General features: G+C 42.1%; 1 protein-coding gene across 2 annotated transcripts; it reads right to left on the bottom strand.

The window, feature by feature from the left end:
- Positions 1-35,820: 35,820 nt before the first annotated feature.
- Positions 35,821-70,812, bottom strand: Kcns3 (potassium voltage-gated channel modifier subfamily S member 3). Of its 2 annotated transcripts, XM_042680771.1 has the most exons (4): positions 70,732-70,812; positions 57,166-57,266; positions 50,112-50,289; positions 35,821-37,832 (listed from the first exon to the last, which is right to left on the bottom strand). In XM_042680771.1, exon 4 carries the CDS (start codon positions 37,771-37,773, stop codon positions 36,298-36,300), a length of 1,476 nt encoding a protein of 491 aa, XP_042536705.1. In that variant the 5' UTR covers positions 37,774-37,832; positions 50,112-50,289; positions 57,166-57,266; positions 70,732-70,812; the 3' UTR covers positions 35,821-36,297. The 2 variants fall into 2 exon arrangements, with proteins under 2 accessions (XP_042536705.1, XP_042536706.1); XM_042680772.1 differs by lacking the exons at positions 57,166-57,266; positions 70,732-70,812 and adding an exon at positions 51,996-52,095.
- Between the last annotated feature and the right edge of the window lie 1,277 nt (positions 70,813-72,089).

Raw genomic sequence — 72,089 nt, 5'->3', positions numbered from 1 at the left:
GTCGGTGCGGGGGTGGGGGGAAAGGGGGTGAAGGAGAAGAAATGGGATTGGGGGGGAGGGGGGAGGCTGGGAAGGGAGGTAAAGGGTAAACAAAGGAGGAGGCTGCAATGCTTGGTAAGAAATGTACGCATTATCCTGCCCATGTAATTGTAACCCCTCTGTACAGTATGTTCACAAATAAAATTAAATTAAATTTTAAAAAAAAAAAGAAGAAATCACAAGACAGTTGGATAAAAGAAATACGTTCCAGAAAGGGTATATAGAAAAACCTGAATGCTCATGTCAGAAAAATCCCTTCCTTAATTTACATACCACTTGTTCCTTGACGTATTACATACTCAAAATATTTTCCACTGTTTTTCTCGTTAGGTAAGATGTAAAACATTCCCTCAAACAACCTGGCTAACTTTGAAAGCAATCATTCCTAGCACATACTCAAAAAAAGGCACCTTGAGAAAGCACAAGCTCTTCTCGTATTATATCAGATAATTGGCTTCAGATAACAGCTTATCTGCCCTGCATGAGAATTATGTCCCCAAGAGTTTCTGTATCTATTGACTACTAAGCTCATCTTCAGAGATGTTTAGCAGAGAAATGCATTGCCTCCATAAACTATTAGGCTAGTATTGATTCTTTTTTTGGTCTATACAGAAGTCCTCTATCTCCCTGTCACTTGCTGACCCGGCCCTTTTTATATACCTAATATCAGAGTAGTTCAAAGGGCTCCCATTGAATTTTATTTATGCTTCTCAAAAGGAACACTCTGCCTTTTATGAAAGGAGATTGCCTATGAAAATACAGCACGGGTGGCTCTTAGAAATGATCTACAACCAAAATTCAATTCGCATTGTGCTTGTCCCTTATCTCTCCTCACACTCATTGTACAGCACAGAAGAAGGAAACGAACACAGGTTTTGCTATCAGACCAACCTAGTTTGTAATTCTCAGCTCAGAAGTTCATTGGCTATGTGAAGCTCACCATGACGCTTCAGTTCTCTCAGCTGCAGGAAAAGTGGAATGCCAATACTTGGCAGGGAGTTTATGCAAGTTATGTGCCTCCCACACAGTAGGTGCTCAAAAATCATATCTATAATTAGAGACTGTTGGAGCAGAAAGCATCACCATAGAGTACCTAGTTTGATTTCTCGTCTTACTGAGCTGGAACTAGGGCAAGAGAGGAAAAGAAACTCGACTAGCTAAGTGATTGGTTATAGGATTCCTTAGCATTCCACAGTCAATGTTGCTTTGGCCTGTATCACTCTTCTGTCCCAGATTTCATCAAAGACACCCTAATTAATAACTCCGATGGAGGCGTTCTTGATTGATATTTGCTGAACTTCCTGCAGATTTTGTAGGCACGGTATTTCTAAATTCTTCCCAGAAACAGTCACTCACTCCCCTAGAGTACCATGTCTGTTAGATTAAAAATTTGTTATTTTTCCCCTTAATTTTGATGCCCCTAAACTGCTGTCCTTTTCACTTTATATAATACACTGCGGTTATATGTCCTACCATGATCCCTTCCAAATCTGGGTCTCTAACCCTACATAATCCACTGCAACCCCACTGTGTCCTGTCTCACTGAGGATGCTTGAACTGATTCATACACAAGGGTATTGAAGCCTACTTCTCTAAATTCACCACTAAGTCCACTTAGTGCTTCTCCTCCTCTGGCTCTCCAGTGAACAGGACTGCCATCTATGCAGACATTCTGCCAACAAACAGGACTCATTTTTTTAATTTCTTCTTTCCCCATGCCCTCCTGCTTGACTTAGTATTTCCAGAAGGCATTCAGTTTGATGGATTAACACTACCATGCTTTTGTTTTAGGTCTTTATCTTCCTCCTATAGAAATACATCCTCATTCACCTTAAGTAATCTCAGCCTCTGAATACCCAATCCTCCCACAGCAAGCGGAGTAAATTGTCAAAAACAGTACATTGTCAAAATTGTCAAAAGTAAATTGTCATTGGTCCAAGGCCACCCATTTCATCACCATCTCCCATCCCTTCCAACCCCATCTCTTATCTTAATTTTGTAGGATATGCATTGGATTTTAGGATTGCATTCTCCCCCCCCCCCCCCCCCCCCGCCTTGCTCTCTTCATCTGTCATTTGAAATGCAGTAGTACTGGTGTTTGAAATTAGGACTTAATACTTCGTAGATAGATGCACTACCACTTGAGCCATGCCCTCAGTCCTTCTTGCTTTACTTATTTTTAAGATAGAGTCTTGTTTCTGGTCTGAGCTGGCTCTTACTATTTACTCTTCTGGCATTGCTGACATGACAGTCATGTACCACTATGATCAGCTTTTGTTGGTTTGCTGTCCTTAAACAAAGCTGGCCTTATTTCCCAGTTGGCCTTTTAAAATCACAATCCTGATCTCAGCATCCCAAATCATTAGGATTACAGGTGTAAGGTACTATACCCAGCCTGACATTTTAACAGGTAGAGTGATGTATTTCCTTCGTAAAGTTTTCCTGTCATAGCCATTACCATTATCTTCATTTTACTCCCTGCTCTATTTCCTTTGCATGGTATAAATCTCATTTGAATTCTTGGTGATATTTTATAATCATTTCCTCATATGCATCTTCTGATAAATATTTACACCTTGAAAAGAGAGCTTACACTTAATTCATTTTTATTAGTCAGTATGCATAAGATAGCTGCTGCAATAACAAATAAATCCTGAAATCTCATGCTTACCCAATGTCCCATGCACACAAGTTCTGGATAGATAGTGATCACAGACTCTCGCATTGGTAAACTCAGGGACAACTTCTTCTGACCTAGTCAGGGTGCTTATTCCTGGAACCCAGACTCCTTTTCTCCATCTTCCATTTTCATCTGACAATGATAAGAAGGGGAGAGAAAGTAACACCATAAAGAGATTTTTTTTTTCATAAAGAGATTTTTGTAGTTGGCTAAAATATCTTTATGATATATAAAGGAATGAAGGTAGCTTATATTCTGCTCAAATCTGTTAGCCAGAATCTAGACATCTGGTGTCAACTGATCACAAGTGAGCTTACCTCTGTGCCCAGGAGGAAAAGAAATTCCTACTTGAGCAATCAGCAGAGCCTAACACACTTTATCTCTAAATATCCAGCACTTACCAATGCTTGGCATAATGTTGTGGATTCTATCTTCTCACACTTAGGCAAATCATTATTCCAGAGTATACCAGGCTCTAGGATGGAAGCTGGGTATTGATTGTATGAAGGGATAGAGTGCTGTTTCAGCTTGCGACAATCAGAGCTATTAGAGGCAATGACCAGCACAGAAGCAGAGATGTTCAAGGGAAGTCTCAGGAGCAGTGGGCTCAGGCAGCCAGGCTGTGTCTTCTTGGGAAGATGGCCCTGTCTCTAGTTTCGCCAAGAGTTCTCCGCTACTTTTTTTGCTATCCAAGGCAACAAGTTGACTGCTTGATGAGGTACTTTAGAAAGCCCCTTCTTCACTTATCCATTTACATTTTTCAATTCCACAACCTTCAAGAAGTAAGACAACCTTTACATTTCATTTCTAATGACCTCACTTTTTTTCTATGTAGCTCAGTGCTCTGGGGGAAAAAAAATCTTGAAGGGTTCTATCTGAACTCCAGTAACTTTCTCTGTTTTTTTTTTCATCCTAAACCATTCCCACAAGATGTTTTGTTCTCAACTTTATATGGCATGCTTTAAACAAAACATAAATTCACAGCCCAAACAGCTTAACAAGTGTCCCTTTAAGGACATGCTATTAAACAATCACTCTAAAGTTCAGAGCCAGGGACTAGAGGAATGGGCTCAAGAGGTACGTATAGTGCTTGCTTATCAAGTACAAAGCCCTGAGTAAGTGTGTCACAATAAACAAAGTTCAAAATGACATCAATACAAAACCTTATTAGACGAGCGCTCCCCTTGCTTGGAAATCCTGATTCTCCACTTTCAACGTCAGATTCAAGTGCTATTCTCAAGATGACCACTAATTGAAGAGAATTATGACTTTAAGCTATTTATTACCGAAGAAATATAATAGAATGCAGCATCCAATCAATAATGCGTATTACATAATTTGTAGAAGCAGAGAAAGTTTAATCCTAAGATTCCCAACTTCACTGGCCATTCATCCCAGGAGGCAGTGAATCCACTCAGTTACAAGGGATCAGTGGGTTAAGCAGTCCTTTACCACCACCTCCACACATGTCCCCAATCTTTCTTTCACTTACCATTTCCACAGAGCCTTGAAAGACCGTTCCTCATCTTTAATACCCCATCTCAGCTGATTTTCCATTTTAATAGAGGTTTATGAAACAAAGAATCAAACCATAGTGTTTTGTCTTCAGGCCTCCAGCTCCACCCCACATGAAACTCTTGAAGCTCAGTTCACGCTAAACCTATGCTCTTCTCTGCTCTCTATCAACAAACATCTAAATGGTCACCACTACATCTTTATCCACTAATGCATTGGCTTCTGAAGGAGAAATGTGAGAACCGGTTATGCACAGGGCATTGGCTGGCTTCCCTGAGACCACTGTAGAGGAGCTAATAAGCTGATAATGTACTGAAATTACAAAATTTATTTAATGGAAAATGGCTGATGATGCCAAATACTGTGCTTAGTGTGAGGCTTGAAAGTACATGACATGAGGTCAGAGGGACACAAAGAATAACAACTGTATGTCCCTCCCCCACGGCATAACCCCTGCTTTCACTGTATTTGATGTTGGCATAATTTGTGGAAGGGAAGGGGAAAAACAAATTGTTTAAATAGGGATACAGGTGGACCCATTGCAACAATGAGATGTACAAGACGTTATGTCAAAAAACGAACTTTACAACTTTGGCGCGGGCAGAGCGGGGGGGGGGGGGGGATGGAAAGGGATGGGAAGGGGAAACAAAAGAGGAAGCAACAATGCTTGATAAGAAATGTACTCATTACCTTGCTCATGTAATTGTAACCCCTCTGTACGGCATTTTCACAATAAAAAAAAAAAGAATAAGAACTGTGTAAATAAAACATTTGAATAAAAGCATTGGTTGGTAAATAGGACTAATGGTAATTGTAATGATGGTAAAAGGGATAATATGAGTTTAAAATCAGTCATTGAGCAAACAAATAGAGAGGTAAAAGGTAAGTGGAAACAGCCAGAAAATTCAATGTACATATGTGAACATTGATCAGGCAACTTGAGAGGATGAGTGGAGTGGGGAGAGATGGAGGAGAATGGTAGAAGGGATGACACTGACCAAAATACACTGTACTCATAACCTGCAATGTTGAACTGAGGCCTCTTTGCACAACTACTTAAAGACAATAATTTTCAAAGGAGAAAAAAAAATAAAAACACATTGAGTAACTGTGTGTTTAAAGCCAACTTTCTAATTGTTTATCTGCATCTTAATTTTATATGTGTATAAGTATCCCTATTACATAATTTAGAAAACTGTAATGCAGAGAGATTAGTAACTAGCCAAAAGTCTGCAGAAACAGGTGAGGGGGACATAATCTAAATTTGACCCTCTAACTCCAGAAGTACTTTACGTATATTTGGGATTTGAAGGAAAGCCAAGCTAGGGAAACTTGTATGAAAGAAACAATAGTCTGCTAATTCTTGAAGATGAATACATCATGCTTCCCACTGGGGAAATACACTAAAAGTAACAGACACCTGGAAAGATTTGTCCCATTCAGGGACAATTAGTTAGAAGTGCCTGGAGCCCAGAGATATTAAAGGGAAGATGTAGAAGTTGGAGGTGAAGGTCCATGTCTGTATCTACCACACTTAGGAGTAGGGGCTGTAGCTTCTAGATGGTGAGAAGTGATTCTCATTCTGCTTGCACTCTTTCTCATTCCTATCCATCTGTTAATGCTTCATTTGATCAATGGCCTCCTATCTTTACTGGGTAATTCATTCTTTACGAGGTTGCTGGAATTGGATAGAGGGGTGAATTTGATGGAGATATATTTGTATGCATTTATGGAAATGTCACAATGGAAGCCCCTTGGTACAATTAATACAAAAAATTAGTAATTATTTCTAAGATGTATTTGTTGGAAATAAGAGTGATCTCAAATATCTTCCACTTTTTAATAAGCGGAGAGCTTTTCCTCCTATTTAAAATTCAGAAGGGTTTAGAATAATGAAAACAACCACACATGGAAGATCATATGTTATAAAAGCATCCTTAAAATTTAAAAGTCAATACCTAAACTATTTGATGGAGTCTTGAAAGAATAGTACTTATTTTTAGAAGAATAAGAAAACTATATAATGGCTACAAATACTTCAAGAAGCAATCCAAAGTTCTGAATGTGAATACTGCCCAAACCTACATTATTCCACTGGTCTTGCTGAACACGGATGCATAGAGCTGACTTTGCAGACTCCAATCCATATTTTAGTTGCCTTTGGATTGAGATTCCCACAATCTGTGAATCTGCCATTCAAATGGACACCAGACACTTCCCAATCAAGAAGTTGTGACACAATATCTCTGTAATCTCTAACAACAACAAAAAAGAAATAGAGTCATCCAAACCTGACCTAAAGGGATGAGAAGGAGATAGTGGCAATAAAAGAGTGAAAGGAGGTAGTTGTCCATAGAAAAACAGTCTGCATCTGAGGCAGACAGGGGTGCTCTGCTGTAGAGAATCTAAGAACAATAATAAAAGCAAGTATGCGCTTGTGCTGGAATGTTAACTAACACCGGTGACAAAATGCTGCTTCCCATCACTACAGAGCATTCCCAACACAGCCCTGATGTGACACCTCCCAAGGGTTACTGGGCCTGTGCCTCATGGCTGGATTTCAGTGAGACTGGGATACAGACTTTGCCACGTTGGTTGACATCACTATCAGAGACAGAAATTACCACCGCATCCATGAAAACATCCTTGTTCTCCATTTTCTTCTGACGTCTTCCTCTTAACTCAAGAGAGAACCCTCTCGACACTGGGTTCCAAAAACTCAAAGAGGAATGTGGAATTACCACCCAGAGAGTTCTGATGGGCAAATAGCTCCTGAAATATGTGCCAACCTGAATAGAAAGGGGTGGGCGGTTCTTGTCATTAGGGAGATCTTTTCAACAAGGGGTTAATTTGATTATGTTGGTAACGGACAGCAACCTGACAAGAATATATTAGGTAATGACACAAAAGGCAAGAGTATTTGGTTGGATAGAGAAAAAGTCAAATAGCCTATGACTCTTTTTCTTAGTAACCCTGTTAAATCTGTGACCTGATGGGGAAGGGAGATCAATCTCCAGAAACAATCTAAGAGGTCTTACTTGGGCTATAACTCAGCATGAGTTTGGTCTTCACCCCAATTCTTCTTTTGATGTAATAATTTTTTAAATTACCTTTAGGTTGTACAAAAGCATTTCAATTCAATCAATTTGTCGATGTATGAGTACAAGGCTTCTTTTTTATTATTAATAAGTTTTTTATTGTGAAAATATGGTACAGAGGGGTTACAATTACATGGGCATGGTAATGGGTACATTTCCTATCAAGCATTGTTGCCTCCTCCTTTGTTTTTCCCCTACCACCCCTGCCCACCCATCTCCACGACTACCCCCGGCCCCCATACGCCCAAGTTGTAAAATTCAGTTTCTTGATCTCAGCCACTGCTTACTTCATTCTCTTTCCCATCTCTCCCAGCCCCACCCATCCTCTGAGCTTCTTTTCTAGCCTTCTGGGTTTAGCACTTCTCATTTGCAAACAGCCCCTTGAGAAATCTCCTTCTCTACCTTTACAAGACACCCCTCCTTCGCTGCCTCCATTCTCTGCCACAGATTTTTAGTGTGAAGGAAAAGGATACAGAGTGGGAGGTGTGTGTTTCAACTGCCAATTGCAGGTTCTCATTTGTGAGGAAGAAGCCTAAACACTCCCAAGTTAATTCCTATCCTATCACATCCTTGCTTAATTAAATAGCAGAAAAGGTACGTGTTCAGGGAAATCTAAGAAGAAATATTAATAGAATCTAAAATGTTTACTGACATATACTTCACATTTTTCCCAGCTAGAAAATACTTTCTATTTGAATTGTGTGCGCGAATAATCTATGACACACACACACACACACACACACACACACACACACACATACACATATACACACACGCATATCCCTTTGTTTCTGTTGGCCCAAAAACTTAAATAATAAGTAATTTTTTATTATATGTGCTGGAGTATATGAATGAAAATACTGAACTCATAATAAGACACAATTTTCAAGTTTCATTCATCATCTATATAATTAAAACATATATATGTATATATATGTTTGTGTGTGTGTGTGTGTGTGTGTGATAGATTATTCTACGTACTCCTCAGAAAAAGTAGCTGAAACTAGCCCAATCTAGAGACAAAAGATCTGAGGTCCTAAGAAACTAGGTTAAGGGCACAGGGTTAGAAAAGTGACAGAGCTAAGTTAGTTGCTTAGGTCCTCTGAAGGCACATGTTCAGCTCAGTGAACTCAAAGAGCTTTAAGGAAGTGATTTCCTATATGTCACTCTTCTAGTCTTGATTATACACTAGAAAAGCATTCATTAAATACCAACCACATGATATCAGCAAAAGCAGACTACATTCTCTGCACAAAAAGGCCAGATACCTGACCAGAAAACAGATTCATTATCTACTGCTCTCATCGTAGGCATACTTTGGGCCTTGGTCACAGTGGCACCAATGCCTTTGCAACTATGTTTTCTATCAAAAACAAAGAGACTTTGAAATCTTGTAAATCTTTACAAGATAACTACAAAGAAACAGAAAAGTGAATAATAACTCATGCTCCAACTTCTCCAGATACAGGCCAGGCCTGCACATGTCTATTCTTTGACTCAACACTTTAAAAAGAGTGGATAATTTAAATAGGAACAAAACATGTCACATTCAAAAGCCCACCTCAGGGCATTGAATGAAGTATAGGCTGTTTTAACTATTCAAAGCTGAGCTAGGCCACAAAACCCACAACCAGAAGTTTGTCAGATGCGTCTTCATTTGTCTGTGAGGAGAAACAGCCAAGAGAAACCAGGAAGTAATTTTCAATTAAAGGGTCATACAATATCTGCTTGAGCCTTCTTAGTAATAATCACTTGAAAATAAATACGATTTCCTTTCATGGGGGAGAGCTCTGTCTTTAGAGCCTTTTGGAGCCAAGTGACTGTCTATGGATGGAGCCACATTCCCATAGGTGACATGTCCCTTGCCCAGCTGAGCTGGAGAGACCTGGGACCCCAAGGAACCAGGGTTTCAAACAACAGTGGCTTCAGGAGCTGGTGTTAATGCGGCAAAAAACCAAGAAGGGGTCACAGAGTTGGAAAGTGAAGAAAGCCTCATTCTCTAGGTAACAATAATAGCTTAAAAGAGGTAATGAGCTCACACAGAAAGTCATTCCAAATACATCAAATACCAACTCCATGCTGTCTCTGAGCTCCACCTGCCTCAATTCCCAGAGCAGAGTCATAACCAAACCCCAGGCTTCCTCTCCTCACTGATTTCATAGGAGTCTGGCCAATCAGGATCACCTTAAAAGATAGATAAGCCAGGCATGGGAGCAGCCCAAATCCCTAGAATTCTAACACTTGGGAAACTGAGGCAGGAGAATCTTGAGTTGAAACTAGCCTGCATTACCTAGCAAATTTAAGTCCAGATGGGGCTATCTAGTAAGAAAGACTTTCTTATGTCAAAACTAAAACAAAAATAGACAACAAATAGGTATACACAGACATATACATGCACATACACACACACTTACATATACATGCATAAAAACATACTAGAGGCTTGCCATCATGTGAACAGCTCCTTGACAAACATGTGTGACACTCTGCAAATTCCCGATGGTGTGTCAATCTGTGCCAAGAACTACTTCACAAATAGGCTTAGTGGATGGATGACTCCTTTCATTTTCCTCCATTCACACCCTGTCTCGGATGGCTGCTTCAGAAAGAGAGCTCAGCACTCTGAAAGATGTCATCTTTTTGGAACCTGTAAGAATAATGAGAAAATTATCATTCTTAACATGGCAATATTACAGCATTAACTTTATTCTCTTTCATTCTAGGACCTCAAAATAAAATCCTGTGTGTGTGTGTGTGTGTGTGTGTGTGTGTGTGTGTGTGTGTGTGTGTGTGTGTGTGTGTAAAATCAGTTTAGAATTGTTTAAAGTATGAGAGAGGAAAATGAAGCAGAATGAAGAAGAGATGCCTGTGCTGTTTGCCAATGGCTTCCTGTCCATCCTGAGTCTGTTGACACAAAGGCCACTACTTTCCATGCTCAACCACATGATGGGTTTGATGTTACATGTCTGAACAACTTGCTTACATGCTATAATCTGATTATTTTTGTCATGTTTAGACATTACCTGTTGATCTGTTACTGTACAGTATGAAGACTTTATGATAAACTAGCTGCACATGCAATACATGGACATGCATATATACTACCCATCTTTCTAATACACATTATCACAATTCAGTGAAGCCAATATGCAATATACACATTATTAAGACCAAGATCATTGAAAATGCCATGCAGAGCTGGGATATAGACAGAACCAAGAAAAAGAGGAGAAGAAAGAGGAAGAAGAGGATGAATAAGAGGAAAAAGAGAAGGAGGGAGTTGAAGTACAAAATAATCCACCTCATCATTTGAGGGCTTCTATTGTCTGTGATAGTGGAGGCTAAACACAGAATGAGAGATATTCAATTGGTCATTTAAAATATTTACCAAAATGAACTCCAGGGAATGGAAACAAGAAGAGTTACTGTTTTTGTTTCCTTTTCTTTTTGTCTTGTTTGTTCACTTATCTATCTTTGGGAAGATAAAGGGAGCACAGAAATGGAGGGACAGAGGGTGAACAAATGCAGAGTAGGACTCACTAGACACTATGATGAAAATAAACTCCACAACTTGTAGGTAGGGACGGAGAGAACAACTGGGAGAGAATGAGGGAAGGGGTGACATAGTCCAAAAAGGAATGTACTCATTACCTGACTTACGTAATTGTTTACCTCTGTACATCACCTTTATAATAACAATGAATTTTTTAAAATGAGAGATTCAGTCTCTGCAGACCAAAAGTCCCCAGAACACAAATCATAATGTATCAGTAATTTCCACAGGCGTATATGATTATCTTTAGAAAAATAAAATAAAACATCATTACTTAAAACATGGACAGTTAGTCTATGCCAGAAAAAAAAAAGACATGAAGAGTATTAGTTTTAGTTAGGTGATAAGAAGTGAAGTCTACACTCTGCCATTTACCAGCGGTGTGTCTAGAAAATCCAGGACCTGTTTCCTCATCTAGAAAATGGGATAATAACCTCATCCATATCTATTCTTAAGGATTTTTTGGAAAGGAGTACATGAATAGTAACAAAAAATGATTTCTTTTTAATTTGGTTGTGGGAAAGACCACAAACAACAAGCTAGCCATCTCTGGAGCAGAGGCCAGTCTTGCTCTTTTCACTGCTATCCTGTTTTGAGAACTAACTCAAGGTCCCATGACAAGGACCTTAACCCCTTCCAAGGGCAGTATCTTGAAATGTCCTACCAGCCATCAATTCCACTTCTTAAAGATCTCACCACCTCTTAATATGGACATATATCAGGCCAAACTTCCAATCATGACAGGCACAGACTCAATCTATATCCAAACTATAGCAACAAGAAACAAAACGGCCATCTGTAAAGGTGAGCAGGACCCTCACGCTTAGTGCTCTCTTGGACCTGACTTGCTCCAGCTCATGATTCCCAGTTCCATTGGCAGGCTAATGATGCTGACATGAGGATACAATTCATTTGCATGTCTCCACAGGCCAGGATGACTCAGATAGAATCTGAAGCATTTTCAAATGTGCATCTATCTTCAAATCCAATTTGAAGTGGCCACCAAATTCTTTTGTTATATTTCAGTATAGAGCATGCTAGGAATGGCAATTAGGAAAATTTCGAAAGATTCATTGGCACCATTAGAATGAAATTCATCTCAGAACAAAGAAGTCTTTCTTGCTTTTGCATACCAATAAAATCTGCACAAAGGCCTGGAATAGCTTCCATTTTCCTCCTTGGCAGCATTTCTGTCCTCTAGAAATGAAAGTGATTTGAAGAAGCAGCATGCTTTGCAACTTTATTCTTCTTCATTAGAAATAGATGGAGTACAGTGGAGGGACCAGATAGTGAAATGCTATATTGAGAAGTAGTCATGCTTGTCAAAATAATTACTACCTTTTAGGCAATGCCCACTGTGCTCTGCTTGCTTTGCCTCTGTTGTGTCATTAAACTCTCACAATAATTCTACGAGGAAGATAGTGCCATCCCACTTTAAAAATAAAACTGAAGTATGAAGAGATGAATTTGTTTTTCCAAGGCAACACAATGGTGAGACAAAACTCACACTCTGGTGTGACTCTGGGCCAATCCTCTTCCAATCTCAAAGTCCAACTTCTCTGAGGAATAAAAGTTTCAACACACAAATGCTAACTTAAGAATCACTTTTCAAGACACCAGTGCTACCTTCTCTTAGAAATAAAGGAGGGAAAGTGTAGCATTTCCTACCAAGTGAACCAGCTCATGGACTTCTAAAGTCCAGAGATGAGGAATCTGGGTTTATCCCTAAGGCTTCCTATATAATCCAGTCTTGTGTGAGCCAACAAATGAACTTTCTTTCCAGATGACTTCTTGGCAAAGGAAAACATTAGCGAGTTTGGTGAAGATGATTCCACATTTGGGACTAGATGATGAGGTACATGCTCAGTAAACTCATACCCATGCACTAGCAAAGACAGCCCTTCGCACGGCTGGCTGAGTTGGTCTGCCCTGCTGAATGGCATGCTTAGTAAAAAGAATTCCAGACTTTGAGTCAGATAAATTCAAACCTGCTCCTCTGTGTCTGTTTATCACCTGTTACCTGGTGACAAAGCACTTACCCCTTTTGTGACTTAACAGGGTTACACGAATCACCGATTGAACTATCCACTAACTAGCATTCACATACATGCCTTATGTGGGCATTTGGCGTAGGAGGCCCTCTGTGTGAACCCCCACTGTACGCAAGGACATCCTGCCTGAGTTGACCCCAAGAAGCTGGCAGTAGATTGCACAACATGAATTTGGGGATATTGCGTGGTGAAAACATTCCCCAAACACTCATTAATCCATTCAATCTCTATAGGATCAGGGAGTTAAGAATTTGGTAAGGTATCACTAAAGCCCAAAGCCAAGCTTCTGGCAAAAGAATTCACAAATAAGAAGCCATTTGTTTGTGTTTTTTTCCTATAAAATGTAAATTAGAAATAATAACCCTTTTAGGACACACCTAAGTCACCCCGACTAAGGACACACTGATCAATCTGTCAACATCATCCTCTTTTAAACATGGAGTATTGCACCTTTGAGCAAATCATTAGCAGAGAGAACTGATTCTTCATCTGAAATGTTCCCTAGCTTTTCTATTCATGAGACTGAAAATGCCACATAACTGGAGGTGGTGTTTATTGTTTTGATAGCTCAAGGCACTTAAATATATAGCACAAATAACCAGTGACTTGAGAAAGGACAGGAAATCTCTCACACACATGAGATGAGACTTTAAAATAATGGAACTTCTTCCCAGGGTATCCAGCATAATTGAATCTGAACCTTAGCAAGCAACTGTCTGGGCAGCTTCACCCCTGTGAAAAGCTACTGATCTCAGTAAGGATGCGTGAGCCCCACTTCCCACAGCTGGGACCCCCAATACTCCCTCACATGGTAGCTCCACCCCTTGTTCTAGACCTAAGGAGACACTATACTCCATGTCAGGTAAGGGAAAATCCACTTTCCATTTTCATCTTCACTTTAAAGTCATGAAAGTTGTAAAATGAATAGAAGGTAGTATCCTTCACCTAGCTCACCTTAGTGTTATCGTCATACTTAACCACAATAAAATTATGAAACGATGAACCAAGGAATAAACATGAACTCAACTACAGACTATCATTCCACAATGAAGAAACTGGTGCATAGATGTTCTCATGTTTTGAAGGTCTAACTTCAAGGTAAATTCTTAGAAGTGAGTTCACTGGACCAAAAGGTAAATGCACAGATCATTTTGTGTTACTACCAAACCTGCCACCCCCATGAGCTATACCAGTTTGCTTCCTATCAGAAGTCTATGCACCTGTTTGCATATGTGTGTGTGTGTGTGTGTGTGTGTGTGTGTGTGTGTGTGTGTGTGTGTGTGTGTTAGCCTTAAGGTTTGAACTCAGGGCTTGAGCTATTGGGAATAGTACTTTAATAAACATGCTTAAGTCACTAGAATTTTTAATATTTGCTAATGTATTTGGTGATGTTTTAATTCCTATTTTCTCCAATTATAAGTAAGGTTGAGCTTTTGCATGTGTTTAAGGACCATATGCTTTGCCTTAATTAGCATCCTACGGGGAAAGCATAGAAGGCAGCCTTAGTCAAAGTATGCACTCACCACAGGAGGGTGTGGGCACAGAGTACAAATGACATGTTTTCTGGTCCAAGACATAAGCAGCTATTGTCTTTCTGCTGGATATCCCAGTATCACACTCCTAACAAGATACTAAGGACTGTCTTCTCCCCAAGGAACCGAACCTGTTCAAGGGGAACAAATGGGCTCAGAGTCAAATGAATGTACAGTTACTTCCTAATTAGGTACTTGGGGATAATTCAGTTGATCTTTCCCAATTTCCACTATTTTATTTTTTGTTGTTATTTTTTTTTGGGGGGGTCCGGTCATGGGGCCTGAACTCTGGGCCTGGGTGCTGTCCCTCAGCTCTTCAGCTCAAGGCTAGCACTCTACCACTTGAGCCACAGCGCCATTTCCGGCTTTTTTCTTTTTGCTTATGTGGTGCTGAGGAATGGAACCCAGGGCCTCATGCATGTAAGGCAAGCGCTCTACCACTGAGCCACCTTCCCAGCCCCCAATTTCCACTTTTTTGTTTTTTAAGTGGAAATGAATGAAATCTCTCAATTACAAACAATGGTCACAGTGATTAAATGAGTTAAAAGAGATAACGTTTCTTCACAATGGTCAACAGGCAAGAAAACATCAAAAAATGTGAATTCCACTGAGCCCCTTCCCTCTCCCATGCAGATCAGGGAACAGATCTTCACCAGCTATAACATCTTCACCTGCAAACAGCCATTGAATCCCCATATTGCTTCTTTGATCATGAAGAAGGAAGGAAGGATGCTGCTTAGAAACAAAAAATGTGGGGCTGGGAAGGTGGCTCAGTGGTAGCGCGCTTGCTTTGCATGCATGAGGCCCTGGGTTCGATTCCCCAGCACCACATAAGCAAAAAAAAAAAGCCGGAAGTGGCACTGTGGCTCAAGTGGTCGAGCGCTAGCCCTGAGCTGAAGAGCTGAGGGACAGTGCCCAGGCCCAGAGTTCAGGCCCCACGACCTGACCCTCCCCCCAAAAAAGAAAAAAGAAACAAAAAATGTGCATGCCATCTGAATCAGAAAAATGAATCAGGATGGGTCAGGGATACGGTAGCCAGATTTAGTCAAAATATTAATTTTATGATCCAATATATGAAAAATATTCATATAAGATACTCACCTAATTGTAGGAACTTCATAATTGTATTTGAAACACAGGCTTATCTTACAGTTATTTGATGAGTCTTGTTTTTCCAGCTAAAATAGAGGACACTTAAATTTGGATTTAAGCTAAACAATGAACGAGGGGAGTAGATGTATCCCACATATTACACGCGAGATTATAGTGACTAAATGGAAATATTTTAGTTAGCTGAAATTCAAACTTAATTGAATAGCCTGTAGTTTATCTGGCAAACCCAACAGGAGACCTTTCTGCCTCTCTGAAAACTTCCTTGCCTCCTCCCTACTTGTAGGGTATTGTCCCTGAGGACCACTGGGCTGATACCCAAGGACAAAGGAGAAGGGAATTCTACAAGTGATCAAAGCAAGTGAAGAGAGGCTTCTACAGATGAAAGGCCTGGCAGTTGCATCACTTAGGAAATTGTTTCAAATGGCAAGAAACAAACTTAGGGAAGAATACAACGTTTACTTTCTCATGTAGCTGATAGTGTGAGACAGAGTTGGCTTAGATGTGTCAAGATGTGGGGAGGTTCAACAAGTCATTAGGACAACTGGTCCCCCAGGCTCCCAGCTTTGAGTTTCTCTGTCTTGCTCAAACCTCTAGTAGCAGAAGAGGTTCACATTGTTACCTCTTCTTCAAGAATGACAGAAGGAAAGATTCAAATGAGGGATACAAGAAGTAACAACTGACCTACAATGTTCTAAATACAGCAGTCCGAAGTCATATCAGGCTAAGACGAATAATGAAAACAATGAGATCCACAATTTTGTAGGTTATTGGGCATTCATAGAAAACAAAGTTATCATACAATCCAGCAATTATAACTGGAAAGTATTACTGCCAAATAGAAGGAAAAGATGGAAGACTGTGTCTAAACAGTTCTGTCAGGTGTCCCGCCTCCCACAAATGCAAAGCTCTCTACATGTCAACTTTTCTAAAGCTGCTTTCTCCAAACCTAATATCATATCCGAGGGAGATTTGTCTGAATGGAAGAACTCAATAATTATTAAGTGCTGCAAGCTTGAAATTACTTAGTTTAATGGAAACATCATTTCCAGAGACCAGTCAGCCCTGAAATCAAACAAATAGCTGGAAAATGATGACTAGAGGTGGAGACCAGGAAGCTGGGGAGGAAACAAATTGTATCTCAAAGGAAAAATTAACTGGAATTCATGGTAGAATCCAGACAAATGAATAGTAGCATTTGATCCATAGATATCTCTCTGGAAAGAGCAGAGGAAATGCCTGATCTCTCTTTTGAATGAAAATTTGCTCCATTACAAGGTGTGCTGCAGAAAGACTCAGTGAAGTGTGTTATCAATTGTGAGGACACTCAGATTCACCCTGCTTTGCAACCTAACTCCTGATAACTCCTCCATGGCTTCCCTGCTGATGAGGATAATTTTTCTGTAATAGTGTAGAGTCTATTAGCTAATTAGTCTTAAAGATATGATGTAGAAAATTATATTTTATAACTAGAACAATGTTCTTTAATGTGTTATAAAGTTTACTAGAGGGAAAAATTGGGTGAAATGACCTCTCAAGTTATCTTAGCAGAGCATTTGACAAGTCTTGGGGATCCCCACTTTTGGCCCTGCTTCTGGGTGCAGTTACATTCTTCCCCCATGGTATAACCCCTATTGTCACTGTATTTGATTCTGGTGCTCTGCATCTTGTATGTACATTTTTCTAATTTGGGGAGGGGAAGAAATAACAAAATGCTGCAATAAGGATAAAGGATGACCCATTGTTGAAAATGAACTTTACAACTTTGAGGGGGGATGGCATTGGGGAAGGTGGGGAGGAAAGGGATGGTAGGGGAAAAACAAAGGAGGGAGTAACAATGCTCCATAGAAAATGGACTCATTACCTTGCTCGTGTAATTGTAACCCCTCTGTACAATATCTTTACAATAAAAATATATATTTAAAAATATAAAAGCCTGATCTGACTAAGTAAATCATAGTAGATTGTATACAAATGTAAACTTTAAACAAAGCCAGGAACACAGAGATGTTTACAGATCGCATAGCCTAAAGACTTTCCCAGAAATATCCTTAGACATCATTTACTCTTCTCTCTACTTCCTACTCTGCTAAAAGGGTCACACTCCTGTATACCCTCTTCCAGACCCTTCTTCCTTTGTAGGTATGTGACAAATCATCCTTCACCTAATTGCAGGATTGCTGTTCCCAATGATCAATTCTATTTCTGCAGTCTAGGGAAGTGGCAGAAGCCAGAAGCCTCATACCTCCCCACTTCCTCTTTTCTCTCTAGATTGGGGAGACAAGGGCCTCCTTTTCTGGGCACTTCCTTTTCTTCTTTCCTTCTATAAAACTCACAATGAGCACTTCCCCTCTCTACACACTAAGGCTTCTGCTTGATCCATATGGAAGCAAAGAGTGGAGGAGCAGCCGAGAGGCAAAACAATTAAAATCTTCCTTAATATATTGTAAGGAATTGAAGGAGAAGGGCAAAATAGTCCAGATAAGGTAATATAGGTTGCACTCGGTGGAAAACCACTTGACAGAGCCAGAAATCTGCCATGTTAAGGTGGACCTAGGAATTTGACTTTACTCAATGGATGGCTTGGTTGGTTCAGATATCCATGTTCCTAGTAGCTCTATTCATAACAGCCAAAAGGCAGATGGAATTTGGCATCCATTGATGAGAAAATAGATTTTTAAAATGTGTATTCATATAATGGAATATACAGCAGAAACCCAGATACATGTTACAAACTGCATGAACCTTGTTAAGTGAAAGAAATCACTAACAAAAAGACAAATACTGCATCATTCCAATCTATATGAGCTACCTAGTGTAGTCAAAATTACAGAAAGAGAAAGCAGAATGGTAGCAAGTGAGAGTATGAGGAAATTTGTGTTAGGTACAGAATTTCATGGCTGCAAGATGGAAGAGATCTGAAGATTGGTTAGAGGACAATGTAAATATATTTAGCATGACTGAAGTGTACACTAAAAATGGTTAAGGTGATAAATTTTATGTTAGTTGTATTATTACTAGTGTGTTTTTAGTGTTTTAATTTTAGAAAACTGGTATTATGGGAATACATAAAGAACATAACAGTACAATCACCAGGAGCTGGTGGTTCATGCCTATAATCTCAGCTACTCAGGAAGCTGAGATCTAAGGGTTGTGGTTCAAAGTCAGCCTGGACATGAAAGTCCATAAGACTTTTACCTCCAGTTAACCACCAAAAGAGCCAGAAGTGGAGCCATGGCTCAAGTGGTAGAATGCTAGCCTTGAGCATAAAAGCTCAGAGACAGTGCCCAGGCCCTGACTTCAAGCCTTAGTATTGGCAATAAATGGAGAGGAAGAGAGAGGAAGAGAGAAAGAAATATGACAGTACAATGTATACTGACTGGGAAGAAGGTGGTATTAGAAACAGACAAACAGAGGCTGATATGAAAGGTCAGGAAATCATAGCCAGGGTGCAGCCACTAAGATGACATTGGATTGCTCCTGTCTACCTGGCTGTCCTGCCCCAAGCTTCCCGGCCCAGCAATGCAGGGAGGATCCATTACTAAGCCTCTGTCTCTCTGAAGTGCTGAAATGGCCCATGTCTGTTCACTGTACTCACAGTCACTGCTGTGGGCTTAGCTGATCACAGTGACAGCAGAAAATCACCATCGTCCCTACTAGCAAACGACCTGATAGAGCCAGGACGTGACCATAATTCAAGTCTCAGAGCCAGCAGTTCCCACAGGTCAGACAAAGACCTGCAAGCTGAAGCTCCTTGACTTGGTTATTTGATGACTGAATGGAACCAGTAATATGACTAGGGAGGGGTCTTTTCAGATGTCCAGTTTTAGACTTCATTAAGTCTAGTTAGGGAGACTAGAAGTCCAAGAGCAAGGTGTCAATCAATTCAGTTCCCGGGGAAGGCCACCGTCTTGTAGTGTCCTTGGCAGAGAGAAACAGAAAGCTCTGTGACGTTTCTCCCTACAAAGGCTGTAATCCCATCCTGAGACCATCTCCTCATGACCAAATCTAACCCTACTTGGTTCCCAAAGGTCTCACCTCCATCCGTCATTGTATCAAAAACCGAGGTGTCCACTCACAAATTTTAAGAAAACAGCAATGTTCAGTAGTCCAGGAAAGTACTCAATAAATTTAATCCGTAAAGAAGCAAAAACTACTTTTCATCCACCCACCCAAGTTCTGATATTTTGTAGTGTTTGGGGTTCTTTAAATTGCTCCTAGTTAAAGATAGATAAGAGGAGAAACTAAAACTACTTTTAAACAAACACCCAGTGGCTGAAGGCAGTCATCACACACACACACACACACACACACACACACACTATACAATACAGAAAGACTTCTAGGGCCCTGGCTGCCTACTTCTGCGAGGGTTTGGGCTTCTGTTACTTCTCCATCTCTGAGTCTCCCCAGTGTTTTCTAATGAATTCCTCTCATTGCTTAGAGTAGCTAGAAACAAATTTCTGTTTTTGTAGCCAAAAAAGGATTAAAGGACACAGGGAGTTTCTTATTCGAGTCTATTAAGGCTATGAAGCCTAAGGACACAAACAGAACTGGGAAAAGAAACAAGGAAGAAAAGTGCTCTCTGTCCTAAGAACAAAGAATATCAAGTTCAAGTTCTTGCTTTTCCTTGAGAAGTTGCTTGATAGCTTGTGCTATCCCTCAGTACATTTCAATTGCCTCATCGTGAAATGATATATGATGTCCAACATGCCTTCTGATTCGGACAGCCTATAAATTTTTTCACACTCACCATGAGCTAGTGGATGAGTTTATTTAAAATTGTTCTGTTGCTCTTCCCCCTACAGCCTATGATCCCACCGAAGGTTAGTGCCAACCCCGGATCTTGCCAGAAAGAGAGCAGAGAGGCAATGCAGACATCAGCATGGATTTGTCAACCAGAGCATCTGGGTTCACTCAAGTTTCTCAGTCTGTGTATTGAAGACACGGATCTCACTACTAAGACTTTTAAGAATAATGTAGAAGTTCAGGAGGCTTTTGAAGGAACTTAAGGTGAGATTACTCTCTCAAGACACAGAAAATGATATCCTTAAAATCATTTTTAAGCATATCTCTCTCCAAATTTGATTCAATGGTGGCAGCCAGTTCACCTCTCTCCCTCTTCCTCTCCTGTTAAATGTCTACTTATTCCCTCTCCTCCTCTTTGTGCCTCACCTACACAGTGCGCCCTCCAATCTTTGCACGAATTTAGGATTTTCCTCAGCATTCCCTGAGTCCGTTAGTAAATTACTCAGTGCTCTAGTTTTCTTGCAAGGTAGCGTTTCTAGAAGATGATACCAGCCTCTCAAACAGTCCTTACTGAGCTCCTTTCATAGCCACAGGGAGAAATAAGATGTATTATTTAACAAGTATCAGCTCCATTTCACATGTGGTCCTGAAGTTGCATGAGGTAAAAGCTGCATGTCGGCACCCACCTCTGTTGGGTCAGTTCAAGGGGGGACAACTACTCATCTTGTGGAATCCGTGCCCAAATCATGCAATCTGACTCATGATTCAGTGAGAAAGGAGAATCACAAAAATGCTTCCTCCAGCATTAAAACATTTCAGGAAGCCCCTTGTTGTGAGGAAGCAACAGAACTCATCTACCTAGACCTCAGGCCTCAACATTCAGATTATGCCCTTCAGACAGGCAAACTGAGCTCTTTCAAGCTGATAGGCTTTCTGTAGAAGGACCGATCATCTCTGTTCTTGGTCAGTATACTAGCATGCCACATTCACCTGGTGCCTGTGACTACCCAACCACAGGTTCTCCTCTCTCCTCCATTCTTCAAAATTTAAGACAAAATTAGAATGTGATCCTATCTCCTCTCTGCTTAAAATTCTTAAACAACATTTTATGGAAGAAAATCTAACCCACTAAGTGATACGCAGTTTGCCTAGTACCCACTAAGTGATACGCAGTTTGCCTAGTACCTTCTGGCCTCATTCATGAGCTCATAGTCTCTACAGTGGCCACTCCACTGGTTTCCTCTTCCCAGGTCTTGGCATATGGTGTTTCTTTTGCCCAGTCCTCCTCTATTCTTTAACTACCCATCTGTTCTTTAACTTCAATTTTAATCTCACCTCCTATGGGAAGAATTCTTATTGAATGTTCTCATGGCAACATGGGTCATAAATGAAATGGTTGTTTTGTTTTGTTTCCATTCTGGAGCTTGAACTCAGGAGCTGGGCTCAGTCCCTAAGCACCCCCCACCATTACCCTCAAACCTCAAGGCTAGCACTCTACACTTTGAGCCACAGTTTCACTTCTGGCTTTTTTTTTTTTTTGGCCTTCTTAGGCTGAGCTGGAATGAACCAACAACAGAAAGAGGGGGCATTAATAACAAGAAAAGGGAAGGCAGATGGATGGATGGAAGGACTAAAGAAAAGTGTATGTCCAAGATCAAACATTGGAAGCATCATAAAATCTGAATTTTTCTACCTGAGTCTATTCTTTGTAGACTAATGCTAAAATTTATTTTTAATAAAGCATTTTTAGCATAGAATATCTACCACAATGCTTGGCACAGAAGTATTCAAAAGTCAAAGATAATATCATTATTGTTGTTTTATCTTGTAGGAGTTGTAGTTGTTTTGTAGTCAATAAGGAAGGAAGTCTTCCTCCATCCAACTGTTTAATTTAAGAAAGAGAGGCTGATGATTTTTTTGTAGTGGGTGAGGGTGGTCATGGGGCTTGATCTCAGGGCCCAGGCCACTTGGCTCTAAGCTCCTTTGCTCAAAGCTAGCACTCTACCACTTTGAGCCACAGCGCCACTTTCAGTTTTCTGGTAGTTAATTGGAGATAAGAGTCTCACAGACTTTCCTGCCTAGGCTGGCTTTGAACCGTGATTCTTATATCTCAGCCTCCTGAGTAGCTAGGATTATAGGTGTGAGCTACTGGTAATCGGCTGTGTGAATGTTTTATAGAATGATTTCTCATGAATGTTCCAGCAGAGTGTACTATTAGCAAACTGACAAAATCAGCTTCTGTCTTATTGAAATTAATTAAATGTGTATAAGGTGACCCCATGCCAGATATCTAGATATCTAGATAGATAGATAGATAGATAGATAGATAGATAGATAGATAGATAGATAGATAGATAGATAGATAGATAGATAGATAGATAGATATGAAAATAGCAGGTTGGTGTAGGATGGCAGGTTAGTGTAGGTGTGGAGCCAACAGTGACAGTGTGTCCCATCTTCCCACCTTTCACCTGTGCAAATGGGAGTTTGAGATGCAGGAACCCAACTTGGAGCAGCCAGGAACAGAGTATTAAGGAGTTCTGAACCAGATCTGAAAGAAATTTTGCTGAGGTGAGACTGAGCTGGAAGGACGGTGTTTAATACATCAGCCAGAAAGCAGACATAGAACTGAAAAGAGAAGTGCAAGCCTAAATCATTGCAGAGGCTGAAGAGGATCCTATTAGAAGTAAAGTACAAAGCCAGATGACTAGAGAAAACCCTGCTCAGTTCTCAGGTTTTGGCCCTTATTAGTTTCTCTGCGTGCCACATAGAAGGTCAGGGGCCCAGAAACTGCACACCTGCCCTATCCATTCTACTTAATTAATCTTTTGTAAACTCAATTTTCATCTGCTCATTTTTATTATTAGTTTCTTGGCATTTGATTGTTTCTAATTTATAAGCTGACAAAAGTCTTTGTGAAGATGCAGCCATGGTATACATGTATAATTGAAATTATATATATATATATATATATATATTTGAAATATATATACATATATATTTTTTAAACTACTAAACATATCCCTAAAAACAATCTGAAACCTAAGAAATTAAATAATATATAATTTTAAATGCTATAACTATGCATACTTTCCCATTTTGTTTTCAGTTGCTACATTTTTTACTTCTTAGCTTTTGGTTCAGTCATCTTTTTCTATGGGATGTTAGTCAAAATAAATGGCTGGAGTTGGATCATGTTTGGGAAACTAATTGCTTTTAACTCTTTGTAAGCTACCCATATTTTATTTTTTAATTGAATTGATGAAGTATCTGGGGTAAACAACTTAGCAGAAGAAGGCTTTGTTTTGCCTCTGGTTTCAAGAGTTTTAGGCTCTTGGCCCATCCGTGTGGGTTCCTGTTGGAGCAGAACATCATGGCAGGGAGCATATGGTAGAGCACAGTTGCTCTCCATATGACCTAGCGGCAGAAAGGGAGAGAGCCAGAGGAAGAAGATAGACACTCTCCCAGTGGTCTCCTTCCTCCAACCAAGCCCTACCTCCTGTGAGCTCACCAATCATTTAACCCATTGCATTTCACGATTGAGTCGCTTCTCAATAGCACTAGCCGCTGGAGACTATGCCTTCAAAACATGTGCCTTTTCAGGGAATATTTCCAAACCATAATACTACCTCATCCTTTTTGGGAATTAAGTGAAGTGTGTATGTAAACAAACAATTGAATATAGTTTGTCTCTATGGTAACAACAGATACCATTTTCTAAGCACCTGCTATACCGTAGGGTAAGTGTTATTCCATGTTAACCTCATGATCATTAAATTTGGTGGGGTTTAGTGTTGATGGAAAAATGGAAGAAAATTTCCTCAGGAAGAGAGATCATGTGGCTGTTTATAAATACATATATAATTATTCAAAAGATCTAGATATTAGCCAGGTGTGGTGGATTACACCTTTAAACTCAGCTGTGCCCAAAGCAAAGGTAGGAAGGTTTCATTCCAAGGCCAGCCAAGGAGAAAAACAAAAACTATCTAAAAACCAAACTAAAGCAAAAAAAAGGCTGAGAGTGTGGCTCAAATGGTAGACACTTGCCTACCAAACTCAAGATCCTATGTTCAAAATCCCAATACATCCATAAAGGAAATCTTCATATATTATACCCATATATACCAGGATGAAAATGGTGTTAGAGATAGAGAAAGCTCTTGCTGTTTTTCACTATATCATTAACCTAAATGCTAATTGCTGTTTCTGCAGAAAATAAATTGCTCACATTGTACAGAGAAGGAAATTCTAACCAATCAACAAGCAACCAGAGGTTTTGGAGGGATTGTGTATGTCATATAACTAGTAAACCTGGACTGGAACCTGGGTCTTCCCAAGTCCAAGGCCACAGCTACACTGCCACTCAAAATGGCAAAACTTTTTCATTCTCCAGTGTCTTGTGACTTGGTGAAATCTTTTCTTTCATCACCCTGTTTAAACTGAGGCTCAGAAAACAAGATAAATGATGATTGTTTGGTTCCTGTTATCACTGTGATTTATGGACTACCTGTTGTCTCTAGCTCAGGAATTGTGTGTCTTTTGCCAGCCTCCCAGAATCTGTAGCCATCTAATTTTTTACTATACAAATAGAGAAATTTCAGACCCTTCACACTCCTTACAGTCTGGATCAATAAACTCCGTTTTTCACCAATCTCCAAGAAAGTTCCCATCACATCCCATGTGTTCTGCAGGAACTGCTATGTTGAGAAACTGTGAGCAGTTGATTCACAAGCATCCAATCTGGAGGTTATATTGGTCATGAAGGTCAAATCCTCAGCCTCTCTAATCCAAATCTTTTCCATTAAAATTCTAAATGGCCACAGTCAGGTGACCTAAATTAGCATTAAGCCAGTGCAATATAGTAGGTGAGAGCATGAATTCTGCGGTCAAACTTCATGGGTCCAAATTCTTGCTCCCCCATTACTAGCTGTCTGACTTTGGCCTCTATTTCTCTATTTTCTCATGGCCAATATTGGATAATAGCATTTGGCCTCATGGGGTTATTGTAACTTAGACAAGTCAATTTAGATAAAGCACTTAAAAAGCAATGCCAATAGACATATAATGTTATTTATGTACAGCTGTCATTCTAAGTGCAGCACACTCCAATAGCTTCAGATTCCTTTAAAATTTTCAGGTTTGCTGGAGATGCAGCTTTCTGAGATGGACTGAGACACCTAACCATCAGAGATGAAGGCTGTGTGTCCTAGAATAAACCTATGCTGCTGTGTTGTACCAGCACGATGCTCAGCGAGGCATGGAAACATGCCAAAAGTGTATGGATCACAATACTGATTGTCAGCACTCAGATATCTGTTCATGAGGCAGTTACCTTCAGCTCACGTTGTTCTCAGAATATTTCATTGTTAGATAAGGCAATGTTAGATTCACAAGCCTGAACAAGTCTATAGCTACGCAAGGAAGCTCCTGAGTCAGGATGCACATGACTATGAGAGAAGAGAAAGGTCAGTCAGTCAGTCAGGGGTGGAGGAGGCTGCCTTCAACCTGGAACTTAATATACTGGTGATTATCCTGAGCTTATCAGGCAAAGAATGAGGTTGGAGGACAGAGATTGCGAATCTGAACCATCCAGTTTACTGCCTTACATTACTTAGACTCACTAAACAACTTATTCAATGAAACCTTAGCCAAGAATGTCATCCTAGTGAACAAAAACAAAAGGGAAATAACATGTCTCGAGCTTTGTCTTAGTCAGCTTTCAGTAGTTGTGTTGAAAGATCCAAGAAAAGCAACTTGGCAGGGAGGACAGATGCATTGTGACTCATGGTCTCGGAGACTTCAGTTCATGGTCACCTTACCCCATGACTTTGAACATTTGGTGAGGCAGAACATTGTAGCCGGGAATACGTGGAAAAGCACAGCTGTTCACTTGTTTAAAGGCAGGAGAGGGGTGTGGGAGAGATAGAGAAAGAGTGAGGGAGAGGGAGAGGGAGAATGGAGAGGGAGAAGGAGAGGGAGACAGAAAGGAAAGGAAAGAGGGGAGTGAAGAAATACAGAAAGAGAGGAGAATAAGGGGCCAAGAATAAGGCATATACCTTCATGACAATTTACTGGGGGGCCCACCTCCTACAGTTTCACCACCTTCCCCAAATCCATTCAATTATGAATTATCAGTAGATTAATCTATTCATGAGTTTGGAGCTCTTAGGATCTAATGACTTCCCCGAAGCCCATCAGCTATAAACCAAGCCTCTAGCATATGGCCTTTGGGAGACATTTCCAATCTGGATCATAGCAACTACCTGTATCTTTAATGTGCATTATCTCAAGGCTGTGAAATAGGCCTTTGTAGCCACTTATATATACTGGGAAAAACCAGAGGTTTTAGGAATGTTATGTATGCTGACCTTGGTCACAGAGCAAGACATTAGGGAAACTAGTTCTTGAACCTAGGTCTGGCCTCCAAGCCCCAAGTTCTGTTCCTGCTCTACTGTGTGCACTAGCCCTGGGTGGCCACTGTATCAGATTATAAGCTTTTCTTTGTCAGTTGTGGGGCTTGAACTCAGGGCCTGGATACTTCCCTGAACTCTTTTGCTCAAGGCTAGCACTCTACCACTTTGAGCCACTGCACCACTTCTGATTTCCTGGTGGTTAATTGGAGATAAAAGTATCATGAACTTTCCTGCCTGGGCTGGCTTTGAATGGCAGTTCTCAGACCTCAGCCTCCTGAGTATCTAGGATTACAGGAGTGAGCTTCCAGTGCCCAACTAGATTATAAACTTCTTATAAGCAGGAGCTGTGTCCTTTCCATCACTATATCAGAGCGTAGACACAAAGAAAAAACAGAATATATATTTATTTTTTAATAGAACAAATGAAATACTAGTCCTGGTTGGTTGAGATGACATTTAACCTGCAAGAATACCCGGGGTAGGATCCCATCGAAAGTGGTTAAAACGGGGTTGCACATAAACTGAGGGAATGAAATGAACTGGAGTGAGAAACAGAGATACTTTCCTAGGACCCGAGGGCAGATAGAGAACAGAAGTCAAAGCTGAGCATAGGAACTAGATCGCATCTAGATGCAATGGAGGCAGGCAGGTTGCAGAGGAGAGGATCTGGGTCTATTGCTACAGAGCCTGGAAAGAGCTCGGATCCATAACAATGAGACCCTCACCTTTACAGGGTGCCAGGCTTTTAGGCTAGTCCAGAGACAAATGGTGTAAGCACTGCCTCTGAAAGCATCTCGTGGCAGACCCTGGAAGAGATGAAGATGAGGATTGTGAGGACACAGGTTCCCACAGCTCATTTTGTCTATGACACCATGTGCCATGCATCAGGATTCCCCCTTTGCCTCTGAAACCTTTTAGAGCTGGCGTAGAAGAAGGATGAGTCACATCTCTGACCCAGAGCTCTGTCCTCTTGCTCAGTCCCTAATTAAAACTGCACAGGCTGGGTGGGGTCATAGTCAGAGAGAATCGCTTGCAACAACAGACGTGCCGACAGAATTGATGAATCCATCATTAGTTCTCACTGGCACTCGGGAACGAATGCATGTGCTGTGCATGCAGACACAAACATCTTTTGCGGTTTATAAATACCATTGCATGTGCTCTCTGCTCCAATGGGAATAGCGCCTGTTGGCCTGCTACAGATACTGCCCGATTTCATCAGATAATTGCTACTGGAAAAAAAGCTGTGTGTGCTTCTTATATCTGGCCTTACAGAACCATCGAATTTTTCAACAAAATACACTCATGCTTGTGGTGGGCAGGATTCGTTTGGGAAGAAAGCTGTGTTCAAAACTCTGCTTCAGGAACCAAATGTTCTGTTTATTGATCTTTTTTTGTTTGTCTGTTTAATGATGCAATAAACATTGGGGGCCTATATGTAGTTGCTTTTCTCTGCCTTTCTTATTGGGAAAAAAAGTCTCCTGATAGTTTCTTACTATAATGTGTTGAGAGAACATACTGGAAGGATTTTTATATCCTCACAACCATGACCTTGTTCTTCCCCTTCTGCACAATAAGAGACTCAAGTTTGGAGAAGTGAAGTGCCTTCTTTGAGCCCAGAGAGTAATAAACAGGTGTGCAAACCGAACCAAAGGTATTCTTGACTGCAGATTAAGTGCTTTTTCCCATCTTCAACTGCATCTCTGATAGTTTCCAAACAGCCTTGTAAGGTCTGCCCTTTGAACAGGTGCCAGCCCATTTAATTCATGTGCTATTCCTGTGAGAAGCTTGGTTTTATCCTCATACACAGAAGACGAAGCTCAAAGAAGTTAAAATTTTGCCTGTGCCATATGCAGACATACACAATCAAACTGATTGAAGAATCGTATTGCAGGAATTGACCATGATGGTGTAACTACTTTGAACAATTAACTGAATGGTTTAAAAGACAAATACTAGTAAGCTGATATGGCTTGTCAGTGCAGGGGTCAGGATTAATGAAAGGGGAAGGCAGACAAATGTAGAAAGGAAGGTAGCTAAATATAGTGCTGAAATTCAATGTACACGTGTGAACGGAACCAGGTAGCTTGAGGGGATGGGTGGCGTTGAGATGGATGAGGGAGGGAAGAAGAGTAAAAGAAGTGACACATGGGCTGGGAAGGTGGCTCAGTGGTAGAGTGCTTGCCTTGCATGCCTGAGGCCCTGGGTTCGATTCCTTAGCACCACATAAGCAAAAAGAAAAAAAAGCTGGAAGTGGCGTTGTGGCTCAAGTGGTAGAGTGCTAGCCTTGAGCTGAAGAGCTGAGGGACAGTGCCCGGGGCCAGAGTTCAGGCCCCACGACCAGACCCAAAAAAAAAAACAAAAAACAAAAAAAAAAACAAGAAAAGAAAAGAGTGACACAAGTCAAGATATATTACACCCATAAATTGACATGTTGAAATGAAAACCCTTTGTACCATTATTAAAGATAATCTTCCCCCACCCCGGAAAAAAAAACATTGCCTGTGATCAAAGACAAAACTAAGTTCAGAATTCAAATTTCAAATTTGACACCAAAACCATTCTCTACCCAATGTTCCTTTTCCCAGGCAATAAGATAGAGTTCTATTAGCATGGCATTAAAAGTAAAGCTTCTTAGTAGCTGTGTGATCCTCAGACACAGGAGACTGAATAATGGCCCTTGGAGTTCTAGCTCCAAATGGAGTTTCTGAATCCCCGAAAACCAATGAATGAGAAATTGGATCACAAAGAAGACTTTGTAGATGTGATTACATTGGGGATCTTGTGAGAAGAGTATCTTGAATTAACCATATGGGGCCCGAATATAATCATAATTGTCCTTCTGGAGAGATGCTGAGGGAAATGTGACAGAGATGGAGAAGTTAACATGCTAATGGAAGCTGATTTGGAGAGGCAACAACTGCAAACGGAAGATGCTAGCAGCCAGCCAAAGCAGAAGGCGACAAAGAGGAGATTCACTGAGAGCTTGTTTCAGGAAGAACCTGCCCTGTGGACACCTGAATTTCAGCTTTGAAGACTCTGTACAAAGTTTCGGTCACTATAACTAGAAAAGAATGGCTTTCCATTGCTTTAAGTCATCGAGTACATGATACCTTCTTATAGCAGCCACAAGAAACCAATAATCTCAGTTTAAACTCTCCATTGAAAAACTGCTCTCACTCAAGTTGGAGGACTTTAATTTTTTTCTCTTCTACCTTCCTGGAAAAAGTAAAGTGAATGAAGCTTTGTTTTCTTTTGTTTCATTCCAAACTGGGATTTGTTTTACTTCTGTGTTTTTATCTTTCCAGTACTAGAGATTAAGCCTACATATTTCCTCATGGTAGGCAAGGCCTCTACTCTCAGCCCCACTTTTGTTCTTTCTAATTTGGCTTTTGAAACAAATTAGCTACTAACTTTGCCTGGGCTGTCCTCAGACTTTCAACCCTCCTACCTCTGTCTCCCAGGTAGCTGGGATTATAGGCATGCATCATGTGTCACTACACTTGGCTAAAACTGTGTTGCTTGATAGCAGAAGAAGGAAGCTCCAAACAGAAGCCTAATAAGTTGAAGAGGGCATTGATTACTGAAGGAGAAGTCAGTAGTTAGTTCTACCTTCAGTGAATACGAAAACAAAGACAAATGAACATGAAATTTCCTTTCACAACACTTCTTTTAAATGTAAGCTGTAGGAAAGGAATGTCCTTGCAAACTTGGGAGGCATTTTTTAAATGAGAAAACAAATGTCCATCCCAGATACTTTGAGAATCTAAGCAGAAATCATTTTAATTTCTTTTTGAGACTCACTATTCCTACTATATCTTAGTACTTGATTTCTAGAAGTCTTACCTGAACCCGATGTTCAGAAATGTCAAATACCTAGAAAGTAGTGCTTACACACTATTTTCTTATAATAGATGCATCATCATACCAAGGAATTATCACATTTTTTTATTTATTAATGGCTGGGCAATCGCATTCAGAAAAATGTTGCCTTTTGATGCCTACTGAAATATTTATGGATTCAATGACATGATGAAAGATTCTTCAGAAGAAACAGGGAGGGGAGGAAAGGAGGCATGGGAGAGCTAAATGAAGTTTCAGAGATCATCACTGCTGAAGTTGGGTGACAGGCACATGGAGGCACACGAAGCCATGTGTGACACTTTCGCACATGTTTGAAAATGGTTATAATAATAACCAGGGAGGGAAGGAAGCCTGGAGCTGCAGCTGTGTTCTGGTCTGGATTTGGTCTCTGTGTCACTGTGTTGCTTTAGGCGATCCACTCCTGATCCTCACTGTGAAACAGGAATCAGGGAAGACCATCCCTACGTTCCATCCACCAGCCACATTCTATGGCTGCATGCAGTACTTGGCTGTCTAAGGTCTCCCTGCCTTTTCTCTTTCCGCTCATCTCTTCTCTGTATTCCTCAAAGCTTTGGCATTCTCTGTGAGCAGGACAAAGTGAAGATGTTGAAATGACCAAGACTAAGCCACTAGTGATTTGAAAACAAACTGAAATCATTTGTTTATTGATGCACTAGCCCTCTTATTCAACCTCCTGCTGGCGTTCTAGGTGCCTTCACCCCTGTCACCAGACCTATGGAAATTAATGACCTTTTGCAAATTTCTCTTCTCTATCTCTGTCTGTCTCTCCCTCCTCTGTATTAGGCTTCAAATACAGGATCCTGTGAGACAAATGTCCTACCTCTTGAGCTACGTTCCCAGCCTTTCATTTTATTTTGTTTGGGGGAGAGCGTCTAGTGTTACTTTTTCCCAGTCTAGCCTGGAATTTGTAATCCTATTAACCCCAGCTCCTAAGAAACTGGGCTTATAGATATACTCCATCACAGCCAGATTTTCAAATATTTTGATTAACTGAACTTTTAAGATTGCCAACTCCCACATGCCCCAAATAATAAAAAAAAAAATCTCATTGGCTAGCACTCTAATTGGCAGAAAAGATAGGGAAAATTAAATGGCAGGTTTTAAAAAAAAGGTTTTATTATAAACATGCATAATATAAGCAAAGAGGAAAAGGGGAAACTAGCCAATTTGGAAACAACATAAGTTCTGTTAAATGTGAGGACAGAGAGGATCCCAAAAATCAGTCTACTGACCTCCAATCTGAGAAAACAAACTCAGAGGAGCTGCCTGGCCCGATCTGCAGCTGTGAGAGGCATCGGGGGTCCCAGGTCCCCCTCCTTCCTTCTTTTTTCATACATTTGTCTAGGAGCTTGAGAAATGGCTTTTTACTAACACAAGGCAAACTCAGCACTAACTTGAACCATATTGAGATTGCTATTATTCTTGGTCAAAAATGATAGGTATTGGCAATTCTATAGGGTGCAAATCACTCCCTGAATGATAGTAAAATACTCTTGAGTAATAACCATCCATCTCCATGAAACAACACAGGTCTCAAAGCTTACAGACTCCATGGCAGTGAGTGGCCTACCATAACCCCAAACACTTGGGTTAAATATAAAATTGACACATGAAGAAGAGCTTAGTCATGTACAAAAGCTATTAAAAGATTAAACATTTCTGGCAAACAAAACAAGAAGAGCAAACAAAGCTACAACACATACTACCTCCCCACTTCTCAGGGCGGGGCAGGGGTGCCTGTGGGGGTTGTCAGCACATTTAAAGGTGAGAGACACTTTTACTACACTAATGTGTGCAGTACAGCAAAGGGGGAGAAAGAGATGCCACGGAGGCAGAGATCAGCAAGCTGAGCCTGTGGGCAGGAGGTGGGAGCTGGTTGGCAACGCACTACCTATCCAGTGGCCCCAACAGCTAACTGACTCCCAGAGAGCCAGACCCCAAACAGCTCACTTCACCTCCTCCAAGAAGCTTCCCAATTTCTCTCTCTCTCTCTCTCTCTCTCTCTCTCTCTCTCTCTCTCTCTCTCTCTCTCTCTCCCTCCCTCTCTCTCTCTCTCTCTCTCTCTCTCTCTCTCTCTCTCTCTCTCTCTCTCTCTCTCTTTCCCAACCCCCTCCTCTCTCCCCCTCCTTTTCTGTTTTGGCACTAGGCCAGGAAGGAGAATAACCACCTGTTGGCATAGGTCCTTGACTGATTTCAAAATCATCGAAATATCATAAAAGCCCCTGTAGCTGCACACCAGTGTCTCACTTCTGTAATCCTAGCTACTCAGGAGGCTGAGATCTGAGGATCCTGGATCAAAGCCAGTAGAGCCAGGAAAGTCCCTGACACTCTAATTAACCACCAAAAAGCCAGGAGTAGAGCTGTAGTTTAAATGGTAGAGTGCTAGCTTTGAGTGAAAAAGCTCGGAAGCAGTTCCCAGATTTCAGGACGAGCAAAGAAAGAAAATTAAAGAAAATAAAAGGGAAGAGAAGGGAAAGGAAAAGAAAAGGGAAAGGGAAGGGAAGGGAGAAAGGAAAGAGAAGAAGGAAGGAAGGAAGGAAGGAAGGAAGGAAGGAAGGAAGGAAGGAAGGAAGGAAGGAAGGAAGGAAGGAAAATAAATCTGAGGAACTGGAAGGAGTCACAAATAAGAGACAAAGAATTTGAAAGCATCCTAAAATAAAAGTCCCTGAGCTGGCCCCACTGTGACCAGCAACACAAAAATCGCCACTACTAGACGTCAGGTTGGGTTGTCTGGCTTTTATAGCCCAGGCTTTCCCAGCATCCCTGCGTAGTGAGGATTTAGCCACTGACTCCATCTTTCCTAAATGAAGGGCCCACCATGGAATGGACAAGAGGCTATGGGTAACGGATGCGCTCAGTTAAATGCAAGGCACTAAAAACCTGTCACTAGAGTCTGTGATGGTATTGATTCTGATGGCAGGGAGCAGGATGAGAAGGTTCTGGGGGAGAGACTGCAGCTGGTCCTGCCCAGGAGGAAGGTACTGCCACACACAAACTGCTCCAGGAATCCACATAAGCACAGGCAGCGCTTTGACCTATTCATCCCCCTCAGCTCCCACCAGTCAAGAGGCGTTCCTGAATGCATGTAGTCACAGCTTTCCCCCAGGTCTGCCACTAGGTATCCTCAAGGAGAGGATCCTCCAGGCCTTGCTCCAGCTCTAGGGACATTCTAGATAATTGTCTCCATTAAAAAAAAAAATAGTGCTTAGTTTCTGGATCAGGAAAGCACAGGTACACAAGCCAGCATTATTCCTTTGACTCACGTACTAGAAAAATCAAACTCTGACACTAGCGCTGGCTGCTCTCTTATCTCTTTATGTTTCCTTACATCCGCTCTCTCATGGCAGTTCAACGCCCAGACTCTGTGGGTTCAGAGCCCAACTCTGTTTCTCACTGTGTGACTTTAAGCAAACTACTGTCCCTGTCTGCCTTAATTGTCACAGCTTCAAATGCAAACAGTAATTCACCCTGGCTATTAGGAAACTGAAAATAAATGAGATCATCTAGGGAAAGGGCTCAGTGAACTCACCCATTATTATTATTGGGAGGGGGGGGATATTAGTACAATCACTGTTTAAGCAGAATTCACTACTACTTAGGAAATGCTTAATAAAATGAGGCTGTAAAGTTTGCCATGGCTCAAAACTACATTTATCCCAACATCAAAAGAAAATTTTGAGAAACATGTTTTTTTTCAATTGAGCAATAGATGACACACATACATATAATAAAGCTCCAGCTTTAAAAGAGCGATCTGATTCTACCTGAGCTGATGTTCACACCTGGAATCCTAGCTACTCAGGAGAATGAGGTCTGGAAGGTCTCAGTTCAAAGCTAGCCTGGGAAGAAAAGTCTAAAAGAGTCCATCTCCAATTCACCAGCAAAAAGCTGGGCTGGAGGCATGGCTCAAGTAATAGAGCAGCAGCTGAGCTAGCAAACTGAGTGTTAGGATCCTGAGCTCAAACTCCAGTATCACCCAAAGAAATCAAACTTAAGCGCCTTGCTTCAGTAAGTCCACCTCAAAAGCCACTGGCACTTTAGCAGGAATGAAGAGCGAAAACGTTGATAACATCCTTCTTTGAAACACATCCCTAAGCATTAAAGGTTGGAAAATAAATCCATGTGGCTCCTCCATCCAGAAGAGCACAGGGAAAGAACAGTGCAGACAGCCTGACAAGGTGAGTTAGCAGAGCCATAGATTGCCAAAATGAAGGCTACCACTAAGTTCTCCCCATACAGGGTGGAATTGCTCTGTCACTGCTGACAATGATTATGAATTTCTCCTTTGGTACTCAGGGAATTCTATGTAAGATGCAGCCATCACACCTCTGCGGTGATTTGAAAACGTTGGCTCATTTTAGAGCTGTTGGCAAAGCTTTTTTGGTCATTTACATTTCATTCCTCTGGCCATAATAAATCACATCCCTGTGTTTGTGTATTCCTCCTTCCTTCCACCTCCTGAATGGGTCTCTGACTGTGAGTGTGTGTAGGTTTATCTTCTTCTGGATAATTTTCAGGTGATGTGGGTTTTATGTATCCTAGCAGTAAGCAGAAAATATTACAACAATATTTTTCAATATTATAAAATCCAATACTTGAGATGCTGAGAATAGAAGGATCACAGTTTGAAGCTAATCTGGGCAGAAAAGTTCACAAGACCCTTTCTCACCCCATAGAAGGCAACAGTGGCACATGGCTGTCAGCCTAAAATACAGGGAGGCTGGAATGGGAAGACTGCAGTTTCAGGCCAGCCTGGGCAGAAAAGTCCAAGAGACTCCAGCTCAGTGGAGGGAAGCTGGACACAGGGGCACACTTCTATTATCCCAGCAACTACAGAAAGCTTAAAATGGGAAAAATTGTGGTCCAGAATCATGCCTGAACAGGGAACAAGACTCTATATGTATACTCATTACCTTGCTCATGTAATTGTAACCCCTCCATATGGTATTTTCACAATAAAAAAAAAACTTACTTAAAAAAAAAGACTCTATCTTTAAAACAATCAGCAAAAATGGGATGGAGGCATGGTTCAGCAGTAGAGAACCTGCCTCAGTATGATGCCCAGAGTGCAAACCCAGTATCATCCAAAAATAAAAATATGTGCTGGAAATATATCTGAAAGAGTTCATATTTCATCTGTATGTCCCAACCACATGCATGCTTACTTTCTCGACATAAAAACATCCAAGACATTCTCCGTACTGAATTAGGACGTTTATTGGGCTCCTAATTTCCATGCCTAGAACATGAACATGGATTTACATGCATTGTCTCATGTTGTGGATCTTACATGCATGTACTCTTCAGTCAGCTGGGCCTCTGATTCTACTCATCAGTAAGTTATAGTTAGCTCAATGTGAGTAAATGACAAACACAGAATGATATACAAGCCGTAGCAACTAATCCCACCCAATATCAGTTACCTTTTTTTTCCCCCAAAACCGTATCACAACTCTCTCTTGTAAAAAATAAATTTCAGAACAAGGCATTTAATTGAGAAAAATAAAGATAATTCTCTCATTTCAGAATTCAGCAATGAATGTCCAACTATGGCTAAAAGGTACACCCTGAGAATTACATGATTTTTTTTTTAACAAACCCATTGAGGTTTATAAAGCTCTGTTAACCTAATGTCGGGAAGGGACACAAGATACAGGCACAAATGTCCCTGCTCATTTGACTGTGCATTTCTCCAAGGATGCAGCTTGGTAAACATCCTCATGGTCTTCAATGCTTGAAGCCTCTGTGGACTCAGGATCGCTCACCACGATGCCCACAGAAGACAGACTCGCAAGGAAGGCCTGCACCCGCTGCGCATACACGTCCCTAATGTTAAAGTAAGGTAGCTCATGACACGTCTCTGGTGGCTCCTCACTACACTGGTCCACGTCAATGTCTTTCTGCTTCTGGTAATACTTGGAAAACTTGTTGAAGATGATGGTGATAGGAAGCGCCACTACCAAGATGCCACAGATGATGCAGGTGCTGGCGATGATCTTGCCAGCCAAGGTGACAGGATGGGTGTCTCCATAGCCCACAGTTGTCATGCTGATGGTGGCCCACCACCAGCAGATGGGGATGCTGGTAAGACTGGATGAGTGGTCATCTTTCTCCACAGAGTAGATCAGCACGGAGAAGATGGAAATTCCTACGGATAAGAAAAGCAGCAGCAGCCCCACTTCGTGATAGCTGTGTCTCAGCGTGGCTCCGAGAGATCGAAGGCCTACTGAGTGCCGGGCCAGCTTCAGAATTCGGAAGATCCTCATGAGCCGGAGGATCTGGACTACCTTACCCATGTTTTCAATGTCCTCGCTTTCTTCTTCCTTGGTGTCTACGGCCAACGTGGCATAAAAGGGAATAATGGACACAAAGTCAATCATGTTCAGAGGGTTCTTCCAGAATTTCTTTTGGCAGGGAGCAGCAACTAGCCGGATGGCAAGCTCTCCGGTGAACCAGGCGATGCAGGCAATCTCCACCCCGTCCAACACGGGGTCATCCACTTCCCCGTCCTCATTCTGGAACTCAGACATGCTGTGGACGCACATAGCCACAATGGAAGCCAGAACCACGCTCAAAGAGGAGATGGCAATCAGCTTGGCCGATAGACAGTAGGCTGGGTTTTCCATCCGAATCCAGATTTTTTTCCGGAGTTGTCCAAATCGCAACTGGTCAAACTTCTCCAGCTCCTTCTCAAACAGAGAGGATTCTTCAAAGGAGGAGTCGGTGCTCACATCATTGCTCTTCTGGTCCCAGTCCTTCTCGTGGCTTTCCTCCTTGCGCTCCTGGTAGCGGCTGCTACAACAGGAGTCGATGAAGAGCTCATTGATGCCCCAGTACTCGATCTCCTGGCAGAAGGAGAATACACACAGCTCCTCCATGACGTGTAGCTTCCCCGTGTAATAAAAATTTAATACGTATCTGAACAAGGAGGGGTTCCGATCAAAATAGTACTCTTTATCGGCCACGCTGTAATCATCACACAGCTCCAGAATGGCCTCTTCAGAGTGACAGGCAAGCAGCTTCCCCAGTCTGGTGTGAGGGAACCGCAGGAGCGTGCTCTGATCCACCGTCTGCTTAAAGCCCCCCACGTTCAAGTTGACAAGCTCCTCGTCTGGTCCAGGGCGATGGAAAAACTCACCAAACACCATGATGGACACAGGAGGCGGAGTGCTGGCTGGGAAGGGAGACAAGGCAGATCATGCAGCACCTTGAAGGAACATAAATAGGATTATACTGGGTCCCAGCTTTCACTTTTCAAGCTTCTTTTTCCCAGGATGATGGGCTACACTAAAAGCAAAGCCATATATATATATATATATATATATATATATATATATATATATGCATACATATATATGTTCATGTGAATATATATGGTTATATTTATATATTAAGATAAGATAAAATAAATGTAAATATAAATACAGTATAATGTTATTGCATAAAATATATAAACACAATATAAATAAAATAGATTAATATATATCATATATAACATATGTATGATTACATATTTTGATAAGAAAAAAGGCAAAACAGATACTTTTTCAAAGAGCTGAGTTTGAATCTAGACACTGTCGGCTCACACCTGTAATCCTAGCTACACAAGAAGCTGAGATCTTAAGACTGCTGTTCAAAGCCAGTTAGGGAAGAAAGTCCTTGGAACTCATTTTCTCCAACTAACCAGCAAAATGACAGAAATGGAGCTGTGACTCCATGAGCAAGAAAACTAAAGGACAGAACTCAGGCCATGAGTTCAAGCCCCAATAGTGGTGCTTGACCAAACAAAAAGCTTGACTTTAAAGATCTATTACTTTTCCAGAAAGCAAAAAGGGCTGCTATAGAGTTCTTGAGAATTCTGATTCCTATTTCATCATTTATTAAGCTGTCAAACATCACCTCCCATCTCTGATGCCCAAACGCCAACACACTCTAGATCACTTACACAATACATATGTCTTTACAGTCCCGACCAAGAGGTCCCCCATGTTTGAGAATGCACAGCTCTGATGTGATGGGCTAGCTGATGGCAGACTTGTGCCCTTCTCTTCCCTGTACCCTGGCTCAGGGTACAGAAAAGGCAATCTCCTCTGCACTTGGCCCCCAGCCTACCCACTGAAAACTTAGCTCATAAAAACGATGTGCATTTCTCTTTATGCTCCATTGAGTTATTCTTTTTGTGAGTCTCATTTCCTATAAAGCTGAGCATATCAAGAGGATATAATTATCTCTCTACCTTTAAGTACTGACTATCTTGGAGCTATCATTACATTTCCTCGGATGGTGTTTCAGGTATGTCCATGTGGAAAGAGGCTGCCCCAAGGAAACCTTCTCAAGTTAATTGTACTATCAATGTCACAACACAGAAACACTCCTCTGCCACCCCTCCCCTCCTCACATCTCCTGAACAACTCTCATCAATGATTGTCTCGCTCTAGAGAGTCTTCATTGACCAAGCACATAGCCAATTTTTAATTCTGACACTAATCAGGATGTACCAGAACTATTTCTCAAGAAAGAAGTAAAGGCTGTTGACCATCACTCATTAATTCAATGATGCTTCCTCAGAGCGGGTGCAACAGATGAAGGGATAGCAGACAACCGTGTACGGAGTTCTCATCAGGTAGGATTAGGTGACTAACTCACAAATGTCATTTAATCCTTCCAAAACTATCAGGAAGGCAGATGGTGAAAATGGCTGCTTAGAGGACTCGAGTCCAAGATCACACAATAGGTAAATGAAAATTGGAGCCAAGATTCTAACCCAGGCTCTCCAATACACAGACTCTGTCTGCCTTTGGTTTCTTCTTTATTATAATCAGTAATCCAGGGTAAGAAACACAACATAGGCCAGTCAAGGTATGCTCAGGATTATTGAGAAAAGTACAGAGACTCTTTCTGGAGAAACTCTGAAGTTTCAAAACAGCTTGGGTAGTGAAAGACCCAGCAAAGCTGACCAAAGTGGACAAATGGTGTCCCACTACAGCAAGTGTATCAGAGACAGACAGAAGGCAAATGATGAAGGGGCTATTATATCAATCCAAAGAATCTGGACTTTTATCCTGTCAGCCAGACCACTACAGGGTCTTAACCAACAAGTGAGCATGGTTGCAATTGTGACCATGACTTAGGTGGATCCCAGTGAGGTTCGCTTTTCTGCCCTTGGTATCATGACATAGTACGAGGATCTTACTAATTGCCAGTTCCAACCTAGATGCTTCTCAGCCTCCAGAACTCTAAGCAAAATAAACTCCTTTCCTTTATAAATTAAAAAACTAATCATCAGCCAGGAGCCAGTGGTTCACACCTATAATCCTAGCTACTCAGGAGGCTAAGATCTGAGGATAGTGGTTCAAAGCCAGCCTGGGCAAGAAAGTCCATGAGACTCTCACCTCCATTAAACCAGTAAACCGGAAGTGGTAGTGTGGCTCAAGTGGTAAAGCGCTAGCCTTGCGCTGAAGAGCTGAGAGAGAGATCCCAGGACCAGAGTTCAAGACCCATGACCAACCCCCCCCCTAAAAAAATAAAACTAATCATCAAGACAATGAGTCCACTGACAGCAAGGTAAAAAAAAAAATAGAGTGTTTGTATAGTATCTTGCAAAGATGCAGGAAAGAAGAGGCAAGTCTCAAACTCCCAGGGTGGGAGTACATGCAAAGAACAGGTGACCAGATTAAGAGATGTTCATCAAGTACAACTGATGAGACTTGACAAGGGATGAGAAAGAAAAGACCAGGATGTAGACAAGCTAAGGAGGCTGCATTTACCTAATCTGCCTTTAACTCCATTAAAGAAAGCAGAAGGTCAGGACAGAATGTTTCTTCCCTGATGCTCTGGAAATCCAGGGGTATCAGTGAGAGAAGATTCCTGACCTGAAAGGATACAGTGTTAAAACACAGCCTCTGCCTTCCACATCATGAGTAATTCTATAGCCATGAGAAATACATGTGTTTCCAGGCATTGGGGGCTCGCAGCTATAATCCTAGCTACTCAAGAGGCTGAAATTTGAGGATCACAGTTCAAAGCCAACTCAGGCAAGAAAGTCTGTGAGACTCTTATCTCCAATTAACCACTAGAAAACCAAAAGTGGAGCTACAGCTCAAAGTGGTAGAGCACTAGCCTTGAGCAAAAAAGAGCTCAGGGACAGTACCTAGGTCCTGAGTTCAAGCCCCATGACTGACAAAAACAAAATAAGCAATAAATACATGGGTATTTGCTCCCAAAACACCAACACTAAATGTGTCCCATAAAACTAGAGACACAGCATAGCTTGACATAACTTCAAAGGATTTAATGTCCTCTTCTAAAAGCTTGATTGCCCACACTTCTGGTTTTGTTTTTTAAATTAAGTATCTTTTTTGAAAGGCCTAAGTCAGAGCTCCTGGCTTGATCCAAATATTTATGTAACTTAGGTTTCTGAAAGCTAGCTATGCTCATGGCAAGTAGAAGGGTAAAATGTTCCAAGAAGCTCATTTAGCTAAGCTGACTTTAATGGAAGTTATCTGCTAGTAGGTTATGTTTCATCTTGTTGTCCTGGAAGCCCACAAAGCTAGAAAGCTAGAGTCTGTTTGTGGTCTACAAAATGTGTGGTCTGTAAAATGTGTGGTCTGTTTCCCAGTGTCTCCACAGTGACTCCTCTAAACACCATGACTGTCACCCATGTCAGTCCATGTCCTCCTTGCATTTTATTTACTCCACACCAGTGAAGGAGAGTCTAAGTCCATACATTTCATTAAACCAAAGGTCTCTGGTTATGGTACTTTCAGAAGACAGGGGGAGTAAAGCATTTCTTAGGATCAGAATGACTGCTTTAGTTCAGAAGGCAAGCTGCAACCTACCAAGTAGAAACTGGCTTCCCTGGCTGAGTCTTGCCTACAGAAGCTGACTAAGGACTGATGACAGAGCTCCACTCCCACTTTTACACAGTGAAGAAAGCATCCATTTATGTAGCTCGTCTTATAGCAATTACAAACTGTCCTTTCTCCTCATCCTGAGATTGGTCAATTGAGAACTGAAAGAGACAACTAGGCAACAATAGTACAGATCGAGACAGAAACCCAATCCAGGGCTTCATGACCAGCCCAGTACTCTACTGGTCCAAAGATTTGTCTACATATATTTCTGTTTCCATATGATACATATATTATGTGTTTACAATACATTTGTTATATATATTTTATTATATATACACCTTTGTGTGTGTGTATATATATATATATACATATATATATACATATATACACACACACACACACACATACACACATGTCTTTCTATATACACACTTGGATCTCCATGACCATGACTTCTACATCTGAGGATTTAACCAATTGCAGATTAAAAATATTCCAGGAAAATTATTCCCTAAACAAAACAGACTTCAATAGATAGTAGAATTCCTATTGTAGACAGTATTACAAGTATTCTCAAATATATAAAATATATAGAAGGATATGCATAGGTTTAGTGCAAATATTGCATCACTTTACATTAGAGACTTGAGCAACTACAAATTTGTGTGTCTATAGGGACCTAAAACCAATAGCAATGGATACTGAAGGATGGCTGTATATATACAATCTATGTGAGTATAGATATAGATACAGATATTTAGTTACTTGATGAAGATATTGGTCAATTCATTTATAACCCAGAAATGTGAATAACTTCTAATTCTGACTCAAAACACAGAAAATAAAATAAAAATAGAAAAGGAAATTGATGAGGTGGAAACAGTTCACAGAAAAAAAGATGCACATTGAAACTATATTGAAACATTATACCTAATGTATCAAATTACAAACAACTAAAAGACTAAATATCCCTCTGTGGGAAAGCAGCCACTCTCCATAGACATTGTGAAGGGAATACAAAATGAAAGAGATCTCCTAAGGAGAGGAATTTGGCAACATGTAGCAAAATGACATAGGCCTTGAAATATTGCCCAACCATAGACCAGCAAAAAACAAAAACAGTGAATGATTGGAATCAACTCAAACGTCCGTTGGTAGAAAACTGGCTGAAAAAAAAAGTTACAGTCCACCTCAATATGCAATGTAGCGGTGTAGTTTCTAGAATAATTTGGCTGAGTAAGTGAGAAAACATAAGACCAAGCTACAGAATAGGTTGTTAAAATGTATCCAAAAAGTGAGAATTATAAATATATATGCACACCTGTACATGTACATACAGGTATATATTTGCCTATGCATGTATAACATACACACACACACACACACACACACACACACACACACACACACACACATGCATGCACACATCCACAGAAAGTACATCAACCAAAAAAATAATACAAGGATTTTCTATATGGAGAAGAAAAATCAACAGGCTTTTGAAAACATAGTTGGAAGTCCAGCTTTGAAACCTTCTAAATTTTAAGTAAATATCAAAAAGGCATTTCATAAAAATTAAACCTCATTATGCATCAAGTTGATGGCTTAAATTCAGAGAAACAAATGATCTCAATATACACTAAAACACATCCCTACTTATATATATACATATATATATATATATTCCTAAGAACAAAAGAAGTATGATAGAAATTTTAAAATATGTTTAGCAATCGTGTGGATATAATTACTCTGAAACTTCCATACACACATAGGATAAAGCAAATAAACTGTTCAGTTGGCATCAGTAAGTTCTCCTGCGATTTTGGGTGTAAAAGTTAAAGAAATTACAGGAAATCCCATTGATCCCGAATTTGGACTGGAAATGACAATATGAATTTTTTGCTGCAAAGGAACATCTTACTTCCTAGCCCTGACCACTAAAAAGGCCTAGAGCAAATGGCCGGATGCACACTGCTTCATAGTCACCTAGATCTGCCCTTCAGAACTGAAGCATTCACTATCACACCTACTGAGAGTGCTAACACTAACTCCTTCAGCTAAGTCCTTCTTTGGGAATCACTCTCATCCAAACACAGTTGCCTTGCTCCAGATCCTAATCCTTCTCCATGCCAGCCCACATCCAATGCCATGTTCATAAGAGAGGTAAAAAGACCTAGCACCCTTTAAAAGGTGAGTATCTCAGTTCTAGTGAGCTAAAATCTTTGTTGGAACCACACCACAGCTCAAGCCCACTCTTGCCCTGTCTTGCTCCACTCCATCCCCACAGATGTTGATCCCAAGGACATACGCCCACAGGCTACCTGCACATAAATCTGTCTTAGTCTATTTCTTGCAAAACCTAAAAGTGAAGACAATTTGTATAGAAGCAATGAGCATCCTGAGTTCTATCATACCAAGATAACGCAATAAAGCTTCTCATGAAAACGGAGCAAGGGATCCTTGGATGAATAGCTAATCCCAGGTCTGGTGGTACAACTTTAATCCTTGCTATGCAAGAGATTGAAATTAGAATGATCACAGTCCAGGTCGGCCCTGGATAGAAAAGTCCATGAAACTCCAACTTTGTGGAAGAAGTTGGGCACAGTGGCATGCACCTGTCATCCCTGCTACAGTCCTAAAATGGGTTCATTATGAATTTGGCATATGCTTGAGCAGGAAGTGAGAGCCTATGTCAAAAACAGCTAGTGGGGGGAAAAGGGGCTAGAGACATGTCTGAGTAGTAAAGTCCCTGCCTAGCAAGCATGAGACCCTAAATTCAAACCCTACTACTACCATAAAGAGAGAGAGAGAGAGAGAAGAAAAAAGTAAAGGAAAAATAAAACTATAAATCGATATTCCTTATGAACATAGATGCAAAAACCTACAACAAAACACAAGTAAACAAAAGCCAAGCACATAAATCCCCCTGGGATTTATCTGAAGAATGTAAGGTTGATCCCACATGTATACATAAATCAAGACAATATATGCATTGCCACTGACTGAAATGTCACTATGTATTATATGGCTATCTACAAAATATCCACAGTGGGCAACCTGGTGGAGACAGGAAGATGATTAGTGGCTGCTAAGAGACAGCAAAGGAGAGAATGGGTATGCTAATAGCTCTGGGTTTCTGTGGAAGGTGGTAAAAATATTCTGGGATAGGATGGTTATACAAACTTAACATTTAAATAGTATACTAAAACAACAGAACTGAATGGTTTAAGGATATGACATGTAATATATCTCAGCAAAGCTGTGACTTTTCTTTTGTCGGTTATGGAGTTTGAACTCTGGGCCTGGGTGCTGTCACTCAGCTCTTCAGCTCAAGGCTAGCACTCTGTCACAAAACCACTTCCAACTTTTTCTGTTTATGTGGTGCTGAGGAATCAACCCAGGGCCTCATACATGCGAGGCAAGCCCTCTACCACTGAGGAAGACATTGACTTAATCTATTGATTCTCCTGCTTACCATCAAGTCCGATCAGTGAGAAAAACTACATAGAATATTCAGCCACCCTGTGCCTCTTGGTGATGGCAAAAGGAGAAGGAAGGAGGAGATGTAAAAAAGTATAAGACCATCACTGACAACTGAGAAAAACTACATTGATTGAGCTCGCCATAAACACGTCTAAACCCCAAAACTTCTTAGTTCCTTTCCTCCTCTCCTGTCTTCATTCTCTGAAATCTACTCAAAAAATAATATAATTATATTATATATAAATCAAAGCTGACTGAGGCACATATACCTACATCTAGGGCTGTCTTTGATAAGTCTTGCTTTTCTCAGAAAATGAAAGGATAAGCCAGCTTTTCTTATTGAGTAGAATGATACATTAAAACCAACTCCATAAAAGTCAATAGATACTTAAATTCTTTTTGCCTTCCACTTTTCAAAACAAAATCTATATAATTCATTTCATCAAAGGAAAAAATAAACAGGCCATTTTCAGCAAGAATACTGTAATCTTTTTGGAGCACCCATCCAAAAGTTTCATTTCATTGTGGTAAATGCAAAAGAAAAAATCATTTGGGTTTTTAAAAAGAGTATGTCTTGCTAAATTCAACTTCCAACTACATTGCGTACTATGTTTTCAATGTTCCTTGTCCTCCAGGATCCCAATACCCATGTGCATCTGATCCTCTGGGTCAGATTTTAGAAGACTCCCAGGGCAACAATCCTAAGAGGTGAAATCTGATGAGAACAGGTTATGCCCAGGCAGGCATGGCCTCCAGAAGGGATCAAGGTCATTCTTGTGGAACCCCCAGGAGGGAATTCTTTTGGTATAAAAGAAAAAGGCTGAGTCCTGCATTATTCTCCCTGGCTTCCTGTCTTATCCTACGACCTCTAATGCATCAAAACTTTCGAACTAAACAAATCCTTTCCTCCATAAATTACTGGACCTTGGGTATTTTATTATAGTAATAGAACACAGATTAGTAACCTCACGTGAGAAAATACCAAATAAAATCACGTAAACACAAACAGAACTGAAATCTAAACCCAATCCAATCAACACCAGTATCTCCCCAGTCCCTTCCCCTTACATGGGAGCCTCCACCTCCCTGTGCATTTAGAAATGAAGATGTTAATGGATTTGAGTTCAGGCCTTCATGAATGGATGGTTTTATAGCATCTAAATAGTACTTGCAAGGAATCTGGAAGGACATGACCAAAGCCAGAATGTAAAACATGGGAAACTTCCAAGAGCCTTTCAGATTGGAATCTTTGTTCCTAGGAACAGCACTGCTTGGATATTCCTAAGGCCCTTTCATGGACCACTGACTCCAGGAGCTATCCATCCCTATGCACAGAGGAAGCTTGATGTAAGTGTGAATCCCACTGGATAACTAAGCCACAAAACTCCATTCTAGCTCTCTTCTGTATTTGACATGCTTGCCAAGCATGGGCCAAGGCTGGCAACACACCCGTGGTATACTCCCTGGCTTCCTAGGCCACCCAATTTCAGAACACTCATAACCTGAACCAAACTCTTATATAATGAGTGAAACAAAATTAACACACTATGTTCCATTATTCACACTGAGCCAAAAGATATATCAAACACTGAGAGACAAAGCCTAGGGAAACTAATATTTGAATTGTCTCTTCCCAGCTATGTGACCGTGGCAAGGAAGACTCTTCAACTGTGAAATGAAATGCCAAACCCAACTCAATGACAAGATAATAAATGCAGTATTGGGGTTATAGCTCAAGTGGGTACAACGCTTGCCTAGCAAGCGTGAAGCTTTGAGTTCAAATCCCAGGATTAAAGTAAACAAATAACAAATGCAAAAGTCTTTTTGGAACCATGACTCACAAGACCTATGTAAAAATTTACTCTAAAAATGTAACCTAGGTAAGAATGACAAAGAAACACATGAGGAAATGCTCATCATCCCTGGCCATAAAGGAAAAGTCAATAAAACAATTTTGAGATTGCACCTCACCCTGTTAGATTTTCCAACATTGTGAACTTGAATAACAAACGTTGGTGGGGATATGGGGAGAAAAGAACCCTGTTACACTGCTGGTGACATGTATACTCTGAACAGATCTTCCCTGTGACCCAGACATTCCACTCCTAGACATCTACCCTGAACATCATGAGCCCTGGGATATAATAAATGATACAGATCTCTAGGCCGTTCACACACAGTGAGACCAAAGGAGGATACTCTCAGGAGAGGAACAGAAAGGCACACTGCTTATGCACATCTGAGAATATGAAGTAATATTTATCAAAATGAACTCCAGGAAATGGAAACAAGAGTTTTGGGGTTCTTCTTTCCTATTTTTTGTTTTAATTTATTTTTGTCCTGTTTGTTTATATGTTTTGGAGAGTGTAAAGGTGGGGCAGAAATGGAGGGACAAAGGGTAAACAAATACAGCAATGATACACACTGGACACAATGCTGAAAATGAACTTTACAACTTGTGGGCAGGGATGGGAGGGAAAAACTGGGAGAGAGCAAGGGTAAGGCTGACATTATCCAAAAAGAAATGCATTCTTTTGTATGTGTGCCAGTCCTAGAGCTTGAACTCAGGGCCTTGGCACTGTCCCTGAGCTTCTTTAGTTCCAGGCTAGCACTCTACCACTTGAGTCACAATGCCACTACTAGCCTTTCTGAAGGACTTTCCTGCCCAGCTGGCCTCAAACCGCAATCTTCAGATCTCAGCCTCTTGGGTATCTAGGATTATAGGCGTAAGCCACCAGCACCTGGCTTAGAAATGTACTCTTTTTTTATTAATTTTTTCTTTTTTTCTTTTTTTATTGTGAAAATACTGTACAGAGGGGTTACAATTATGTGGGCAAGATAATGAGTACATTTCTTATCAAACATTGTAGCCTCCTCCTTTGTTTCCTCTTCCCATCCCTTCCCATCCTCCTCCCAACCCCCACCCAATCTTCCTCCCCCACCCACCAAAGTTGTAAAGTTCATTTTTCAACATAATGACTTGTACATCTCATTGTTGCAATGGGTCCACCTGTATCCCTATTTAAAAGATTTGTTTTTTCCCTTCCCCTCCACAAATTATACCGACATCAAATACAGTGAAAGCAGGGGTTATACTGTGGGGGAGGGACATACAAAGCAACAAAGAAATAATCTTATGTGTCAGAAACAATCTCCTGAAAGAAAAAAACATTTGAATACATATCTTAGGGTTAGAAATGTACTCTTTACCCGACTTTTGCAACTGCAAGCCCTCTGTACATCACCTTTACAATAACAATAATTTTTTAAATGAGGAATAACCTGGAAGTCACAAAAATGTAAAAGTATAAAAATAAGACTATGGGTTGGGAAGATGGCTCAGTGGTAGAGCGCTTGCCTTGCATGCATGAGGCCATGGGTTCGATTCCTCAGCATCACATAAGCAAAAAAGAAGAAAAACGGAAGTGGCGCTGTGGCTCAAGATGGCTCAAGTGGTAGGGTGCTAGCCTTGAGCTGAAGATCTGAAGGACAGCGCCCAGGCCCAGAGTTCAGGCCCCACGACTGGACCAAAAAAAGTAAAATAAAAACTAAAAGAATAAAAATAAAAATATGACCTAGGGGTTGGTAGTTCAGTAGAAATAAGTATGCCTAGCAAGTGTGAAGCCCTGAGTTCAGTCCTGAGTAACACACACACACACACACACACACACACACACACAGAAGCTAAAAAGACAAAAAACATCAAAACAACAACAATAGGGCTTAATGCAATAGTATATTTTCCTTCCTTCCCCCTTCTTGCCTCATTCCTTTCTCTTCTGCTCCTTCCATCCATACAGCAGTATTAGCTCTGTGCTAGCCCTATTAGATCTCTGCTTGGTGTATGACTTCTCCTCTCTGGAAACTCCAGGGATCTCTGTATTCTACACAGCACATCTCCAAGCATTGGGACGCTCAGAAGGCTGAGTAACTTAGTGAGCCAGATAGCCAGAAAGCTGACCTATTCATAAAAGGCAAAACCTCACAGGGGACCACTTTTCAATAAGGAAAATACAGACTTTTCCCCAAAAGGAGCTGCTCACCCTGCATCTCTAGCCACATTACTTCTCCAACGGAACCCCATTATGTGGAGAAGTACACTTATGTGTACTCCATTATATGGAGAAGTGTACTTATGAATGTCTGTAACAGCAAGGTTCTGGTAGTCAAGAGAAGGAATTGTAGAGAATTTGAAAGGACCCAGATCAATTCATAGTTCCCTGTCCTCTGCCTCCTCTTCTATTCACTTTCTCCGGCACCCCTAATATAAGCCATTGTATCAGCATCACTCACAGGATGATATAAAAGACATTAGAATACCCTGTGACAGGTGCTTAATAGGCTGTACAGATTGGAAGGAGCAAAAGAGAAAAGGCTGTAGCTACAGAGGCGAGCAGCCGACTCCTTCTGTGTAGGAGCTCAGTGGTTGGAGTGAGCAGCCATCAGAAAGTCATCCCTTATCCTCTCCATAGCTACAGCCCTTATGCTAACTACTGTTCACAGTCTAGTAATAAGAGTCTCACTTCCAGACCAAGTACGGCAAACTTTAATGCTCCAGCAGCCAAAATAGTTCATTCGAGCAAATGCAGGGTTTGTTCAGGACCTTGCTGAACTATCTATCCTTGTTTAAGTCGATAGGATGCATTATATAGTTCTTTTGGGGGAGCAGAGGTACAGTATAGACATAGCCTCCAGGGTTGTACAAAGATATGGAAACTCTGATTTTTACATTTGTAAAAATAGCTCAAATTTCATTAGACCCATTCTACCATGCACTAAACATTGTTTCCCACAACATATGCTTCTGTAACCTGAGCCACACTTACACCAATATAAGTTCTAGGGCATTTATTTTTTTAGCCAGATGGACTCAAATAAGAGGAATCATGTCACAATACTAGTGATGTTACATGTATGCCACAGAATGTTCCAAACATGGACTAAGACATCACTCAACATTAATCCAACCCTTCCAGGCACAGCCCTTTCTCTTTCAACTACTCACATCAATTGCTCAATGGATTTTATCCAGAGAATAACCTAATCGTTCTAATCATTCATGTTACTATACTGTATTGTTCATTTTCTTCTTCCTCTGCTATACAACAGCTGTCAAGAGAAAAGTGACACTGAGAAGTGACTCTTACCTTTGTGGTGGCGATGTCACACACTCTGCCTTCATCCTGCACAGTAGAACATCCATCGTCATCCAAGAAGCTCCACCCTTCTTCCCTCACTGGAATGTGGGGTGCACATAGGCATTGAGCAGCCAAGCCTGTCTTCTGGTTATGCAAGCCAAAGCAATGGCTGGGAAATCACTCTCACCTGAAAAAGAAACCATCCACTGAGTTGTAACTCCAAGGAAGAAACATAGCCAAGAATTCTATCACAGACTCCATGCTCTGAGCATGTAAGCCTTAGGGCCCCATGAAATTGTCAGGGAGGTGATATTCTTTTCCTCCTCTGAAATCATTGCTCCAGTTGAATATATGAATAGGTATAAGGGCTCTCAGAACTTGACTGTAATAGAATGTTTCAAGCATCACTATGGATTGAGGGAATAGCCAAAATAATCTAGGACACTAGAAACTCTCATCTCCCACATGGTTTCCTCACAGGTATGTTAGTCTTCTAGTCAGTTCATTCAAGATATATATTGTAAGCTTCTAAATGAACATATTTTAATCCATTTCAGAGTCCAGCTTCTGCAGGGGTTGGAACTCCAATAAAATTAACACTGTTGCTATAATTTGAAATCCATAGATTTCAAAGGTGAGATACATTCCATTTTTTTTCTCTATTGGCCCATTGACAGATTTCACAGACTGGAAATGATGACAGGTACTAATGCAGAGTCTTCTAATTAATGTGTGGGATGTATGTGTGTACAGTGTATATGTGTATGTGTGTGCAGTGCGCATGCACATGTGCAAATGGGTCCAAGGAGCTTGAAATTTGTGCCAAAACAAACAGAAAGACAAACGCTCAGTTTTTCCTCTCTGACTAAATTAAACAAATCAAAAACCATTTCCATTCCCAACCAGGTAAGTCTTGTCTCATGTTGATGCACCCTCACAAATTGTAGGAGCATCTTAACATCCATCCATTGATTTTCATGTTTTCTAATCTACACTAGGTCCAAAAGGGAGGAGGAGAAATAAATATTGATTCAGAGCAAAAGCATGCCTCTGGCTACAGTACTCATTAAACAAACATTCCTCGTGGTTTCCTGATCTTCAGGGTATTACCTTCAGTGCTGGGACCCCTGAACTAGATGTTCTTGAGTCCAGCCCCAGAGCTCAGCAAGTAAACAAGTAAGTTTCCTGATAATGTACAGCAGCTGAAGCAGAGCCAGCTAGAGGGCATAGAGTCCAAGTTGTCCTACCAGGGGAAGAGCAAGCCCTGGGTATATATTCCTGCATTTCAGAGGGGGTAAATTTCCACTTCTGGCAGAGGTGATAATGAAGAAAGACTTAGAAGCACACACAGATCTACCCAAACTCAATTCACAGACAGAACTCTTGGTAGAGATGGCAGAGAATTCTCAACAGGAATAAATAATAGCAATTCAAGAGATAAAAAAATCTTCTCCTTCCCACTTCTTGATCCTTTCCTTCCTCCTCTTTCCTCTTCCTCCTCCTCCTCCTCCATCTTCTCTCCCTTCACAGTCTCCCAGTAGCATGATTGGGTCAGCCTTAAATATTTGCATTGCAATGAACCAGAAATGCTGCTGAGCCTTTATAAAAAAGAATCTACAGTGCACACATATAGTCTTTCTTGTCAGATGCCTTTCCAACTATAGCACCTTTCAAGAGAAGGTAAGATTAATTTGTCTGGAAGATAATTAATTAACTCCAAACAGCTTTGATAACAGTGTATTAATAAAGGATGGAAGAAAATCACAAGGTGCTTAGACTATTCAGCATTTCAAGAATCTCCAAGCACTGTCTCTCCACAGAAAGGTCAAGTCTGTCTCAGGGACACAGGGTGAGGTTGCCAAGTGCATCCTTTTATTTAATAGAAACTGGTACCTCGGGAGCCTTCAGGCAATGTCTCACGAATGAATGACAACTTAGCTGTCCTTTTCACTCTTCCTGCCACCAAAATTCAGAATTCCTGTGCTTGGTCCATTTTCTGTCACCATGATTCCTACTAAAAAGAAAAAGATTGTAAACCTGGATTTTCAAAAGGCATGTAAGACCAGTCATGAGTTCTTACTGTGAATTCATTCACGCCCCCTGTAAAAGCATTCCGATTTTTGGTGTGATTTTCCTCCACACCAAGTGATAACTAGTATTCTCTGAATTCCCACAATATGCCAGGTACATTGATGAGATATTTACTCACACCTCCTCCACCTGCAAGCAATGAACATACTACACATTATTATTCCCATTTCATAGGTGAGACATTGAGGTTCAAAGAAGCTATGTGTCTGAAGTTCCATATCTAAGGAGGACCAGAGCCAAGACTAAAACTAGATGAGTCTGTGTGACTTCATTTACTGTGAACATCAACATTCCTTTTAGCCCTTGTAGAAAGAAGGTCAATGGGGAGTTAAGCGAGGTGGGTAGAACGTGACCGAAGCATCAGGATCTGTGTGAAAAGAAAACATGTACCTCTAACCTATTCCCTGCTCCCTGCTTGACAATCTCACTCAAAGTTTCTAGTTCTTTGAGTTCCTGCCAATGTGAGTAGAGGTGACTTGGTCAAAGAAGCGAGGATTGGTTATGATTTACCTCTTAGCAGGTTTCTGACTCTGCTGAGTGATTCAGCAGGATGCTGGCAAAGCACATCAAGTTCACTGAAGGATTGAGTGAACTTCTGCAGAATTCCTCTCTTCATAATACCTCTCTGAACCATCCTAGTGCTTCCTTCCAGCCTGGCTGAATTTCACCGAGGGTTGACTACAGCCTTCAAAACACGTATGAAATGATTGCCTCTATTATTGAGAGAGAAAACTAAAGATGAAATGGAACGTTATATGGCTTCATCCTCTGGAGACCTGATGTTCCATCTTGTAACTAAATCCAGGAAAATTCAAAGGGGCCGCAGATAGTCTGTAGGAGTGGGAACCAGTCCCTCCACCATTCCCACAGGTATAAGGTTGATTTCCAAAGCGATCAAATCAGTGCCTGAGATATCAAAGCAGTGACTCCATGTGACAATGCAGGATGGGCTCTGTGTCCTTGCTACCTGCACAGAATCCTCTATCTCCCTACCACGAGAGTGCCATATTCTGAAACACTATTGTATTGTTGCCTTCAGTTTGGGACAATGTCCTAATACTAATCTTCATATTAATTATCCTGGTCACCCAGTGGTGCTTTGCGCATTGTTTGGAACCAGTTCCTCTCCCTCAAACCAAGAAGACTAAAAAGAAAATTAATGAAAAGAATCAATAGGGACAACAAAAGAGAGCTGATCAAGGGTGAAACTAGAGGAAGAAAGTGCAAAAGACACAAGGTGGTAACCAGTATACAGGAGAGGAGTCTCACCACAAAGATGCAGCGTGACTCACCCAATGGTGGAACATCTCAGGAATGAAGAGTGTCAAAAGCGAGTCTCAGCCACCCTCATGTACCCCCAAAGCCTCCCCATTCTTTTGAGTCTAGACTCCAGGCAGCATTTCTGGGTGCTCTGAGTCCCATTTAGCTTGCCAATGGCAAGCATACGAGCTACATATGTCCAACACGAGCATCTATTCTGTCCATTGAGGCCTCACATCAGTGGAGCTGAATGAGGTGTGGGGGGAGGTTGATTTAGTTTCCTGTGAGTTTCAAGTCTCCTGGATTTCAGTCAGTTCTGGAACATCTCCGAAAGTTTTTGACATGACACGGCTGCTTCTGGCTCATATTAGGGTCGCCAGCTTCCCTGGAGACAGCATGACCTTGCAAACTTCTACACCCATATTCCTCAACCTTGACACTGTCAACATGTTTTTTTCTGTGGGCACTGTGCTAAGCAGTGTGAGATACTTAGCAGTATCCCCAACTGTAGCATGAGATGCCAAGGTATCATGACAACCAATACTGCCTCCAGAGACTGTCAATTGTCCCTGGGGAGGGGTACAAAACACATCCCCAGGTGAGAACCCAGGCTCTGCAAATATAGTTAAAGGACTGCAGACACCTGTTTGGGAGCTTGAAAATTTGAAAGTTTGCAATGACTGATTGAACTAATACTTTATCTACTGATGGGGCTGGAGATGGTACCCCACTCCTCCAACACTTGTTCTTATATAGATTCAGTTAGGACATTTCACATCATGGTGTCAGACAACCAAACTTTAAAAATATTAGGAAAGATGGAAGCAACTTTAACATTTTGTTGAAACCCAAAACACTCTTCATGTGATTTGAAGTGTAAAGGTAAGTGATTTGCTCTAAGAGCAGCTGTCAGGAATTTCTAAATGTCTTGCATACTAAGATGTATTGTAGGGCTGGGAAGGTGGCTCAGTGGTAGAGCGCTTGCTTTGCATGATTGAGGCCCTGGGTTCAATTCCTCAGCACTACATAAGCAGAAAGAAAAAAAAGCCGGAAGTAGCGCTGTGGCTCAAGTGGTAGAGCGCTAGCCTTGAGCTGAAGAGCTGAGGGACAGCGCCCAGGCCCAGAGCTCAGGCCTATGACTGGACGACCCCCCCCAAAAATAGATACATTGTAGCCACATGCTAAAGGAGCTGTCTATGTATACTGCCAAATTTCTGCAGTTGTGCTGCTCCTGATGAACGTCTCCACTCTTGCCAAACTTCCTATATTGTGGAAATGCACTTTTACCCAGGAAAAATGAAAAAAATTAAAATAAAATATAAGCAGGTCACTATCCATCAATCACAAACCAATTTTCAATCAAATCTGAGAGTAACAAAATCATAGGACTAATAATGGAAGATGAAATTCCATCCAACCTCCATCTCACTTAATTAAAATGAGAATTGCAGTTCAATCTTTTGCTTAAATAATATTAAAATATCACCACCTGACTGCCATAATTGGATTGACTATGCTAGAAAAATTACATTGATATTTAATCCTATCACTTGAAGCCATCAGAATGTTACAGCATCTGACTCTGACAGTGGATTATGAAGAAAATCCCTCAACTATGTACTTTTTCCAAATTGTCAAATTTCAAGCAGTAACTAAGTTAATATAAGAAATCTACAATGCATACAATTTTTTCTTTCATGTCCATCTGCCTTGAGAGGGGGAAATAGATTCAAGAATTACAAATAAATTTCTAGAAGTTCCGATTTTATGTGTGAAAACTAGTATGTGCCTTCAAGAGCCGAGACTCTAAATTACATTTGAAAGGCAAACATTACCTTACACTTCTCTTGACTATTCAGAATGAGTAAATGCAACACTAGCTCTAGAAATCTCAAAGGCTGGAAAGCTCGGGTAACTAAACACCACCTTCCTCTCCTGCTGTGTTTCTAGACAACCTCCCTGGAGGTGGGAGGAGCAGCAGGTGCTCCACAGAGTCATCTCCCCAAGGCACTGCAGCCAGGAAAGCAGAGGCGACCAGGCCAGGACCTGCCCTGTGGAGGTGTGCCCCACGAAGGAGAAACCACCACACGGTGCTCCCACAGGTCACTCCTGAGTGTTGACAGGGCTCTTTTGTCACCAATCCATTGGCCACACCAAAGAGCTAGCCTAGTTCTGTCCATCTTGTAGTTCATCCTGTGTAGTGAGACTAGCTGAAGACAGAAGCTGACTGTAGGCTGTACATGGGCAGACAGATCAAGCCCACCTGTGAACCAGACACTAGACCCCAGCCTTCTCTCTCGTGTTGTGAATGGCTGATGCATTAAATCATTGCACTGACACAAGGATAAAGACAAGACCCGAAAGCAAGCTACTTTGGATGGTTCAGGTTCAACACAGTAATCATGCCATGATAATGGCTGGAGAAACTAGTTCAAGGAAACATTTCTCCAAGACATTGGAACAATGTATATCAAGAAATGGCACCGTTTCACATTTCCAAATGAATTGGGAGGAAATAAGTTAGAACAAGGGTTCGAAGAGATGTCTGTACCAGGATGTTCATTGTATCATTAATTATTCATAGGTGTACAAAATCAAAAGCAACTTACATACTTATTAATAAGGGAATGAGCAAAGAGCCTGGAGATGGACTTGTAGCAGAGTCCTGTGGCTGTGGCACATGCAGGGGTAAGCATGGGAACCTCTCTTGGATGCAGACATTGGGGTTCCTGCTCTCAGAACTTCTTTCTTGTTGTTGTTGGTCATGGGGCTTGAACTCTGGGCCTGGGCACTGTCCCTCAGCTCTTCAGCTCAAGGCAAGTGCTCTACCACAGCGCCATTTCTGGTTCTCTAGTGGTTAATTGTGGATAAGAGTCTCATAGACTTTCTTGCCTGGGCTGACTCTGAATCACAATCCTCAGATCTCAGCCTCCTGAGTAGCTAGGATTACAGGCATGAGCCACCGGTGCTTGGCTCTCAGAACTTGTATATGGGGATGCCTTCCCCCTGGGCTCCTACACTAGAAACTAGAAAATACAGCTATCTCTGAGTGTCCAGACAGTGATAGCCCAGTGATGTGAACCCAAACAGAGCTCTAAACCACTCCCATAACCGTGAATGCTCTCCTGCCCACAGAGCTTTGTAAAGCAGCCACAGTGTGCTTAAAAAGGAAATAACTGTGATACGATATATGTTATGATTTTATCTTTGCAAAGTATGTCTCATTTTATACAATAAGGAAAATAAGGCAGGTAGGTGCTGGTGGCTCGTGCCTGTCATCCTAGCTACTGAAGAAGCTGAGATCTTAGAACTGTGGTTCAAAGCCAGCCCAGGCAGGAAAACTGATGAGACTGAAAAAAGCTGTTGGAAGTGAGTGGAGTAGAGTACTAGCTTTGAACAAAAAGGCTCAGAAACAATGTCAGGACACTGAGTTAAAAGTCCCAGGATCAGCAAAAATAAGTACATACATACATACATACATACACCTTGAAGAATATGCACCATATTGTTACATGTGTTCTTTCAGGATGATGGGATTTGGAGTAGTTTTTAACTTCTTCTCTGACCCTCTCAACATGGCATGAATTTCTTCAAATGGCTAAGTGTTATAAAACTACTTTGTCAATAGTGTTACATAGAAAAACAATAAAAGATTCCAAGCAGTCCTGGAAGGTACTTGAGCAGGAGGGAGAGAAGGAAGAACTAGACATACGGGCTTGTGTGGGATGGAATCCTCAGCCAGGCACTTCTGTCTCATGCATAGGAATGCTGAGCTGCTTTTGTTCACTCACAGCTGCTTTGTGACAGGTGATCCTAGATGACAAGAGAGCAAAAGACAGTATTATAGATTTTGTCCTGAGAGATTAACAGAGAGAAATAAGCAGGTAGACAACTGACTGCAACACAGAGTCAAATACATTGGTACCATAAAGCAACAAGAGTAAGAGAGAGAGTAGCATTTGGCAAGGATAGAGCCCTAAGAAATAGAGGTTTCTATATATTTTTTCCCTAGTAGAAAGACTATATAAAGAACAGGGTACAAGTGGCACATGCCTGGAGCCTCAGTTACTTGAGAGGCAGAGGTAGGAAGATCATGAATTCAAGACCAGTTAAACCTTGTTTCAAAAGCAAAATAGGTACAACAGGCCTAGAAACATGGCCCAAGAGTGTAGTACTTGTCTCCCATGTACAAAGCCGTGGCTTCACTAAAGAATGTTATCAGTCCCTAAAATACACTCAGAGATATGCCTTTTTTTATGTGTTTTACCTCATCTATTTGTTTCCCCATTCCAGTTTAAACTATATTAAAGTTTTCTAGGAAACAGAGATCTCAAAAAGCCAGGTAAAAGGCAGAGTTGGCAAGTCCACAGACCAGTGATGGCCATGCGGGGAACTGGGGCTACTGTGACTGGCGGCTTTTTGTCTGTCTTCATGCAAAATGCTTTTATCTCTGAAACAAGCTGTGCTTCGGCTTTAAACCCCTAAATGAATATGGGAACAGTACATATGACTTCTTGTCAATTCATGGGCTCTTGAAAGGAGCCATAAAACATTACAAAGCCCTAAGGAATAACAGAAGATTCACACTGTTTCTTAGGCTAACCTCTATTGATGCGCACATTCAGGCTTCTTGGTAGTGTGTGTCATAAAACAATTTTCCTAGAAAATCTTGAAGAGTGCTTACTTTGGGCCAAGTACTGCTTGAATTACCTTAGGTTGTGCTGGGTGATGCTGGATAAAACTTATTATGATTTGCATTATGCAAATGAGGAAAATGAAGCCACATATGTTGATCGGCATGGCCAGACAGGAAGAGGTGGGGCTAAAATTCAGATCCATGGCTAAGGGGACACTCCTGTAACAACTAGCCTGCCATGGGGGAAGCCTGCTCTAGTCCTAGCAGTATGACTTGGGTAAGTAATGAAAACTTCTGGAGGTTTCCTAATCTGTCTAGAAAGGTAGGTAGAAAAGTAGACAGATGGGTAAATAGATAATTACATTCAATAGATAGATGGATGGATAGGTAGGTAGATAGAGAGAGAAAATAACAGAGAGATGGATAGACAGACAGACAGATAAACAGAAATACAGACAGACAAATAGCTATAACACATTAAAAACTGAACACAAGATAACCATACCTATACTCAAGTGTGATTACATTGAGCGGGGGGGGGGGGGGGGGGGGGGAGGATGAAGTAGATCAGATCGCTAACCCGAGTCAGGAAAGGAGGCCCTGTCCCATGTTACCATCCCCAAACACACCATTCACTCTCTTTTCTAAACCGCTCTGAGGCTCTTACCTTTGAATCATATTTTTTTTCCTTTACTTCTCAGTAACTTCAAGTTTTGAAATGTCAGTTCTTCCAGGAGACTTTCAATGTACCGCCTACCAACAAGCATACACACACAAACGTACAGACACATGCATGTACACAATCTGCTTCTCCTCTGTGCTTGCAAAACCCCATTCCTCAGCAATATTCTCAACACACTGATAGTAAAGTCTGATTCACAGCAGACATGTAGATATCTAGCAAAAAATACAATGAAACTAATGTTCTGCATCCTCCCCATCAAAAAAAATGATTTTTGTGCTCAAGATGGAATGGTGAGCACTACTTAAGAGGTATCTTCTACACCAGATTGCCTTTCTTGAGAGCTCTGAGACACCCAAATGAGAATGCCTGACTAAACTGTTATAGTCTCTTTTCAGTTGCTAAGAAAACATCTGTGACTGTATAATTTATAAAGAATAGAAGATTTCTTTAGCTCATAACTCTAGAGGCTGGAAGTAATAGCATGGTGTAGCGACTGATGAGAGCCAGTAAACTATACCATAACATACTCACAGGAGACAGAACAAGTGTCATAGTACAGATCTCCCTTCCTCTTCTTATAAAGACACAAATATAGCTAACTATCAGTGGCTTATGGCTGTAATCCCAGATACTCAGAAGGATGCTCTAGGTCCAAAACCAGTTTGGACAGAAAAGACCAAGAGACCCTTATCTCCAATTAACCAGCAAAAATACAGGGATGGAGATGTAGCTCAAGAGGTAAGTAAAAAAGTTGAGCAAGAATGTGAGACTGTGAATTAAAAATCTGGTACTACTGAGAAGGAGAGAGACAGAGACAGAGATAGAGAGAAGGAAGGGAGGGAGAGAGGGAGGAAAAGAGAGAGGAGAAAAAGAAAGGAAAGAAGGAAGGAAGGAAGGAAGGAAGGAAGGAAGGAAGGAAGGAAGGAAGGAAGGAAGGAAGGAAGGAAAGAAGGCAGGCAGGCAGGCAGGCAGGCAGGCCATCATGAAGTGTAATCCAAGTTACCTCCCAAAGGGCATATATGCATGTACTATCAACAGGAACATTCATTAAACTTCCTTCACTCTTATTAACATTACAATTCCACCCAAATTTCAAGCCCTGAATAGCGGGGTGGCACCGCAAAGGTTAACACGAGCTATTGTTTCTCTATATCCAAGCTGAGCACCTGGTATTTCCAGAGGATTTCAGAAAAGTGTTTATTGCTGCTAGAAGAAAACAGAGAGCCTTTGCCAAACCATAAATCCTCAGCATATTTACAGCAAAACTTTCAGACGGCCAAGTGGCTTTTTCTGCAGCAAGTTTTCCACAGGGCTTATTTATTTCATGCAGTTAAAAAAAAACAAGTTTTACTTAACTTTGTGAAAGATATAATAAAATAAATATGATGGCTTATATAGCATTAGTCTATTCCTTGGACGGTAGAAAAATGTGTCTGTGTTTCTAAACATCCTGATCCAGTTCCTGGAAGCCATTGGGAAGATTTTTCTTTCTTAATGTTTTGCCCAGAATTATCTGCCATGACTCATTTTATACTTCATGAATATGAAAAAATTATAAAATAATGAGATCCCCAGGCAATTTTTTTATTTTTTTCAATTTGACTAATCAAAATTAATCTCACACCTCTCATTTCTTTATGCCATTTCACACACTTACCTCTCTCTGTCTCCAAGTTCTCCACATGAGGAGGTAAGAGGTACAACGGAGCGGGAAGGAAGCATCAGAGCTCTTCCAAGAGGATCACATCCTCCAGCCAGCTCTGCAGAGGACGGACAGCCCAGGGCCAGGCTTCAGAAGGTAGCGCTGCCTGTCATCCTTGGGCAGGTGCTAGCTTCCCCACCACAAGCTACCAGGAAGTCTTCACCCCACAGTAAACAGAAACACACGCTTGAAAATCAACTTTTGTAGATGGGCACCTATAATCCTAGCTACTCAGGAGTCTGAGATCTGAGGATTGTGGTTCGAAGCCAGCCCAGGCAAGAGAGTGGGTGAAACTCTTATCTCCAATAAACCACCATAAATGCCAGAAAAGGAGCTGTGACTCAAGTGGTAGAGTTAGCTTGGAGCAAAAAAGAACAAGAAATAAAATAAAATAGGAAGCTCAGGGACAGCTCCCAGGCCCTGACTTTAAGACCCAGGATCGCAAAAGGAAGAGAGGAGAGGGGGAAAGAAGGAAGGAAGGGAGGGAGGGAGGGAGGAAGGAAGGAAGGAGAGAAAGAAAGAAAGAAAGGAAGGAAGGAAGGTAGGCAGGCAGGCAGGCAGGTAGAAAAAAGGAAAGAAGAAAAAAGAAAAAGAAAGAAAGAGAGAAAGAATGATAAAAAAAGAAAAGAGAAAGAAATAAATAAGGAAAGAAAGATCAACTTTATATAAACTATGACTTCCTGTACCTGGTTTGCAGAACTGTTCTCACTTCCTACTGAAGTGAGAATAATGAAGATAATTCAAAGTAATTCCACTCTCAACCAACTTCTAACTCCCAATAGAATGATGCAAGCAGTGTTTGGGAAATTTTTGTTTGTTTGTTACATAAACTCGGGGGAAAATACCACAGTATTCTGTAGTTGGTTTATTTGTACTAAATCAGCTAAGCTGTCATTTAAGGGGTGTGTGTGTGTGTGTGTCTGTGTGTCTGTGTCTGTGTCTGTGTGTCTGTGTGTGTGTGTGTGTGTGTGTGTGTGTGTGTGTATACAGACCAGGATGTTGCCCTATTTCTCCCTCTTACAGCTCATAGTGTTCAATTGCCAACATTGAAAAACAGCTACTGTCTACTTACTGTGACTAATACGTTTTTCTGGGCTAGTAATAAACCTACCCCAGTAGGAAATCAGTCTCACGTTTAGCCATGTCTGCATGAAAATTGTTTCTAAGCTGTTCCTGCTAATTGACAAAGGTTTGTATGCAGAATGCTCTTACCTCTGTCGATGTAGTAGCTAGAGATGACTGGTAAAATACAATTAACTCATCAGAGTTTAGAGCTATATCATATAACTGTGAAGTCTATATTTTTCCTTTCCAAACCCCATGTAAAATATGCTGGATGAAGAAGTAAAGTGTGCAACAACTGCCAACATTTATGTCTAGAGGAGCTGAGGGAAGAAAACACAGTGCTTGTCAGCAACAAGATGCCCTGCAGTGACACTCAGTCTGAAATCAGATCCAGGACAGAACTGGTTTAAAGGACAAAGTTCTCAGGCATTGGAGTGAATCTTCTTGAGACTTCTATTTTCCTGTCTCAAGACACCTTACTTTGTAGGATTTGAGATGCTAAGAGACTATGGAGACATTGGCACATTTGTTAACATGTTAGGAAATACATAGACAAAGGATGAGTGGATGGATGGGTGGATGGGATAGATGGATGGGTGGATGGAGTGGATGGATAGATGGATGGATGAGAGATGGATGATGGAAGACTGGACAGAAAAAATCATTTGAAAGACAGACACCAGCCAGGTGCTGGTAGCTCATGCCTATAATCCTAGCTACTCAGGAGGCTCAGATTGCTATTCAAAGCCAGCCCAGGCAGGCAAGTCCATGAGATGCTTATCTCCAATTAAGCACCAAATAACTAGAAGTGATGCTGTGGCTCAAAGTGGTAGAGTGCTGGCCTTGAACAGAAGAGCTCAGGGATAATGCCAAGGCCCTGAGTTCAAGCCCCATGATGGACAAAAGAAAAAGGAAAGAAAAGAAAAAAAGAAAGAAGGAAAGAAAGAAAGGAAGGAAGGAAGAAAGAAAGGAAGGAAGGAAGGAAGGAAGGAAGGAGGGAGGGAGGGAGGGAGGGAGAAATGGAGGGAGGGAGGGATGGAGGGAGGGAGGGAAGGAGGGAAGGAAGGAAGGAAGGAGGGAAGGAAGGAAAAAGAAAGAAAGGAAGGAAGGAAGGGTCCCACATGGTATTTTCCTTTGCTCTTTTAGCCCCCAGTAGATAAGCTTGACAGAGAAGATTTGAAGCTGAAGTTAAGCTGATTCTAATCTAAGTTAAGTCTTTTTACATGGGGTGGGGTGAGGGGAGGAGGGAGGAAGAACACATTATGTCAATGGCCTCTTGAAGTCACTATACTTTAAAAACTGGGATGGTTAAAAAAAAAACCACAAAGGAAAACACTGGCCAGAGGTATATGATTTATTGACCTCAAAGATGAGAACTCAGAAACACCCTTGCCAGAATGCAGTCATCCTCTCTATCCAAATTACAAACCACAAACCTGAACCACATTTTACACACACACACACACACACACACACACACACACACATACACACACACACACACACTCCACCTCAGGAAATGCTTTTCGGTTCACCTTGCCACATCAATCAGAGCCTGGGGAAAGCCAAATCCTCCCACAGAAGAAGGAAACTAAAAAGATGTAAGCACATTCAAGTCCCAAAATTCAGTGGGCGGGCAATCTTTCATCTGAACACTCTAACGGTTTGCAGGGATCTAAGTCAGCATTTCTGAAAGCAGTCTCCTTGAGGCAGCACGTGACTTCACTGATGGCTGGGATCACTGCGAGTTCTCTGGCCCTATTTCACTCTCATTCCCTAAAGCTCTAAATTCGTCTATGTGAGTTCTCAGAAGACAGGCCAGTGTGCCTCCCTTAGACCTCTTCCCATTTTATTCCTGGATACAGAGTAATTTCTTTGCAATGAGGAAGACTGAGTAAGGAAAGATTCCTCTGAAGTCTAGAAAGTGACAGCTAACCATGCCCAGGACTGCTCAGTAGGTCTATCATCTATTTACCTTGGAGGGGACCATGTTGACTCATTATCCAACTTATTACTAATGTCTGTCCATTAAGCCAATTTAAAAGCAGTTTGTTGGCAATTTCAAGGAGTTAAGGTCTAAGATCCTACCGCAAATGTTTCTACATGCCCATTCACAATTCCTCTAATTCAATTTCTATAAGTGATCCAAATTAGCTCATACAAATGATGCCACTACAAAAAGTACTTGGAGAAAGACTGTATGTTTTTTAAAATCATAAAATAAACCGGATATAGAAAAAACAGAGAAGAAAATTGATATACTCAGAGCAACCCAGCAACTGGAGACAGAGTCAGAGAGAGTTGGATTCAAATGTCTATTTTCTAAAAGCACAGGGACCAGATAACCCTACAGCAATGTGGTTGTGCTGATTTGCTAACATATTCCAGGGTCACCTTCCACACAGAAGCGTATAGACACAATTCTGCCCCCACACCCACCCTTCTACCCTGCTTCTTTTTATAACCAAGCTGTATCCATATGCTCTCCTTTCTGTTCATTTTACAACCCAGTCTGTTTAGGATACAGGTCCCACCTCTGCAGCACAGATGGGACCAACACCCAGGTCTGCTCTCATTCACATAAAACACAGTAAAAGGACTCCAAGCTAGATTCCTCAATTCTAGGCTTGTACTTCTTCATCTGTTCTGCATAGTCTTCAGAAGTAATCTTGTATAATGTAGCCACACTCATCCCCAGAACATATGGTCCAAGACTCCCATGAGATGCTTGAACATGCAAATAATACCATATTATGGAAACTGTATTTTCCTATATATATAACACCTAGGTTTAATTGATATTTAGGGAGGGTCCATTTTATTTTATTTGTTAAGTTGCTAAAAAGTCACTCAGGGAAAACATTAAGAAAAAATAAAATTGACAGATTTAAATATGCAGGTTATGTGCTTACTATGACAATCTCAGGGTAAGCCAGCTGGCACCCTGAGTTATACAGGACACAACACTCCCAGCACCAGATTTGCCAGGGCACAATGGGCATGACCTGACCCGATACCTGCTTGGGAGAAAGACAGCAGAGCAAGTAGAGAGAATAATGAGCCAATACCCAGGTCTGTTCTCATTCACATAAAACATAGTAAGAGGGCTTACTAATGTCAGGCAGAGTGTGTTCCAGAATAAGTACAGTAAGCCGGGCGCCGGTGGCTCACGCCTGTAATCCTAGCTACTCAGAAGGCTGAGAGATGAGGATCACTGTTCAAAGCCAGCCCAGGCAGGAAAATCAGTAAGACTCTTATCTCCAATAAAACATTAGAAAACCGGGAGTAGCACTGTGGTTCACGCAGTAGAGTGCTCGCCTTGAGCTGAAGAGTGCAGGGACAGCGCCCAAGCCCAGAGTTCAAGCCCCATGACTGACAAAAAAAACAAACAAACAGAATAAGTACAGTAGATATCACAAACAATAATAACAAAATGGTACAATTACAACACAGGTTATAAGACTTACGTAAATGTGTTCTCTCTCTCTCCCGCACATTCTCTGTCTCTTAAAATATCTTACTCTATTTAGTAGGGGTGAATCACGTGTTACCCTTCTTATACTTTGAGGCCACTATTAAATAAGAGTCACTCAAGCACAAGCACTGTACTATTTGCACACTGGATCCAATAACTGAGAAAGCTGCTCTGTACAGGGAGGGTAGTGAATACAGCATGGACACGCTAGATAAAGGCATGATTCACGTCATACCCGAGATGGATGTATGGGCCAGCAGACTCCATTGTGCTGCTGAGAATGACATTGACTTTAAACCCCATGAATTCTTTATTTCTGAAATTCCTATTTAATATTTTGGGGTGGCCATTGACCATGAGTTAACTGCAGCCACTGGGAGCAAAACCACAAGAAAGAAATAACTACATTGGAGGTGCCTGAAGGTTCCCTGCTGCGAATCTATACATTTCTTTCTACCTCTCTGAAGATAAACCATAAGACCCTAAACTTGGCCCAAGAAACCCAGCATGAGCCAGGCACTGGTAGCTCATACCTGTAATACTAGCTACTCAGGAGGCTGAGATCTGAGGATCACAGTTCAAAGTCAGCCAGGGCAGGAAAGTCCGTGAGACTCCTATCTTCAATAAACCACTAGAAAATCGGAAGTGGTACTGTGGTAGAGCGCTTGCCTTGAGCTGAAGAGTGCAGGGACAGCACCCAAGCCCAGAGTTCAAGCCCAATGACTGACCAAAAAAGAAAAAGAAAGAAAGAAAAGGTAAAAAAGAAACCCAGCATAATCTGGCCCCAATCAACTCTCCGACTTCCTCCCAAACTTCCCCACCCCTTCTCCTCCAACCTTTTCTCAATACTCAGTGCTTATTCCTGACTTGAATCCTCAGCCTGGCATTCTTTCTCTGACTCTTGCCTTAATGAATTCCTATCCATCCCTAGATGACATGTCTTCAGGTCTTCTCTGACTCTCCATCTACACTAGTACCCACCATGACATTCTTTCCCATGATGTCCCTTAGAATAATTACCGCCATTTAAGCTTTGCATCCCTCTCATACCTGCCTACCCCTTGCATCTTCCCCTGCCATATCTAGTTCCCACAGTATACCCACTCCTGCTCCTGTACAGGAAAGACCTCCAATAAATACTCAAAGACTAGTTGAATGAGTGATGGTATGTATTTAGACATGTAAAAATGTGTATAACCACATAATTCAATCATTAACTTGGATGCGCATCTAGTAAGAGCTCAACTGACAGCAAGATAGTTCATTCCATCGGAATTTCAGCAAGGCCACTGAAGCCAGCTGCTGTAAACATGGTCTGCTTCATTGTAACATTGTTGGCTAAAAGCAAGCAGTTTTTAAGCCTTTATCACTCAACACTTGTGTAATTAAAGACAATATTTATACAGTATCTCCTCCAAACAAACCTTAGTCTAAAATTCTGCAGGACTGAAAAAAAAAATCCTTCTAACCAAGGAAGAAAGATGCTACAATCTAGTCTAGTAATTATTTTTAAGAGTATTATAGGGTTTACCTTTGTAATGTGCACATACCTCAAAACTCCAAAACACGATCTGGAGAAATTATGGTCAAGGAGGGAAATTCTAAAACAGCTCCTGCATGTGGTTACACATTCAAAACATTGTTACTGTATTCCCCAGAACTGTGATTCACTGCATATATCACATAGCAGCAGGTCCCTGGGGGGAAAAATAAGGCAATGACACAAAACAGTCATTCTTTTCCTCCTTTCCCACTTACTCTCTATCCCTAGCAGGTACTAAGCACCTTACATGGTCAAGGCCAGTGTGCAAAAGCCAGCTTCAGGATAAAATTCAGACTCAGCCACCTGAGTCATCATGGACTCCATGTTTGAAGACACTTGGTTATGTCCAAGGCTCACTTTGCATCAGTTTCTCTATCAGCAATGTGGGCTTCCTACCTTCTCCTTTGCCTGTGGTTCATCACGCTCCCTTATTATGAGGCCTAAATTAAGATAATCCCTGTAAAAGGCAATAGGTTATATAAATGTGACAGTAATTGTGATTATGTTGGGAGTTACGCGCCGTCATGCCTTTTGCTGAGTAATCTTGACTCCACAAATGTACTGTAAGGTCAAGCACAAAGACCACACCTCAGATTCCACCTGCTCTCAGCTCTTATAACACCAAGCATATCCCACTTGCACAATAAACACTCGAGTTGGTTACTGGTTGTTGATACATTTGATAGGTTTCAATTGGGGACAAAGTGGTCTATGGTTTTCTAGGTTTCTTATATTTATAAACATGTTTTCTAGAAATAATGATGCTTGTCTAACCTAGTCTATGTTAATTGGCCATAAAGAAGTACCTATCAGGGCCAGAACTCAGGTCCCCAGGTCCTGGCCTGTTCTTCATGATGGATATTTTACACAAGTTACATATTGGAAAATATTCAGGACAGATACTCAGGGGCAAGAAAAATGAAAACAAAAACACCATCTTCTGCCTGGATCTATGATACTAGGAAGAATGAAGTCCCATCTTATCCACTTGGCTTCCTTCAAATTCAGGATACTCTAAACACTGCCAGTTCCCACACCAATACCACAGTGAAGAACAAGTACAGACTTCCTGAGTTGCTGAAAAGATTAAATAAAACTGTACCCAGAAAAGTTGCTAACAGAGTATCTGGCGTATACTATGCCGTCAACAAGCTGGGCAAGGGTGGCTCCTGCCTGAGAGCTGAGGACCATGGTTCAAAGCCAGCCCGGCAGGGAAGTCTGTGAGACTCTTATCTCCAATAGTATACTCAGAAAAGGCCAGATGTGGTGCTATGGTTCAAGTGGTAGAGCACTAGGCTTGAGCCAAAGAAGCTCAGGAACAAGCCCAGGCCCTGAATTCAAGCCCAAGGACCAACACACAAACAAACAAACAAACAAAGGGAGGGGAGGTGGGGCAAGGTGACTCATATCTATAGTCCCTGCTACTCAGGAGGCAGGGAACAGTAGAATCAAATAGAAGGCAAGCCCAGGCAAAAAGGAAGGGAGATGCACCCACTCTCAACAAATAAACACTGTGTAGTGATTTACATCCAATCTTCCAGTTACATAGGAGGATCACCAATCCAGGCCAATCCAGGAACTCAATTCCTTACTTGACAAATAACTAAAGCAAAAAATGTTGTGGCCTACCTCAAGTGGTAGAGTACCTGCCTAGCAAGTGTAACCTCCTGAATTTAGACCCCAATATTGCATGCAAAGAGAGAGACAGAAAGACAGATAGACAAAGACAGAGACAGAGAAAGAAAAGGACAAGGAGGAGGAGGAAGAGGAGGTAGAGGAGGAGGAGGAGGAGGAGGAGGAGGAGGAGGAGGAGGAGGAGGAGGAGGAGGAGGAGGAAGGAAACACTGTAGTACATGCTTTCCTGAAGCTGACACCCTTTCCAATCCCAAATGCCAAACTCGGGAAGATCGGGAGCCCTGAAAGAACAGAGGGATATCACATCTGTGAAGGATTATAGTGAAGAACAGAATTCACCCCCAGACAAGACAGGGCTAGAGGCCTCATCCTTCTCTTCCAAGGAAGGGGAGAAGGGAGAAGAAGAGAAACAAGTATCACCTTTGTTAGGTTTGCTGGCAAACCCAAACTTCTACACACTGGATTTTGTTTAACATTTCTCAATAGAGCAAAGTCTGCTTCCGACCTCCAACTTGCTCCACTCTGCAAAGGCATAGCTTGACTCTCAGGCAACAGCAGCTCAAATACCAGATCCAGCTGACCCAGAGTCCACCAGTCAGTCTCCTTAAAACATTCACAACTTGTTTTGGAACCAGAGTCCTTAAGCATTTCAGCATCTTTCTTATCCTAATGTGAACAATTTGTAATTATAAAATGACCAACTGAAAAGGAGAAGGAAGGAGGCTGGTCAGAATGACAAGAAGAGCCAGATTAAGCTGGAGATGGAAACCCTCACATCTCCACTATGCAGCCCCACGGTACAATCCTGGCCCCAGCCCTGGCCCTGGCCAAGGCCTGTGGTGAGTTGATAGTGAATTCACACACTGCATGAACCTATGTTCTTAAAGAGTTCACCACCCAGGTAAGGTGTACACCCCAATATCAATACCACATTCCCCAGTATGGAGACAAATCAACACACTGGGGCCCAGGCCTTCAGCAAGGAGCAGGTGCTGGGAAAAATATTTGCTTCCTGCTTGCTTACCCCTGGTATTTGCAAGTAATACAAGAAGTGGGGGCCACTAGGTGTAACTTCTAGAGTTCTAAATGAATGGATATGTAAATCACTTAAACAAATATATGAAAAGGGACAGGGGAGGTACCTGATCTAGGTCTCCTCAGCTATCTGTCTCTCTGTGTCTTTGTGTCTGTCTCTGTCCGTCTGTCTCTGTCTCTGTCTCTATCTGTCTGTCTGTCTGTCTCTGTCCTCTCTCTCTCTGTCTCTGTCTCTCTCTGTCTCTGTCTCTCTGTCTCTCTCTGTCTCTGTCTCTCTCTCCACCAGGGTAAAGTGAAAGATAAAAACTAACACCTTAAGTGAGACATGAATCTCTCGGGAGGAGCCCCCAACCCCTGCCCCCGCCAAACCAGGACCTAGCATCATTCTGGAGAGTGGAGGTAATTCCTTGCTGCTCACTGCCTTTGCCAGGGGCCTCTTGAATTACCCCATCCACTGTCTCCAGATGGGGGTGAAGAGGCCGTGGGGACAGGACTCAAAGGGCGCGTTCCCAAATCCGAATATGAGGATCCGGGAGGGGTACGGGGGGGGGGGGGTGGGGGGGCACAGGAGCTCTGCAATGCGAAAGACCACGTCCAGCCCTGGCTCAGCCCGGCTCGCCACAGCCCCTGCTGGACAGTCTGGCTCTCTCGCCAGCCACCCCCCCCCCCAGCCTCGGGAGGTCACACAGCCACCGAGAGCAGATGGGGGTGGGAGAACTTCCTGACCCCCAGTCGCCCACGCCCACCTCCACCACCCCACCCACCCCGGCACATCTGCAGTCAGCTGGGCCTGGACCGCCCGCGGGAGCCGCCCCCAGCCAGCCAGCGCGCCGGCTGTCCCCAGCGCTGCGCCAGGTCAGGACCCCCCCCCCCCCCCCCGTGCGCTCTGCCCGCTCTTCCCTGCAACTGTCGGGGGCAGCGTGGCACGGCTGCGGGGCAGAGGGGAGGAGAGAAACCACCGGGAGAGGAAGGCGGAGCAGACAGCTGAGGACTTACACTTGCCTGGAAAGCGCCTCCTCTAGAGAGAGGGAAGGAAGGGCTTCCCCCAGCCAAGGAAACGCCCTGAGGAGGCTCCCGGGCCCCGTCACCGCCACCCCAGTGCCACCTTTGCCAAGTGCCACCTTTCCCCGTTAAGCATTCGTCCACCCCAGCTCTTGTCCCGAAAGCTGATCGCAGATCATCTTCCCCCAAAGGACTCACACCCCCATGTCCCCCAGCTCGAGCAACAGGCGGAGCCTAAGGCTCCAGCGGCTGCCGGCTCCAGGGACTGGACGATGACCGAAAGGCGCCAGAGCTAGGAGCCCCCGCGACACCATGTCCAGTCCCTTTGCGGTCCCTTTCCACGCACGACCTGCCACATCCTGCAGCCTCCACCGGAGCCACCAGGGAAGGGAGCCGCAGAAAGTCAAGGGGGAGGTGGCAGCAAGATGCAATAAAGTTGAGGGGTCACACGAGAAGTCTCCCGAAGCAGCGCACGGGGAAGCGGGGACGCTAGCAGGTACCTGCAGGACGCGTCTGGCTCGCTCTCCTCTGCGCCGCCACCCGCACTCCGGTGCTGCAGGGATCCGCTTTGGCAGCGCCCCCCCCCCCTCCCCAACAGCACCTGCCGCCGCAGCGGCGAGGAGAGCCGGTGGCCCCAGCCCGGTTGTCCCCGGGGCAGAGTCCCCGCCTGGCTGGAGATGCAGGCGGGGCCGGGCGGGGCCCCGCTGCCGCTCCGTCACCGCCCCCTGTGGCTCTCGGCTCCGCCCACCACCTGGCACCCGGCCTGGAGCCCTGGTCTCCCTGGCCCAGGGCTCTGATGGCTGAGGACGAAGGGGGTACGGGATCGCAAGACCGATGGTGGGCAGAGGGCTGGATCGAGCCCCGGCCTGACTGGGACGCGCGCTCTCTGTCCAGACTCAAGTGCAGGTCAAACCAGGAGCCGTCGGTCCTGAGGCGCCTGGGCTGCCTCGCACCTGCGCCCAGAGGAACCCAAAGCATCCTTGCGTTGGGGGGGGGGGGGGGAGGGAATGGGGGAGGGGAGAAAGACTTCCCCAGGGGCTCCTTGCAAATGCTTGCAAATGCCTCTGGAAAGTTGCAGCCCAAGCAACACTTGGCAGACCTGCTGAGGTCTTTCTTTGGAAGTCCCAAAGCCCCCCAATTTGTTTTTCAAAGTAAGAGGGAAGGAGGATCCTGCCCCAGATCTGCCCATGTTTTCCGCCACCCGCTGCCTGCAGCTTGCCTACGAGACAGCTATTATTCCATTCCTCAACTTACCAACGCAGAAGAGAAGGCAAGGACACACGCGCCCCGGCACAGGCACCTCATATTTAGAAGGGGACACAGATCGAGTCCCCTTCCTGAAAAGATAAATGAAACGCGGGCACAGGAAGACCAACAAGGAGATCAGCGAAGGTAATATAGAGTCCAGAAGGCATCGCTGGCTGGTCTGCAAAAGCACGCGCGCGCGCGCGCACGCACACACACACACACACACACACTCACACACATACACACGCACACTCAGCCAACATCCCCGGAAGAGGAATGGGATGCTTGCGGACCAACTCCTCTCTCCCCCTCCCGCCCCCAAACTGCAGATTTTTTCGAGTTGTGCAGACATGCAGTAAATCCTCAGAGCCAGCTGCTCTGAGCTGTATGCGCCTAATGTTCCGTGGGTTCCACTTGATATCATCCATTGTGCTAGCTATCGCCTCGCCCCTGCCAGCCCAGGGCCCCAACACAGCACCTGCTAACCACTCAAACAAGACCCCACATACCTAAGTCTAAGGGCAAAGGGATGTACAGAAAAGAACAGACAAACTTCCTGAGCTGGTACAAGGACTGACTGACCCTGAGCGTCTATGAGTTTTCCAATTGC

The sequence above is a fragment of the Dipodomys spectabilis genome, unplaced genomic scaffold (assembly GCF_019054845.1).
Source record: "Dipodomys spectabilis isolate Male_0828 unplaced genomic scaffold, ASM1905484v1 ptg000066l, whole genome shotgun sequence".
Lineage (NCBI taxonomy): Eukaryota > Metazoa > Chordata > Mammalia > Rodentia > Heteromyidae > Dipodomys > Dipodomys spectabilis.
This window is presented reverse-complemented; position numbering and strand designations above follow the sequence as displayed.

Coding starts and splice junctions, on each gene's coding strand:
- Kcns3 (XM_042680771.1), bottom strand. CDS start 37,773: ATGGTGTTTGGTGAGTTTTTCCATCGCCCTGGACCAGACGAGGAGCTT.